Here is a 64,540-nt window from a genome sequence, read left to right on the forward strand (position 1 = left end):
GAGAAAAAAGACATTTCCTTTGGAATTTATTTTATCTTCTAACTATTCAGTGCTCTCACTGCCCAACACAAAGACATACCTTTCCCCAAGGACAGGGGGAAGCTCTGAGCACCCCAGGGGACTGTGAAGGCAGCCAGATCCCTCAGCCTGGGAGCCTGGGCTGCCATTTTCCCGCCTCAGGACCCCAGCCCCAGGCAAGGGGGCTCTGCCAGCCGGGGGCTGCCGGGCTTTGGCTGTGCCTCCACCCGCCGCATTGCTGCCCACCCTGCCCACAGGCTGTTTCTCAGCATTTTTGTGAGGAAAAGCCAATGTTTTCTTCAGAAATACCATGAGTTCCCGTGAGTATGGAGCTGGTGGATGAGGCGGGAGGGGGAGCGCAGGCACCACTGCCAGAGAGGGCTGAGAAACGGTGGGGTAGAGAAAAGGTCTTAACCTTTGAATGTGTGTTTTAAGGGAGGGGGCAGACTTTTTAGGCCTTGCATTTGACCTCCTTACAACAGGAAAATGCTATAATCTGAAGGACTGCCCTTTAATTTGAAAGGATAATTTTGTCTAAATACATGCATCATCAGTATGATGGACTGATAAATAAATAAAATGAGCCTGCTCCAAACTGTTCATGATACACTTCTATTACATAGTACCCCATACGTTATACTGCAACACTAACCTCTTGATTAATCCAATGCTGACATTCCTTATGTGCCTACGAAAAGACACTTGTGTTATCGAGTCTAGATGGTAAGATAGTCCCCATGCTGCCACCTGATTCAAGGCCAGTTTAGCTGATGGCACAAAGCAGATCTGTCATACATGGTTATCCAGGGTTTTCTTCCCTATAAACTATGTTGTTATCACAGTGAAGGATTTGTACGATCTAATGAGAATGCAGTGAGTGTATCAGAGCAAGCCCAGCTTTCATGGAAGTATTAGCCCTGGGCAGGTTTATTAAAAGGGCCTCTGGAGTGTAGTCATAAAAAAAGGGGTGGATTTCAAAGGTAACTCAGCACAACAAATATCCAAGCAGGAACAACTCCATGTAACTGCCAAGCAGAATATGGCTGACGCTCAAAAATTAAAAAAAAAAGCAGAAACCCGATAAGAATAAAAAGGATGTTCATTTTCAAGTAGAAGATAAGATATGGATTGAAGTCCATTCTCAGAATAGTGCAGAGAAAGTTTTTATGGCTACACTAACCCCAAACCAGAAGATTCGTTACCAAGTTATTTAACTAATAGGGTAAAAGGAACCACAGTGCTTACTGTATGCCATGTGTGCTGCTGTGGGATGTAAATCCTGGCACACTCACACTGCTGGGGCTTCTGGCAGCCTTTATTCTGGAGTTGTGGCAGAATTCAATGTTTATAGTCTTTACATATCCATCTCTGATTTTATCTACATGGACATTAAATTTATTCATTCTTTTATGTTCTTTACCTCAGCCATTCAGTTTTTAGCTTTCCCTCAAGAAAAGGAAATAACCACAAGAAGGGTGGTAACCATATAACCTCTTCCATACAAATTATGTTAACTTTCTTCCTTTGTTTTCATTACATACATATATTTTCTACCCGTGTACATCCTGGCCTAATCATAATCATTAGTTAATAAATTGGAGAAGGAGAGATGGGAAGGGAAAGATGCTGGACATCAGGGGTCAGATCAGGGAAAGGATTCCTCACTTTCTGATTGGCATGACACACCCTGCAAAATTAACTGGGGAACCAGCAAACAAATGGATTGACAAGGCTTGTATCACCCACAAAATAAGGCAGGGAAAAAAGACCAGGAATATTAATATTAGTTAAGAAGGGATAGGCAAAGCTGTACACATTTTTTAAACTGAAGAAAGAAAGTTGAAGTAGAAAAAAAATCTAAGAAATTTGTGAAGCTTTATTAAGTTTCTCATAGACCTGGGAATGGAGCAGTCTGCAAGTATACATTTAGGCTTCAACAGTGATCTAGGACACTCCTAAAGTGTATAGTGTGAGTATATTGAGTCCATTATTCAAAACAAGAATGAATATGAATGATGTTTAACTGTTAGGAAGCTGGTGCTGCAATTAAAATTTGATTGTAGCATTGCAGGTTCACATTCTGAGTCTCAGTTTCACCACCATTTTAGCTTCACTCAAGTCCTGGGGCAAATCATTTGATCGTGGCAGGTCTCTTTCTTCTTCTGTAACAGAAAACTGTTGGTAATATTTCCCTTTGCCCATTCTTTTTGGAAGCAGGCGATAAACTCTTCTGAACAAGGACAGCCTCTTGCATAAAAGTGCTACAGTAATAAAAATAATGATTTCTGAGGTTTTTTCACACTGTAAATTCGTGATTTACTACTAAGGAGAAATACCCTGGTTTGAAAGACTTGATGACATTTTCTAAATTGTTGTGATTATGTATGGAGATACACCAGAATTCACCAGAAGTTCATTAGTCACCTTTTCAGGCCGTTTCAGATGTATTTCATTAGTTATATGTGGAAAAGAACAGCAGACTTTTCCAGTGCCTTTCTTGTCCTACCCTTCCTTTCATATTTTTCTCCCACTCTCAGCTTCACTTCTTTTTCCATGTTGCCTCTTATAGTTTGAATAACTTCCCATCTGCCACATGCCAAATCTCCTTTAGATCCTTCCTTAAAACCTACTTCCTTCACATAGCCTACTTATGTTGATATTTTCACGACGACATCTCCATTCATTCCCCATCTGAACTATTGTCCCATAAATCATATTTGTCTTGCTTAGATTGTCAGCACTAAACATAAAGCATGTCCCGGACATTCTAGCAGTCATTCCTAGTCTGCTGCCACATGAATGATAGCAGGGTCTTGTATCAATTTCTGTACATTTCCCAGCAGGACAGAGGAGAAAAAATAATTCAAAGAACTTCACAACAGCCCTCAAGGCTTGTCTGTATTACACAGCTGGAAACAAACATTTCTTCCTCCTGTGAACTACAACTCACAACATTATTAGTTAACCGAAGGTTAAATGTAAGTAACAAATGTTTGTTCCTATTACACCCCAACAGATCCTTACACATTGACAAACATCTCAGCAAATATTTAAACATGCTTTTCTTCTTGGTTCTGGAAGTCAATGTTTCAAATGACACGGTAGCTGAACCTGAATAAAAAGAATCATTATTAGTCCTTAACAGTCAATAACAAATAAGAAATGCTTAAAATTTGATGAGAAAGATCTGTGAACAGTTTTGAAAATTAATTTTGTCAGGTCATATTTAGTTAACAGCTCTCTATTTCAGTTGTGAAGATTAATGTTTTTTCCATGAAACTAATGCCAAAACTTTGACTCACTGGAAATGAAACATTAGTTTAAAGAGCTACTCATTATCATTTGTTTTACAGTAAAAAATAAATTTCATGAATTAAGATATAAACCATTTTGTCATATAACAGTATGTTGGATAAGACATGGAAGGTGACCTGTGTACAAATAGTTCATCCATTGTTGCCAAGTTTCCAACTACTGTAACACTTGCACCATTTACATGGATAGAGAAAAGTTCTGCTTGCTCAGACTGTTGACTGAGGTTAGCTTTCCTCTGTAAAATAGAAATTCTAATGCATACCTTATGGGAGTGTGATGATGACTGACTATCATTTTCATTATCTGTAGTGTGCAGAACCCTTCCCTGTATGTTAACACCTGCTGGCCTAATATCAGCACTGGCCTGGACGCACAGTCAGTGAGATCTTCTGGGACATGACACCACTATACACGTGAGTAGAGATTTCTCATATGCATCAAAAAAAAAATAAATCCTGGCATAGGGCAAAGAGGTTTTACAGGTTGTAACTACAAAGTAATTAGTGTTTCTTAGAAGTACCACTGCACCTTCAGCATGTGTTGCTTCTTATGTGAAAGAAAATAGATCCTAAGGTCACCTTCTTGCTTGCAAAGATTTTATTCCCACAAGAAAGCAGCAAAACCTGGTAGGTTCAAAGCATTCTGGGAAATGATGAATGGAAATGGATCTTATCTTGCAGGATAAATCCATGTTTGTTTGAAATCAAAATAAAAATCTTACTTTAGCATCAAAAATCTGTATTAAATATCTAAATGCGACAAGAAAAAGAAATATAGGAATGATGGGGGGGGTTTAATGTATATTGATATTACCTGTCGGTACCGGAGTATCAAAAAATTATACCAAGAATTCTTGCAAATTTTGCAAATGCTTACCTTCATATTCTCCTGTATTTCCCAGAAAATACTGTGGACAGTAGTTGTTATTCTGTCATATCAGGAGAATATATCTCATTTTATACTCATTTAAGGTTTTATTCTCTTTTTTTGCTTTGTGACACACTGTTTTGTCAATTTTGCTTTCAAACTAGATTATTTTTTCATATTTTTTTCCTACAAAATATTTAGACTCATTCTTAACCTGATGAGATCTGGAACTAGTATTCTTGGCTTTAGGGATGCTCTAAAATGACACTGAAAAAGCACTGGCAGATAATGCCTTTGCAAGTGGGGGCAGAGTTTTTGCAAAGGCTGAGAAGCTAAGGAATCTGCAGCATTCCTAAACCCCAGTGGGTTTAATGCTCCTTGCTGTCTCTGAAATACCAATGTTTTGATGTGTGTCCCATTTCCTGGATTCACTAGCACTGTGAATTTTGGGATCTTTTCAGACTATTTAAGTTTTCACTTCTGAATATACATCCTAAATATTTAGAAAAAACTGATTTTTCTGAAGAAACTATCAGTGAAAACATTGTTAAAGTAAAAGTAGTTCAGAGCACATGTAAATAACCTGAAATGTATTTCCTCTGTAAAAACTGGTTTCTCCAAAGTTCCTAATGCTGGTCATGATTTTGGTTCTACAATATGAAATACTTTGAAAAGGTTGTGATTCTTCAGAGGACAGATGAGTAGTTTCAGAAAACAACACATCTTCCTTTTAGAAAACAGTACATCTTCAGTGTGCCCCCACTTGGCTACTTAAAAATGGAAACATTCAAAGTTTCCAGTTACCATGGATAAACTGGGCATAATAAAACCACTGTGAATTTTTATTCTTACTGCCTCTTGTTCCACAGCCAAAAGTGCTCAGTTTGCAAATAGGAACCTCATCTTTCTCTACTGCCAGCTTTCCAAGCTCATTTGGATCTTAATATTTACAAGAGAGACTTTTAATGCTTTTCACATTATCGCAGATGATAATTGTTCAGGTATATCTGTGAGAGCTCACCACCTTCATTTCAGTCTCTCTGGTTCTAACTCAGGAATGCATTTCAGCAAATCCATCATTTCTAAGCAGTGTGTCAACTACAGACATATTCAACATTTTTCTGAATGGGAATGTTTTCTTACAGATCATACAGCTGGAACCTACTAAATACTTAATGTCGTGCAGCACAAGAAAGAATCGTATTCAATCTTCCCAAGTTAACTGTACTAGGAATAAAAAACAAAACAAAACAAAACCACCAAAACCAAACACCAAATAAAACAAGAACAACAAAAAAAAAAAACCCAACAAAACCCAACAAAAGCAAAGGAAATACATTGTTTAGAAATCAAGTTGCTAGAACGACTGAAGGAACAGGTTCCTTGAACAAGCAACTTTATGTTGCCATTTTTAAAAGTCAGACTGGACTTGAACAGTTGAGTAAAAACCAGTAGTTACCTCGATGAGGACATTACAAAACTTGGAGTTAAGAATAAATTTTAAAGAGACTGCCTCATGGAGACAGTAAGATCTTGTTAAATTATGTTTGATGCTCTAATAGCCTAAGCGGTAGTGAGTGACACTGTTGTTAGGAAACTGGCACTGCCAAACACAGTACACAGTTAACTCCCATCTGTGCTGTGTGTGAGAGAGAGATCTAGTGCCTGGCCCGTAGAAAGAACAGTTGCGATCACGGAAGGTACTGTTTACATTTCAGAAGCCTGCATATTTTTACAAAAATAACCTTCATCATCATTATCTGATGCCAGCTCCACAGCATGTACAGTGGTCCACCTCCTGATTACAGCAAAGTTCTTTAGGATCCATACTTCCATTCCTTTAAACAGTGCCAACACTCAGACTTGAGGAAAGTCAAAATATTGTGTGTCCAAGGGATATTGTACCGAGCACACTGTTCATTATTTCACTCAATAAAATCTCCTTTGTTGAAGCTACTCAACATTGCCACAGGATTTCCAGTCTACTAATAAAGTTCAGAGTTGTTATCCCAGTGATCTGTTCTGGCTTGCTACATGACATAGAAAATATTTCTTGTAACTGATTAGCAATAGATTGTTTTTATAACGATGTGTTTCTGTACACATACCCTCCTCCAATATCCCTCCTCTATTCCCAGGACAGAGACACCAACTCAGTAGTCACAGACTACTATATTACATCAGAGAGCCTCATTAAATCACTGTAGACACAACTATCTTTTGTATCCATCAAACCATGAAAGGTTACCTGAGTTACTAAAAAATTCCAGGCTTGTCTTCCTAATAAACAACAGTATAGTGATTAATTGCTAAAAGAATCTGGTGCTTTAGGAGTAGCTTTTATTTGGAAAGTTTAACATACTCATTCACCAGACAACTGAACTCTCCACTTCTCACTTTCTCAGGTCACCTGCAAGTACTAAAGATTTATGTGAGCAAGAAATATTGTTACTTTTTAACATGGCGATGTTTTTTTAAGCAACATATTTCAGATAGAGATTTAGCCCCATGGTGCATACAAAGAGACTTTGCCTTGAGAGGATTTGGTATGAACTGGGTCACAAAGGCAATTGAAAGTTGTAAACCAGATGTATTATGTCAGTTCTATCCTTTTCGTTTGTGTCAATGGGTGAAATCGTAGCATGGTACACTCTGGTTCATTTTGTCATTCTAAAGCTAGAAAATATGTAAACAAAAAAGCAGCTCTGATTTTTTTAGTATTGTGAAAGAGAGTCATTTTATTCCACTTAAATCAATGATAAATTCAAAGCTGGAAAATGCATGTGTATTTTTAAAGATTCTGATTTTATAAAAGTGCATTCTGTAGTCTGGATTCGCTTCAATTGTGATTGATTTGTTTTCTTCTATATCCCATAGTATCTATACATTGGATGAAACATATATAAATAAATCACACCATTAACACTGTGTTTTCATTCACCTGTGGAATCCTTCATAGGAATTACCATTTCATGTAAAGCACACACTAACTTTCACATGACTGAGCTGAGCTTCCAAAATGCTTTCTGCTTCCAAGGAAGATCAGTTTAAATACAGTGAAATAAGTAAATCATGTAAGTGGTTGCTCAGTACAGAGTTCCTCAAGTTAATTATATTTCTGTTGGTTTTGGCTAATAACTAATGCTACAATATTTACTTTAATAAGCTGAAGTAAGCTCTGAGCCTCTTCAAAATCACACTGTGTAGAGTGCAAAAACTGTAAACATTGCAGAACGAGGATTCCACTTAAAAGTAGATACATTACTTACTTGCCAAACTTCCTGCAAATGAGGGAGGATTAGCTATTCTCAGTAAGGTATCTTTATAGGTAACTGCTGGGAAAACCATTACAATAATTTGGTGGCACTGAGCAGCTGGTGCTGTGGCATCATTCCTAAAAAAATGACATCTTTGAGAGCCTACCCTGTGGGGAAGAGTAAAAGTCTCTTTGGCCTCTTTGCTGCTTAAGAGAGTGAAGATCAGTACCTAGTAAGTTCGTAAAACTGACTAGCTTACCTGTCCCCTTCTCTGCTCTAGTCCCAAGGAGCCACTGCGTCTGGCTGCCCAGGAGATCTCCAGAAACATAGGATGTTCTGGCATAGAGGCATTACACTCATTCCTTCAGGTTTCCTATATTCCCTATGACACCATTCCCTCAGGCCGAACTAATCAAAATGGGTAGAAAATGGGTAGAGATTTCCACAACTGCACCTCAGAAAGTTCACCTTCATTAACCATTCTGTTCTTTTGTCAGCTCTCATTGTTTGGATTATATTTGTGCTCTCACCTTCACCTGTGGGACTTTCAACTCATGCCTGATACAGTTATCTGCATTTTGTAGGGGGAAAAAAATGCCATATGCTGTCCCTAAATAGCTTACTTTCCATAGCCAGACAGAAATGTGCCTGTAATTTGCTTTATACTGCCAATACTTTTTGTGAGAGGAAATTGTTGGGGCACTTGAAGTTATTTATTTTCCACTATATTTTATTAGGTTATTTCCTGTTTTTCTTCCTGTTCCTTTGCTCTGTCTAATTTGGCAGATTGATTTTCTTCTTGCACTTTCCTTCCTTTTAGTTTGTTCTCCCAGTCCTACTCATGATCTACTTATCCAAATCTTCTGGACATCAGTTGAATCTTAGAAAGTAGAGCTGGCCAAAGATATCAACATTTAAAATATGGATAAAGCTTCAGTTAATTCAAACCTTCAGGCTTGCCATTAGAGTTACATCCAAATCTAGAGAACAGTCATGTCCTCTGTGATTTTTTTTCATATTTATTTTTCCTTTTAATTTATTTTCCCCAAATCTAGCTAGCCCCTGCTTTATCTTGTTCCTGTTCCCACTAAGGTCACAGTTAGACTCGCCCAATTCTTCTACTTTCTATTTTAGGTATCAGAATGTTTCCAAAGACCCAAGTACCTCTAGCTTTTCAGCATTTATACTGGGATGAGTAGAGGGCAAAAGAACTGGGAAATAACACAACACTCCTGGTAGCACCTGATGAGAGTTGGGCAAAATGGGACATTTGTTTGGTGTTACTTAAGTCTACATGGCATAAGACCTTTATTGCTAAACACATTCACCTTCCTTCTCTGCTAGTTTCAGTAAAGTATAATTTAAAAAAAATGTACAGGTAAGTACAACATTCAACTTTGGTCTCCAGCTCCATCTCTGTTTCATACTGCATATTTTATTGTTGTGTTAGGAAGTGAAAACTGCACATTGCATGACAAAAAAATAACCATATTGCTCTGAAGGTGAATTTGCCAATCTACCAGATCACAGATTTCTAATGAAATGCTCTATCCTTCAGGAAACAAGTCCCTTTAAAGTTATGTGCCCCTCTAGACTGAGATAAGTTGAACAGCATTAGATGCATCTATACCTTGGGAAAAGAGATCATTAAGTTCAACTCACAGAGAAATAGCCCCAGGGGATCTTGGGTTTATTCAGGCTAGCCAAAGGCCATAGCCAGCACAGCAAAAATTCCAATATTTGACATATTTAAGCTATTAATTTGAATTGCCAAATAGTCTTTAGACATATTGTTACAGAGCCCTGAAAGTGGAATTGCTCAGTGGTTAATTTTACTCATCAGCTGCATCAACACATGTTCAAGGAAGGCAGGAATGTTCCTGCAGCATTTTATGATTTCTCTCTTCAGAAAAAAAAATTGGATTTGTATTTATTCTTAATAAACGAATTACTTCTGTCCTAACTCTTCAAAATAAAACTATTAAAGTAGTGTTACAACACTATTGATTCACTTCAGTAGCACATAAAACAATTGAAGAAAAGTGACTTACCAAAATGTTATCATTACAAAACCCAAATGAGGAAAACTCATTTATTTTAATTATATATTTAGTAGTAACTGCGCACAAGCCATCAAAACTGGAAAGGGAAACTCCTAACATTGCTTTCTTAATCAGTTTCTAAAATGTTATCTAAGTTTCAGCATTTGTTAACTAAGCACAAATTTGATAGCATTGAGGGGAAGCAATACACTCAAAAGAGATTACAGAGACAAGAATATGCTGATACTAAAGGCAGTGAAAAAATATTTTTTATGCCAAGAAAGAAAAAAACTTGGGGTATGACCTGGAAATTTGAACACTTGAAGAACAAGGGTTCAGCGTTTTTTATTTTTCATTTTTGGCACACTGTGCGCTCCAATTTACTGCTCATGCGTTTGGACACAGATTCGACTGTCTCCTGTATCCAAGGATAATGACCTACCACTCCAGTGATTTAGTAAACCTCAACTCTGTGCAGCCACTCAATCAGTGATGGGCTAATCCCTTAATGGCCATTTGTGTCTTTCCAATGCATCCTAAAGAGTTCTGTAACACTCTGATTCTGCTGCACAAAATTACGTGCACTTCTTCCACCCTCGTTATCTTATCAGGTAGCTAATTCCCACAAATGATCATGCAGTTTCAAGTTTAAGATGAAATTGCAATTGAATCATAAATTTGTCACTCTCCAGACAGCTGCTAAGTCAGTAAAATCTTGATCAAGTAGGGATTAGTCACTGGGTTGAACAATTAAGACCTGTGAGTGCATCTGGCCCTCTGTCAGAGACATGTTTATTGATAAAAAAAATAGTTTATGTAGAGGTTTAAAATGTTATTAATTCTTAAGTGGGGCATAATCCTTTATCTAGTATATTGTGACACATAGCTAACTATCCCACTAAAGTCTTGTTCTGCTCAATTGACTATTTAAACAGAATTAATCTTTTGAAATAATGACTGCGAGCCTTTACAAATTATCAGAGTAGAGTGCAGTGAGAGATGTCATTTACAAAAATTGTTTGCTTCCATGGCTTTTTTTTTTTAATCTGTAAAAGAAAACAGCCTTTCAGATCATCACCTAGTTATATTTTTATTAAAAAGTTCATATACATTACACAATATATTTCCTACACAAGAAAAATATGTTTCCTGCAGAGAATTGGCATATATGCACATCTCTGAGCCCTATTTTGAAAAAATTAAGGCACAATGTTATACGGAATGCTATTTTGCACTGCTTGTTACATAATGGAAACAAATAAAAGAGATAAGCACTTCCCTCATGTTAGTGACCCCTAACCAAAGCTTTCTCAAGTAAAGTTTTTTCCCATTGTATCACGTATCCATGTTTTACCATGTTCTATTTTTGTTAGTTTATTGTAGGAAACAGTAGATCTCTGAAATGTCAAATGTTACTGTTCCATGGCTGTAAATTTTACACCATTTATATTTTGAATTTTTAGATAGTTTTTTAACTACAGGTATAGATGCATTGACATTCTGGGTACTTCTACAGTTCTTCAGTTGCAGAGTTTTCATTGTATTGACAACTAACTGTGAAGAACTCGGCACAGGCTAAAAGCCTCATTTCAAGCATACTACTCACAGGAGTAATTTTTGTTCATCTTTGTTCTGACTGGGACTTCAACTAGTGAATTAAAACTAAGTGATTTAAGGTATAATTAACCAATGATACCATTAATGTGTGCAGTCTTGTGACCTGATAGATTTGGTGCCTGCCAGGTCTGTAGCAGGTGATCATTGACCAAGCTCTTCCAGTGCCACCAGTATCAGTTTTTCTGATTTATCTGGTGTGATGAAAAAAACCGCAGCATTCCTGTATCTGTAGATAAAAATGTTATTTGCTTACCTGATGGAAACCTCCATGTTGTACTTGCTTGTTATGAAAATGATTCACTGGAATTACACCAGACAAAGCAGAAAATGTAACTGGCATTTTCTGCAGCCCACTGTTCTCATTCCATAGTGCTGAGCACAAAACTTCTTTTTTAAGCAGATCTGTACCCTTCAATCCCTTTGCTTTTCTCACAAGATACTGAAACAAAATTCAGTTTGAGATTTGAGAGAAACATCTTGTTCAACTTGACATAACAGTTTCCAGCATTTTATTTCCACAAAAGAGACTCAAAAGGTTACAAGTAAATTTGGCTCAATGAAACCAAAAATTGGGACAGATACCTAAGTTTGGCTGCCCATATAAAAAATAAATACATATCCCTAATTAATTTAGCAATTTTCTCTATACTGCAATGTTTCAGACTTCAAAGCCACATCAATATAAGATCAATGCAACTCCACACAAGAACCTATTCTTGTTATAAAGGAGATTAGTATCTCCTTATAGTAACATAGCAACGGTATTTTATCTTGCACAGTTACACTGAGCAGCACCAAATGCAGTAGCATGTGCAATAAACAATTATCACAGTGTTTAGCTATGTTAAGTGTTTACACTTAACAGAAAATAAAGGTATATGTAATTTCGGCAGTGCATAATTACTTTCTGTATCTTTAAAACACTATCCACCACTTGTTACCAGCTCTGTGACTGGTGCAGGCTCTAAGTAAAATGTAGCAATAAAACCAAGTACGGTTGAAAGTGTTCTCAAGGAACAGTTTAGTCAGGCAGGTACTTTTACCTGCCGTGTTAATATTGGCTGGATTTAGTGCAGGGGTACGGTGGAAAACTTCAGGTCTAAATTAATCATCTTCTGGTTTTTTAGCTGAAAAGATGAAGGGAGTGCCAGCCATTTCACAGACATAACATTTCTGCAGCCCATCTCGCACAAGGAGGCCTCACACAGTGATCTCGATGGCTTCCTCATGCAAGCCAAAAAGATGCCCTCAAAGATACCTTTTGCAGAATCCCTGAAGTGCTTCATGCACACACAACTGTGAACACACAGGCTACAGCACACAGGAAGGGAAGTCTTAGTCACTGTTCAGTCAAAGGTAACAGCTGCCACAGGCAACAGTGTGCAGAGCTGGCCAAGTCCCTTGGGACTGCTCCTCGTCTGGGCTTTGCCCAATGCTGCACTAGCACTGAGGGTCGTCTAGGTGGGTGTTTGGGGCTGGGCCACGTACACCTGCTGGAGCTGGAATGTTTAAATTTGTATTCACTATTGCAAATTCTGCCTCAGTATCACACCCTATGTTCTTTGTCAAATCACAGCTGAAGGGCCTCTTGCTCAAGGAACACAGCCCAGATTCTTCTGACAACCAGGTTGGATTAGGGTGATTCACCTCATGAATCAGACAGAACATGCCCTACACTAGCCATTGCTTTTCCATGCTGCTTAGAAGCATAACTTTGTAAATACTCTAAAATCCTGCTCTCATGGGTCACAGTCATTTCATTTTGCCCTTGCCTATGGCTGATTAATGCAAATTAAATTTCAAGCCAGTCAGCTCAAGCGATCTGCACAGTGTACAGAAATCCAGAGGTATCACTAGAAGGCAAAATTGTTTTCACCAGTTAGCAATGTTTTCGGAAAAGGTCAGAATTCTAAATGCACTGATCTAAGAGAGAATAATTAAAAAATTCAATCACAATAATCTTTGATTTAAAAGAAAAATTGAAAAATCCAGCTGGGTTACTTAAGATTTTTTTTCTGAGTTTAGTGTGTGTCTGAATAAAAACATTTAATATGTAAAACAACAACACTGCCTTTAAAGATGGATCTCTGCAAAAACAGCCAGGAATGTACTAAGCTATTTCCAGTAAATAGCCAAGTTAAACAACACACAATGACAAAATTTCCCCTGACTAAAACCAATGTTATACATTTCATGACCATTCACTACATTGCTCCTGAAGTGAGTTCATGGTTGGGGCCAGTATTTCAACTGGGTCTCAAGATTAGCTCAGCCCTATCTTCTAATATTGAATCTCATTCCAGGCAGAGGAGAATTTTAAAAGAACAAACAAACAAACAATCTAAACCTGCCCTAGGTTTCTTTCTCACCTGAAATTTTATTCTACTCAACTAATATACAGATCTTAACATGTTAAATGCAGAATCACGTATCAGAGGTACTAGAATCCAGCTGAACTACACGATATACAAAACATAATCCTAACACATAAACTTTCCTTTAGTCTTGCTGTGACAAGAGCATGTGTCACAGAGATGTGACAGAACATCCTCTAACTGTATACTCATGTGGAATAACTAGGATATTAATCTGGAACGATCAGTGGGTTTTGAACTTAACTCAGCAATTTCTGGTCAGGTAGAAATCTTACCCAACTTCAGGAACATGGGGCTTTTCTAAGAGTCTAAGATTGCAGATTCAGCAGAGGTTCATACTATTAGAAGTGCATTACATTATATTACCTTTATTAACAAGGGAGATTAGTGTTTTAACTGGCTGGTCTCAAAATTCATAGTTAATCGTGAAATCCAGTCTTTAGTATTTTTTGATTCCCTACATTACCTTGTTCCAATAAATACTCTGGTGCCATATAGAAATTATATTGTGTAAGTCTCTATTAAACAAAACATTTCAAGATGTTAACCCTTAAAAAGAGCAGTATATGTTTTGCTGAAGTCATCCCCAAAAAATTGGTTTGGGTCAATCTGATTTTTTATGTGATTTTGGATATCTAGCCCATACAAAACTTTTTGTAACCTAATTACATGAAGCAAAATAGCACATCAAAGGAAAAAAGTGAGCTCCAGTGCCCCTTCACTAAGAAAAATTTACTTTTTTTTTCTTTGACATTTTTTAATGAAGAAGTTTAGCACTCTCTGAAATGCCCAAGAAAATATTTGTTCTCTAGGCAAATGTCACCTATCTACCTAAGAGGTTTTAAATGTGGTTCTAAAGCAAGCATTGATGAATCCAGAATAACATTACCAAGGTATCAGCTGCTTCATGTTTGCCATTGTGGATATGAAAATTCCCCTGTTAGCTGAGTGTCTGTAATTCAGGCCAAGCTCATAATAAAATGTTTGGCTGGATGATCAGTGATTGATGTGCAAGGAGCTGGGGGACTTCAGTCCAGCTTCTAGTGGGGGCATTCTCCACATGCACAGCCACAAAGGATGAAAGCCGCAGACTGGGAGGGCAGGAAGACCAACCTGTTACCTCCACACCAGGCGCTAGTCTAGCACTCTCCAGTTTTGATCTGAAGTACAGTGGTAAAAGCCTGAAGTGAAAAATATACAGCTACTGCCCTAGTCTCTCTGTGCTGTGTAGCTAAAAGCAAGGCTCTATCACTTCAGGCAGGAGCACTTCCCTATCAGTGCACTCATTAATTTTTTGCCTTCTAATAGTTAATGATTTGTTAAGGAGACAATGGAAATGTCTTCAGTGTTTGATTCAGCTTTAGAATAAAAGGGAGATTCTGAAAGACTTAACTATTAGGCCTGTGTGTGGTAGATGAGAACTAAAGGGTTAAAAATACTAATCGTGGGCAGCCATCAAGCAGCAGAGAGTAGCAAACATACTGGATATAAACAGGTGATAAAAGGCGATAAGAGATGACAAAATTAAGAAAATAAAGAACACTGTTATAAAGATTTATAGATCAGCTAAAGCAGAGAAAAATAAATGATAACAAACACTGATAAAAAAGCAATGGGGCATCAGCCATATAAACAAGCAGGAAACTTCAATGCTTCTGTATAGTACTATGACACTGGTTTGTTTACACCAGCATTGACCTTTTGCTCCCAAAGAAGTTTATTAACCGTCTTGGTCTTTCTTTGTGTTGCTTTACTCATCAGGAGAAAGTTGTACAGGGCTGATTCTGATGAATGGCTTTTTCAGAAAGTCAAGTTATCCTTGACTAGATGCAGATGGCCTAGTAAAAAAATGAATGCTGCCAGCAGACATTGTCTTTATCAGTAGTAAAAGTTCAGCAGGGACTAGACTTCCTCATCTCTGGCCAGAGAAACCCAGCCTTCTGTTTCAGCACCATATCACATATTGTCCTAATGAATTCTTGTAACACACTGCAGCCCAGATAAATATGCTTATATTAATGTATTTTGGCAGTCTGGGGTATGGTACAGAATTGACACAAGTGTTTGGATTCTGCCTGGAGCAGACCTTAGGAATTTATACAGCTTACAAATATTAGACTGTTGTTAGGTTGTTTGTCCTGTGTGACAACCTGCAAACTGCAGCTCATCCTCCCCAGCCTGGCTTCACAAAGGGGAAGCCTGTAGCCATGCTGAAGTCCTGCAGCTCGGCACGGGGTAAGGAAGCAGCTCACTCACTACTGGGTTTCATTCATTCCACAACAGCACCAAAACTAATTTGAGATTTATATTTCAGGCAGTCCAGTGGATGTTCACCAGGGCGATATCCACTGCAGGCAATTCAGACCCTGCTGCCTTTTCTTTCTTTCATTCTCTACTAATTCTTCCTTCTAATAACAGAAACACGTTATCGCCACGCTTCTGTGGTAATGAGCAGTGCATGATTTACAGCACATCTCTCTTCAGAGCATGAAGCACCATCCCAGGCAGCCTCAAGGACAGCAGGAGCTTGGCTTTTGAAGAATGCCACAGGCAACCAGATTTTTACAGCTCTGTAATTCTCAATAGCTACCCAGATCCACTTGGATAAATGCTGTAATTACAGTAACAGCACAACTGTGTACTCGGGCAACTGAACTACATTTTGAGTTGTGTTACATGATAGTCTTCAGCTCTGACTGCTGCTTTGTAAATCCTGTAACTTTCTGTTGCAAGTTAGGAAATTCCTCCAGCTGGAGCAGGCAGTTCCCAGAAACGCAGCTGTCCTAAAAGCAAGAAAACCCTCCAGGCTAGCCGTCTAGCGGCTGAGGGTGAAACAGCTCTCCTGCTCTAAATATAGGTCTTTGTTGGGCTGGAGTACTTGCTGTACAGTAGATAAAAACCCTTTTATTTGCCTTTACAATGCACCTTTACTGTGCAGCTAGACCGATAACTTAACCTAAAAACCTCAGCGATGCTGTTAAAAATGTCAGAGACCTTCCTGGGAGGAAACATTAAGCAGAAGTGATTCTTGTACCAGTAGAGCACGTGCACGAGGACACGCCATTTCCCAAGAAACTCCAGAGCAAGATTTTTTCTGGGCAGTGAGGTTACTTTTTTTTTTTTTTTAGTTATGTTTTTCAACATTTCATTCAAATGAATGGGAGTTCTGGGGCATGACTCAGATGAGAATGAGCCATAAAAAGAAACAGTCTGAGAATAAATACGGTTGTATTTCTCTCCTGCACCTCCATACTAAACTGTCTCAGTATCCTGTGTTTTTTATAATCCTCTTGCACCAAAAAGGGCTTTTTTGATGCTGGGGAAGGGCAACTAGTTTTATATTAGATTTATCTAGTCATTCAAGCCAGGTTGATCAGTCAGGTCTTTCCATTACTGCTCAGCCCATTTTTGCAGATTAAGATCTTGGTTCTGCCAGAGTTCATCAGAACATAACTAGCCTGTTTCACACACACAAAAAAAGCAGTGATGCTATTAAATTATATTTATACCTACAGGATATGCATTTAGTCATCAGGAATAGAAAAGCCCTGCCTGGGACTATACTTTCTCACTCAAGATTTTCAGTGCCTTTAAACATCTGTCTTTTAAAACCTTATCTGTGGCTTGCAGCCTCTCCAGGGCAGAGTCTTCCTGCTACTCAGTGTTCTTACAACACCTAGCACAAGATTTGGCCGTGTTATGTGTCTTCTAGAAGAACGCCATCTTTCAGACCATCCTCACTGCCAAAGCTAACTTTTTTAGCAGCAGAAGCTGGCATTTGTGTTTGGATTGCTATCTATACAGAAAACCGCACTTATTTATTTGATGTTCTGGCCTACTTCCAGTGGCCGTGCTGGTCTTGGTTCCCTCATCACCATCATTTAACAGCCTTACTGTGCTGGTGGAACCACACCTGCTCATTGGTGCAGAGACTGCCAAACCCAGCACTTAAACTAGGCTTCATCATGCTGCTATTTGAAACCATGGACGTTCTGCCAGCTTTTTTTATGGGAATCAACACAGGCTGTACTGACAATGTGAAAGTTTGCAAAGCTTCGTACCAGCAGAGAAGAACATAATCCTTGTATGTTTTGTCTTTCCCTCATTTGAATCATATTCTAGCCAACCCTGCTCTTTCCTGTATTACAAGCAGTCTTTCATGAAAAAAGAAAATAAAAGTTTTGGGGTGGTTTTTTCCCTGTTTTTTCTTTTGGTGTCTCTTCCTGTGCTTTGCATTGGTAACTTGCAGGAAGAGAAACTGCTTTGGTAGAAGTTTTTCAAAAATTCACTTTGTAGCAAGTCTGTCAGGGCATCTCACTAGTGGAACTAACTTAGGACCAGTGCATTAAGAGCACACCCATTCCTGCCTGCCAGGCTCATCTTCCTTTCAGCCTGTTCTGGCAGTTTCCCTTCGTGCCTCGCCGGATGATGCCGGCAGCCCTGGTAAGTCTCCCCTGAGCACCAAGAGCTGCTCTGCTCCTCTGCTAAGCAGCCGGGGCTCAGAGCACTCCCCGAGGCTATTGGCCTACCACTGTCCTCTGGGTTTATCTCAGCTCTACCCCCGGTTTTGTCACTGTATCCTTCAATCCCCTCTCTCCCCATAAAAGTGTCTAGCTGTCTCTTAAACTCACTTTACCATTTGCTTCTTTGACCTCACTTGGCAACTTATCCTTGTGTTTATTATTTGAGGTGGAATAGTTCTGGCTACATTCCTGGTTTTACTCTTAATTGTCTAATTTTTAGAATGGTGTCAGTGGGGTTGGGATTTGGGTTCGGGCTTTTTTTAACTCATCGCTCTTGTGACCAGGTCTTCTCTTTCATTAGGCTCCTTTGTGTCATCAGGACTTCCAATAACTACAAGAATTCTAATGAATCTTTTATTGGATCTACCCAAATATTGCAGCTGGGCTTTCTTGTCCATTAGTGCCATTCTGAACTACATACACTGCTTTTAATTACTTTTTTGTTAATTGGGGAAGGGGGGGAAGGAGGATTTTCCCCAAGCAACAAAGAGTTCCCTAACTAAAAAGCTGAGTGATTCTCCCTGCCTGTACCAGCCCCAGTGGGAAGGTACAAACAGGGCTCAAGCAGGACCGAGCAGCAGAACTTGTTCACGCCCTCTGGCAGCATACCTGTGCCTGCTGGTGGCCTTTGTGTACCCACCTCCTGCTCAGTTCAGGCAGCCCCGAGGTGTGTGGCTGTGGGTGCCTCCCTGGAGCCTCTCGATCCACTCCAGAGCCTTGTCGGGCTTTTGGACAAGGTGCTGGGAGCAGTTTGCTTACCATATTGGATTTGCTGTCAGGTCAAAATGATGACAGGAAAAGACTGTGCATGACAGGGTTTTCCAGTGCCTGTCGCCTAGGGAAAGGGAAGGAGGAAGAAACACTGGTTTAAGGCACCTACCTGCATCTTCAGGAACTGTTCCCGGTTGCTGTAAGGTTGGTTGGTGGAGCAGTGAAAAGAGTCCTACTGACATCCTGAAACAGATAGGCCTGGCTGGAGTGGCTTCTAAAATGAACAACTCCCCTAACCCACCAAGGAAAAAGAAGGAAAGCGCTACTTCTTTGCAAGTCCCCCCTTCCCTTCCAGGAATCGGCACCTGTCTGAAGGACGGACTCGCCTTCAGGTCGGTTGCCTAATTGCAGCAAGTTAATGCCTTCCCTGTTTGTTCAGTACAGTCCGTATCCTTAAAGAACATGATGTGCACCAGAAGCAGACCATGTGGTTACAATTCAGGCACGTTAGCTCTCGTGTTTTCCCAGAGTAGAAGGGACCCTTTGCTGGATTCACCTACCTTGAAAAAACTGGTGCAAGTGAATTCTTGAATCCCAGCTGATACCATCGAAGAAGAGATCACTTTCCCTTTCCTGCCCAACATATCTTGTACATCATGAAGCGACAAGAAAAACTGGAAGTGTTGTCTCTATAACGAACATGCTCTATTCTGGGGTGCTATAGAAGCTACAGGACAGGAATGGTGTGCCAATCACAGTAAGACATTAACCATCAGCCAAAACAACTGGTCACTATTTTCAGTTGAAGAACAGAGGGCAGAGGCATGAAAGATTTGCTCAATTAATTGTGGGACTGAAAATTTTCCAGAGAGCTAAGGATACTTGTAAGATATAATAGAGTGCAGCCCCCTCATCCTTCATATGGAGGTCAGGCTCACAGAGACTTGGCCTGCTGCACAGTTTCTGCTTGCTGAAAAATGAGGAATATGCTGCATGCTGCAAGAACCAGTGTCTGGGGGCTGCTTCTAAGAAATTCATGTAGGAAAGCACTTCAGTAAAGGTGGCTTACGTTACTGATAGAATCCTGAAAACAAGGAAATGAAAGGGAGAGACATAAAATGCCTCTCATGACAAAGACTGTAAAATAACTGGGAATAAAAATTTTAAAACAACTTGTACACATTTACCATTGTCCTCACTGTACTCGGCAGGTTGGAGGTTGCAATGATCATCAAAATCAAACAGTGGAGTAGCAGTAAGTACTTCCGTTGAAGAAGTGGCAACAGCAAAAACAAAAGGACATGCTCTGTCACTCATCAACCCACGCTTCATTTTTTGCAGCCATCCATCATTATTGTTTGGTATGCAATTCGCTAAGCAGCAAAACCATGGCTGTAGTTATTTACAGCTTACTGGAAGTCTGGCCTGCGCTGCAGTAGAGGTTTGGTTGTATTTCACAAAAGATAGTTTTATTTATGTTTGACTAATGCAGGCACAACTGGAGGCTGAGTTTTCTTTTTTTGGCTTTTAGTGTAAACACTCATGGCAGCGCTCTATTTTGGGTGCAGGCTGAAAACCAGATTGTTTTGTAGTTGCAGAAGACTGCTGGGTAAATCAGAGGACATCGTTATTGCGACTGAACTTTTCTCTCAAGAAAGCAAGGAGGAGTTGCTTTAGTTTTTAATTCTGTGCAGTTTTAGGTACACCATTCACTCCAAATATTTGATGTTTGCCACACTTGTTATGAGTTTCTCCAGAGAGATGCTGGCTTTTGGCAGCAAAAGATAAAGTTGACTGATACAAATGAGTCACAGTACCCCAACAGTAATTAACAGTGATGCAATACCCATGCGAAAAAGAGGACTTGAAGAATTAACTGTTGAGTTTTCTTGACGATGCAGCTGCACTTTAAGAGAGAAAGCTCAACCCATCATAGAACTCCATTGTGTACATTAGAGAAAAAGCTTGGCAAGATACATTAAAGATTTTTGCTAAAGAGATACAAATATTTTGCAAGGTCAAAGGGTGTTGAGGCAGGCTGTACTTACTTCCAAAGAAAAGTAGGCAGTATGACAAAGAAACAGTAATTTTTTTTTATCTTCATTTTCACACTTCATCATCTAAGAAAGACTGTCTTTTTCAACCTGCTGAACTGATTTAAGCCACCCCAACTCTGAGTTAACTTTTACTTAAAAGTCAGTCTATGACATCCTAATCTAAGAAGTTATTTGTGCTTATGGTTTCAGCACAATTCTACAGAAGGCCAGTACTGCAATTTATAAACTGGATTTTACTGTTCTGTAAAATTCTTACACAAATCTTACAGGTCAAAAGAAAAGGAAGAGTTTGGTAAGAAGACGGATGATTGAAGCAACTGCTTTATAGCACAATATGAAACTTGACACTGTTTGCTGCTGCCAGTATGATTCCCAAGTGAGATGGATAAATTGTGGTCAAGACCTGGACAGGTTAACTAGTGGTCATCAGTGCTGGTGGTACCTTTATATACAAAAAAAAAAAAAAAAATGGATACTATTGGACAGGGCATTTGAAATTTAATACCAGACATGAAACAAGACATCTGTTGGACTCTCATTTGTTTCTCTTTGAATGGGCTTTAATTGAAAGCTCAGTGAAAAATGCAGGTTACATTCTTAGTGTTATCAATAGCTTGTAACAGCAACAACATCAGAACAGTGATGCATCTAATATTTATACACTTTCTAATTTTAGATGTCTAAGAGCAATACATTATCAGATATATATATACACACAATCTCAAGCAATTAAAAGTAAATAATAAACCCCTCCTCCCAAAACCCTGAAACAATATATTTCCTTACACTAATAATGTCTTCTTCACATATACTTGACAAAGAGTCTTTTTAAGTTACTTATCTTAAGAGTAATCTGTTAATGGAGATCCTGGACCAGCCCCATTAAAAGTTCAGTTTTAAGTTTATACAGCTTGCTAGCCACATAACCAGTGTGGCTTTACATTGTAAACAAATCCCAAATGTCTACAATGATTGGAATTAGTTTTGTGTAAAGGAGATCTATGCATCTCATGATAGAATAAATTTAATCCAATACATTAAAAAGAAAGAGAAAAAAGGAGAGAGTTAATTGACAAACAAAACAGTCTTGGGAGATCAATTATGCGATTATTTAAAAAAAACAAGTTAACTTAATGGTAAGATTCTTCTTTTCTGTACAGAAGCTCTGGTTCATCTACGTTTAGCTGCTCTAGAAATATGTCCTTTAAAAAAAGGTTTGATTTGTGAAATTCAAAAGCAGATCTTCCAACTTTAAGAGCTTGCCCTTTGGCAGTACAAGTACAAAGTTTACCAAAAGTATCTCAGGTGATTGTTCCATCTCGTTTGGTGAGGACAGCTGTAGTAGCATTCGGAAACCTCCACACATGTACAGATGAAGTAAGCGTAAAGCTTACCTTCAACAGGGAGGAATCACTCTCATCCACTGCAGGGCTTAAAAAGGTACAACAATGTGTACCTAGAAAAGTTCAAGTGAAAATAAAACCAGAAAACTGTAGGCAGATGTGAAGGTAAGCATAGTTTATAATAATCTTGACTGTGGCAATCTTGCTTACTTTTTAACTTACTTTTACTTTAAAAAAAAAAAAAAGTTTTTTTTTAAAAAACCTATTACTTACTTTAAAATTACAAATTAAAATCCCTTGAACTTATTGAATAGGAACTTGTGTAAGTCCAAATGGAAGACAAGGCTGAGCAGAATCCTACAGTTTAGTTAACTTGTGTCAAATGGGATGCGAAGACAGCTGCAGCTTTCTGACAGAGGTGATCGAAGAAGGCTGATAAAGTTTGCAGTAGCTCTTAATGTCCCATCTGGTTTATTCCCTTGTTTGAACTGTCTAAAGGGCCAACTGCAGTTTAGTCATGTTCCTCTGGTGCATGTTGTGATGACGAACTAATTCATCAGACCTGGCAAATTTTTTTTGACAGCTGGGCCACCGGCAACTGAAAGGCTTTTCACCTGTTAACAAAACACCCTGTTATTAACTGGGTATACAGCTTGCCTGAGACACTTATTTGTCTTCTCTCTGCAGGGCTGTGAGGAGCTAGGCAGAGCCCCTGCCAGGAGGAGAGGCATCCCAGCCTGTCCTGAGAGGGTGTGGGAGTGCCCTCAGTTGCTGCTCACATCAGCGCTCGGTGCTTTCCTGCATCTCCCTCAGCTGATCTTTAACAACAGCTTTTTCAGATGACGTAGAACATTTTGCAGCGGTTCATTCCTGAAGACAGGCCCCTACTGAACACCATGGCGCCATGTCTATTCTGCTCTCGGCTCTCGAACGAACTAGTTTAAAAGTCACTCTGGCATTTGCACAAGCTTCAGTCACACCTTGGACTGCGGTGCAGACATACTCTTAGTCACTGTGGAAATTGTCAGTGACTATTTAGAGCTTGACCTCAAGTCAAGGAGAATTTTTCCAGCTAGTTCAATGAATTTGGGCTGAAGTTCTTTGAAACTGGTGAGTGTAAGTGAATATGGTAGAAGCAAAAGGGTTCAGCATGAAGTCTGCTGAGTCAGACTGAAAGTTTCCCACTACTGTCTAAATAAAGTAGACTCACATCTATGGGAGATGTTAAAGGCTTAAAATATTCAGTATTTCTCTAACATTCCCGTGGGCATGATATTCGCTAAAAATGACCCCAAGCAAAGCACACTCAATTTTAACAAGAAATGACACAGCTTCTTACAATTTAACCTGGTCTCTTGATTTTCTACACTGTTTAAGTGGAATTTCAGGCCGTGTGTCTGATGCCATAGGAATGCTGATGGAATACCTCAGAGCAGTACCCAGTGACCCATGTTTCTTTTAAAACTGCATTTTCTTTATTTTCCCCCAAAATAAACACTATATTTTAAAGTAGGTTCAGCGCTGGGACTGGGCTTTTCAGTGCTGTCTGTACACCTTGTACTCTCCAACTCAAGACACACTGGGGTGGCACAACCTCACCCAGACATCTTCTCCTCTTCTTTGCCTCACACTTTGTGGATTTCACAAACATCCAAATTCAGGCAAAGGGGGATCTGGAATTGGCATAAATATGTATTTCTGTTTGCAAAATCCCATGCAATATATTTGGTGGCATACGGTGGGGTGTTAAAATCTACTTTATCCACTTAACATACATGCTGGCAAAAGCATCAACCATCTCACATGAGTGCATAAAACAGTATGGGACAACACTGGTCTGGTCAGAGCTACTGATAAAAATCACAGATCGTATGAAGTGGTCTTCTTCCATCTCAGCAGCATTAGCAAAATCATCCTGTGAATTGATGTGAGTTATCTATAATGGCCAGTTTTTCACTGAACTACCACAGTAAAAGAGGCACAGTTTTGCTGTTTCACAAGCAGTTCTGGTTGTCCTCTCACAACAGGGGACAGAATCTCTGAGCTCTGTGCTGGGCACAAACTATTCTGTACAGCTTCCCTGTACAGGTATCAGAAATCACACTTCGTCGCTAAAAATTTATATAGATGTATGAAGTTTTCCTTTGATTAATTTTTTTGCATTCTACAGCAAAGATTGCTGTCACGGTAGGATTGCTTGTGGAGACAAAAAAAATGAATTTGTTGCTTAACAAATAGTTTGGCAGTTGACTTAAAATTAGGATGGAATTAGATGGAAGTCACGTGTGCTTTGCTTCATCAAGATTTAACATGGAGCGAGTTCACTTGAGCTAGGTGTTTTGTTGCAAAATTTAGAGGGTACCAGAAAGAAAGAGGAATGAAGCTAAAGGGCTAGATGGAGATGAAAAATCCCCACCCACCACTCACGCTCATTCCCCTCAGGACATGTGCATTTTACAGTCAAAGGCGCATGACACATCCAAAACCGCCGACAGGAGTATCATCACAGCAGCATGCAGCTGGGCTGCAGAGCTCGCGCAGAACCTGAGCCAGTGGCAGGCAGCAAGCCCACGCAAAGGTCTGTGCTAGGAGGTTATCGGTGCTCAAGTGAGGCTGCTTTCAGCAGTGAGTGCGCTGTGGGCTTGGATCACACGGAGCAAGGAAGAACTAGGAAAGGGAGATGAGTCTCACTAGAAAAGAGAGCCAGTTCTTCACTGGTTTAGCTATGCTGGGATAAAAAATTACTGCAATGAAACGTGATGGGGAATGTAGTTTATCTTGACTTGCTAGCATGCGACACCCACTTGCCTTTTTGTCTCTACCAGAACGTTACCTGTTGCTGATTACAAAAACAGCTTTATTCATGGCAATGTGCACAGATCCAGGCCCTGCAGCTCAGCATGAGGCTACGGGGAGGACCCAGAAACACTGCCATGCCCTTTACCATTTGCAGACTGCAAGTGTAGATATGGCCATGACTTGAAGTGTTTATTTGACTGGCTGACTTACTCTCAGGTAAGTCATTTCCTGTATTGAAATATCTTTTTTTATTTTTGAAAGCCTTAAGTATGGGGTTTTATGGTCCAGAAGAGAAAAAAGACTCCTTAGCAGGGAGAAAAAGATTTTCAGGATCCTCATCCACCTATACAGAGACTGAACTTAAAAGGTTAACACCAATACAGAAAACACTGTGACATCTAATGACATGTCAAAGTGCTTGGTAAACAATTATTTGGTAAAAATACTGCACACATAGTGGAAGGGAACAGAAAATGTCAGTTCACAGGAATAATTATAAAACTTAAAACTAAAATACAGAGGTTGCTGCAGTTGTTCCTTAATGGGGTTTACAATTACGTGAAGGCAGAGTAGGCTAAAATGGCCTCCTATTTTTCCCCCTGTATTTATACGAAACACTGTGGTTTCTACAAAAAGGTCCGTGAATATTTGAGTAAGCTTTTACTTTAGTATCTGTCAGTGTGAGTTTGCAAAAGGCACTCCTTTTATCTTCTGCAGAGATTACAGTACAAGCAGCAACAGCACGAGCTTTGCCATGCTATCCTGCATTAGGCTCAGCTGACACTTAGGAGAAGTATGAGTAGGCATGAATACTTTAGATTACAGACCTTCGGCTGAAGCTAGAATTAAAATTTCTATCTTGTAGGGTTTTTTCAGTTAAGACAGTGGATCAACTTGACATTTGTGGGCTGAAACCATGATGTTCATTTCACAATAGCTGTCAAAATACATTTTGCCAAGCTGAAATTCCTTTAAAAATGAAGAAAAAAAGCGTAGTTTCCAAAGTCACCTAAACCCTTTGTGAAAAGTGACTACAACACTTGGGAAACGCAGTCACACTGAAAAATCAGCACACTCTGAAATTCCTTCTGTTGTTCTGAATATTTAACTCTTGGCTAAGAGACTTTCTAATCATGTAATTTACAACAACATTGATTTAAACTTAAAACTTAAAAAATAATGAAATATAAATGTGAAGAAAAGTTTACGCACTTGTTTTACCTGTATGAGTCCTGGTATGAGTCTTCAGATGATCAGATCTGGAGAACTTTCTCTGACAGGTTTTACACTGGAAGGGCTTCACACCTGCAAAGACAAAAGAAGGCTATTCTTATATCCCAACACCTTTTGGAAGGGTGAATAAAATCAGCTATTTCTGAATTTTCAAAAGCCTGCATTTTTTGGTAATAGTTACTGTAACTGCTTCTCCCAGCTTCATGCCTACACGATACAGAAAGTCATTAATCAGGCTGCCATCCCTCTGTAACCTCCTCTTCTGAAGTCTGGGTCTGAAGCATCCAAACAGCACCACCAGAAACAAACACCCACGTACGCTGCTGGGCTAAGGAAGATCTGCAGACTTTGTTAATTCTCGTCCCGTGGCTTGGCCCTATTGGCATCACGTATGTGCAAACATGACACAAGAAGAACTGAGGCGCAGAGGTATATTTTTATATTCTCTCAATAGGCTTAACTTACTTCACACTTCTACTATTTATGTTACACACTACACCTAAGTCTTGGGGATTGCTTAACACAGATATATATGTTCTAGCATGCAGCGGCTAAAAATGTATCATCCCACCAGCTTTCAGAGATGCTGCCTACATCTTTCAAAAACACCATTTTGAGTGGGACAGAGCATCTTTAGCAGGAGAAGTAGTAGGCAGAAACCCACCACAGAACAGTGAGTAAACCCGCTGCCAGGCCACTCCCTGAGAGATAGGAGACCCAAACACAATTTCTCGCTGTAGCTCAGTCAGAGAAGTACCCTGAAGCCCTTTCTCATGTTCCATGCAGAGTGCCCTCATAGTTTCACTTCCAGCCAGGAGGCTGGAATCCTAACCATCTCCTCTTCTGCGACTTTGAGAAGGGCAGCTGTCAACATAATTTAGACCTCCAAGAACTCCTGAAATGCTGAAATGGGCTGCCTTGACATTTCCAGAAAATGGTGTGTGTGCAAAAAACAACTTGCTGAATTTGGACTGAACTCACAAGTAGTTTTGGCTGTCTCAGAACATTTCATCCAGTCAGTGATTCACTGAGGAAGACACACAAGCCTAGCTAGGAGCTGGACCCATTTGTAACTGCCGCTGCCCTCGCCGCTGTATGTGAACTGCTGTACACTCTCCAGGCTATTTGTGCAATTCAACCAGCCATACCTTTGATGTTTCCCTCTTTGCTGCTCCTAGAATCCTTCTTTAGTTGGCAGAATTCAAAAAAGGCTCAAATTTAAGCTTAAGCTTAAAAATTCAGCATAATTTGCTGAATTATGGTCTTAAGCATAACAGCTAGGGCGGCTTTCCCTTCTCCACTTCTGTTTTCCATGTGTAAGTGCACAGCAATTCCACCAGCCTTTCAGGTTATGCACATGCAGCATTCACCTATCAGCGCTGCCACATGAACAGTGGAAGTGTTTATCAGGTTACTCACTGACAACTTTTTCTTGCAGAACTGTTTGGTTTTTAAAAACACTATATTCCCTATATTGGGGAAACAGTATAAAGCAAACAGTTTCATTAAGAAAGCTGTTTCAAAAAGATGGTGGCAGGATGAAACTGTCACCTATACAACAAGAGTAGTGCTGAAACGTCAATTAAAAAAAAACCCAAATACAGTCCACTCCTCAAGCTAACTTCAAGAATTTGGCACTATGGGTATCATGTATGAACAGACGGAACACCAGAAAACCAGAAGTTCAGAAGTGTACTTTTCGGATCGCAATTCACATATAAAGCTGAACTCTAATGAGCAGAGATGTGATGTCAACAAACCTGTGTGTCGTCTTTGGTGCCGTTTGAGTTGGTCTGAACGAGAAAATCTCCGTTCACAGTCCTTAAAATCACACTGATAAGGTTTTTCACCTGTAAAGGACAAATAGTTTATCAGAAAATGTGGCTAAACGAAGGAACACATCAACTAGAATCAGAATGTGAAACGTTACGCTAAAAGACTTCTCTCCTGCCTAAAGCAGTCTGGTGTTACACCGGGATTCATATGCTATAAAGATGTACAACTGGGTTGGAATCAGAGAGGAAAGGCTGGCGTAATTCTACTGCACTGACACTGGTATTGAATCTGCTTATTCTAAAAAAACCAGCCCATTAGGTTAAAACTACAAAAAATTTCAGGTTCCATGAAATTTTTTTTTATTGCCTTCTGCTGGAAAAGAATGGAAATCTCTTGTTTTATATTTCTCAAAAAAAACCCCACCTCTAATATATAAAGCCTTTTCCACCAGTTTCAGTAATGTATAATTTGTACAAGGGAACAACTTACAGTTTGCTTTAATTGGATCTGAAGCAAAAATGAAACCAATGACATCCATGTAGGTGGTAATTTTAACCACACTAAATGAATTAAAAGAAAATTAAGAGCAAAATTCAACAACAGAAAAACACATTCTTCCCCAAAATGCAAACGATGTTCCTTCCATAAAGCACCATCAAATAGAATTTCTCGTGTAGCTGCACACCTCTCGCAGGTAAACATAAACATAATAAATATATTATGTAAATATAAACTCTCCCTCCACCTCCCATACAGTTCAGCAGAGGCCCTCTGGATGGGTTTTCTCTGGGATGAAAAGTGAGATCCTGACTTTTTAAAAAACAAGCTAGCATCTCAAATGATCCTGGGTTTCAATGTAAGGGACTTCATCAACCACATAAACATTCAAGAAGCAATGCAGCAATCAAGGAGCCTGAGGAAAGAGGGAAACACTGCTCATGTAGCAAACCACAGAGCTGGTAAAATCTGGCCAGCACAAAAAGCCCTAATCTTTATGCTGTTACAGGAGGAGCTGTATGATCTTTCAGATCTGATTCACATCTAGTGTAAGGCCCCTTTCCACAACACTGGAATCCTGCACGTGCCCCAGATGTGATTACATTTATACCTGCAAAAAGTCTGTTTATGGTGCCACAGCCCTGCACAGAGGCCTCTCAGCACAAGAAGAAATGAAACATCTCTCACTGCAAAGCTGGGAAAATCCTGGGGTTTATCTGGAAGGTACAAACAAGGCCAGCTGGGCCCTGCTTTGTCTGTGGTAGAAAGCCGAGATGTAAAACAAAGGTCCAGTAGGAAGGACCTAAAGAAGAGCATCAGCTGAAGTGAGCAATGAGTTTAATTTCTCTGGGTATATTTTTAAACACATACCACTTTCATAAGTCTTCACTGCAAGTGCCTGCATTTCTCATTTTACTATGACGAAAAAGTGATTCTGAGATACCAGTGCAAACTACCTCAGTTTCCAGCAGAAGGATTCTGATTGAGGTAGCACCATATAAGTAGCATATTAAGAAGAGTGTTCCAAATCCATACTGCTGTGGGTCAGATCAAAATTTCACAAAAGCAACTAAATCTGCGAGAACCAGTTAACTTCCTGTGACAGTCACCCAAAGGAGTTTACAGATTCTCAAACCTAGGTGTGGACAATTTCCACGTCTGCCGTGCTTAATTTATTAGCATAAGGGATTAAAGTTGCCACAGGTGTTTGAAATAGTTCCGTACACTTTGACCGCAAGGACTCCCTGGGGGGTGCCTGCTTTTCAGAAAACACTTACTTCCAAGGAATTCAGCCCTCTGGCAGATTTAAGAGGGGGAATGTCAGCAGAGCAGAATGCAGTGACAGGATGATTGTCTGCTAATTGCAATATAAACGCAGAAGATGGTTAAGGAGGTATTTGAATAAAACAGTATAGCAGGTCTGATGGCATGCACGTGAAAGTATTTAATTAAATACTTTGAAATACAATCTTGATCAAAGTAAGGACAAATTTAACCAATGCATCTATTAAAGGAATCAAACCAAGATGCTTACAGAGAAATACAATGACACTGCATAGAAAATAAGCAAACAGAGAAAAAGAGGCACAATATTTGGACAGAAAGTCTAATTTCCCTTTCCTTCTATATCTCCCATGCCAGTTAGTGCCACGCAAAATGCCTGCCCAAAGCCAACTGTCACATACCTGTTAATCCCCTTAAGTTCCATCGGAACAGAACGACAGAAATGTCCCTGATTAGAAAAAGTCTGTTAGCACCTCATTAAATCACTATACCAAGAGGGGTTAGAGCAATGTCTAGTTTCCCCAAGCCTATTAAAGCCTCCCCAGTAAAAGGCTAAAGTCTTTTAATGTCCAAAAACCATCCCATAATACTGTCACCTTCCTATGTGACCACATACAATTTCAAAACAAAACAGGAGATGAAGATGGAAGCTTCATCAGTCCTTCCCCCTGTGGCTTGGAGGCTTCCATGATTATTTACATTTCATTACTGAAAGAGGGCACATGGAAGAAAGGCTAAACTTAGTCCATAATGAAGTAGTCAAGATGAGAAGGGATAAAGCGAATAGCAGTTCTTTAATATTTAAGAAAATATTTAGAAAAAATAAAGCTCAACAATTGCAGAACAAGTATGAATCAGACTTTGCATGTATTGCAATAAATGTTTCTAATAAAATAAATCTATTTGCTCAAAAATAGTTAACTTAAACTAGAAGAAGCACACACATTTTCTCTGGATGAAACCTATTTGCCCAGAGGCATGGAAAAACAGATATTCCTACTGCTGTAGCATTGCACAAAATATTCATAATTATTGTATTTAATTAAGGAGTGCTGCAAGAGCAAAAGCGCACCGCTAACAAGAAAACATGAGGAGAGGAGGCAGATCTTGAATGAGAATCTGAAGGCTTGTCTATACTCCCTTCATCAATTTAAACCTCTTTTCTTGTATACCCACTTAATTAAACGAGCACAACCCCATAATCACAACTTTACCTCGCTAATAGTAACATTTTTCTATTCACTATTATTTGCTTTAGCAAACTTAGATAAAATTTATGTTTTCTTATTTAGTAGGAAGCCTTTATAGGTAACGTTTTCTGTCATCTTCACACTGTAGTTCAGGTGTGAGATGTCATCACTGTTTTGACACTAATCTTGTATTCTAAATACACAAGTGCCCTTATTTTATGCCACAGAAATGAAAGGCTAAAAGCAGCCCATGCTGGGGAGGCCAGCAGTCTCCCACCATGGCTCACCGAAGATGCCCGCAGGAGAGCAGAAGATAGCAAGGATGCAGCAGTATTTTCCCTGGACCTCTCCTAGTACCCAACAGTTCACAAGTTAGCAGCTTTATAAGCCAAAGGTGGCTTTTTATGTAACACGCGTTAATGGGAATTTCTTTCCATTAATCTGTCCAGTTGTTTCTTGAACCCCTGTAAACTTTCAGCTTCCACAGTATTCTGCAGAAGGGTATCGCACAGCTGAAGTACGAAGGTCAGGATTTCAAAGCGACATCGATGAAAGCGTGCTACCCTGGGAGCTACCACGCTAGACTCTTAAGGGGAGAGCCTATGCAGCTCCCTGCTCCGGCACAATTACACCCATTTATCAATCTATCGTCTTTGTATATAGAGGACTGGGCTCTGTCTTTCGGAGGTGTTGTAATGATGACCTGCACTAATGACTGTAAAGCATTTAGCAGCACGGTGGCACACACCACAGTAAAAGGATATTTGCTTTTGTCAAAGCAAGGAAATGATTGTTAGATGCTTAGCATAAAAATCATTATTAGACTGCATTACTTACACCCCCCAGAGCTTCAGAAATCCCCCACCAAGACCTGAGTCCCCTGCCACACGAAGGACAACCTTCCTGGTTTACAGACTCTCATACTTCATTGCAAAAGCTCATACCTGTAGTTGAGCATATTTAGGCTGAAGAATGTCCCTGACAAACAGGTAGAGGGTATTTTCTCTGCAAAGATGCCCAGCTTTCTGTTAGGATAAATCCAGTTTTTCCAATGTGTGACACTGAGCCCAAAGGGTCTCTGGCAAGAATGTTGATGTTTCCAGCACAAATGAAATGTACAGAGGTCTAGACAACCATTTGTTTCTGCAAAGAAGTCTCTGAAGTCTGCCACAGGATGGCAACTCACATTATTTGCTGAACTGTTGAAAAGTTACATGTATTTTTGCATTTCCTTTCAGAGGTCTATGTGCTGCAGCAAAATACACTGAGATAAGAAAAAAGCTTTTTTGGCTGTACATGTTTCAATAAAGGCATTGTTAACAATGGATACGCAGTCTTGGAGGGTACAAAATGTCAACATATTTTCAACTAAGGCTATGTTGAAACACTGCTAAAGACTGATTACAGAATCCAACTTTGTATTTCAGGGCCCTGCTCAATTTTGCAGTAATGCAACTGATGAAGAATGGAAGACCTGATGAGCCAGTCCTCTGCAAGTATCTATTATAGAAAGAAAAAAGATAATCAAGAGCCAACATTATCCTGCAAACGTACTATCCGCTGGTTTAATATTAGATATATGTAACAGCTTGTTTTCAAATCATGTGTTCATAATTCAAAAAACTGACCTACCGCTACACTAAGAAAGGTGGAAGAGCTTCAAACCCATGAATGAATCCAGAACCACCTTACAGGAGGACTACTAAAATGTTATGTTGGCTGCAGAGAGGTATACCATAACACCACCAAATTACTGTAACCGCTTGAGCTGACATCTGACAGCTCTCCCGACTTTACACTGGCTCATCAGGATTCCTCCCCATCGAAACATTGAAGCAGAAGAGACACATCCCTTTGTCTAGTAAATACATTAGGTGTTACGTTTGCCAACTACTTTCTGTCTAATATGCTAATTCCACCAAGCCCAATTTCTGTACCGAGTAGAGAACTCGAGAATGGGATTTTGGAGTTCATCGGGTTACAGACAGAAAGATGATCAGAGAGCTTAAGAGACAGCCACCTAATTATCAACCTAAACCAACAGCCTCGCTTGAGTCATACCGGCCCCTTAAGATATCCCCTAACACATAAAAACAAGCAGGTGGAGATAAGAAAGAAGGTGCAGAGAAGGAAGTGTGAACTGCAACTACCGTAACTGTTACGAAGACACAAACATTCTTCATCATGATGACTGATCTGGCCTTGGAGAAAACTGGTTTCCAAATTTTGCTTTTGACAAGCAGCTTTTCCACATGCAGGAGACACAAGTCAGGGTTAGATAGAGAAAGACATGAAGTTACAAAGGAGACTGGAAATGGATTTGAATCACAACAGTCAGTTCAAACTGCCCAGGACTCCTGAACAGTGTGGGACTGAACAAGACCATTATGGCCACTGAGTCCAGACCCTCCACCACACCAAGCAGCCAAGAAACAGGTTAACTCAGACGTGTTTGTAGACTATCCACTCCAGATCTCCCGCACAGTACAGCTCACCAAGCACTCCCAAAAACTAGGACTGACAGACCACAGGAGGAGACGAGAAATGAAGAGCATCATATCCTAAGCCTCTACAGCAGCTGGGAATTTGGTAAGTAAAATTTCCAGACAGTAATTACAGAAAATGGCTAGTACTCATACAACAGGCTGAGGACAAAAACCTGACAGCCCGATAAAGGGGAGAACTCCCTTCTGATCCAAACTTTGAATGCATCAGCCTGGCAAGTTACCCAAGCAATTATCATACCAACAGTGCTTCCTCTCTTTAGCTGCAACCAACCCTGAAAGCTTGTATGGTCTTATCAATGGCAATGTTTGTATCGGTAAATACAAGCTTTGGGAATCAAGCTGTCTTCTTGCAGAAAGTAACTTGCAAAGGTCTGAGAATTAAATAAGTTTTGTTGTCAGCACATCAAAATACAGTGGCAGAAGGATATGGGCCCACCTGTACATAAGAGGCGTCTGAGGAGAAAAAATGTTTTTCCTCTACCCTGTTCCACTGTAGTGTAAAGCAGAGAAGGGGCATGTGTGACCTCAAAGACAATGGGAGAAGCCTCTCTAGGGATATTAGATGGCCATAGTCTTATCCTCTATGTCTTTGGTGACTCTACATGTCTAGATTATATCTGGTATAAATCTGAAAATCTCCAGTTAAGGGAAAGAAAAAAAAAAAAGATGTAAGCTGAAGTCCTTGTGATGCATCCATAAATAATACTGTGAAAGACAAGCAACTAAATGGAATCAAATACAGGAGCAGAACAAACAAATTACGACTGTTAAAATACAGAGTAAATCAATTTAAGAATGAAAGAAATAGTGATTATGAGAAAAGGTCTGAACAGTTTAGGCATACTCGAGAAACATACTGCAGTTAATGGACCCCAAAAGACCTCCAAATTTTCACATTTCCAAATTATTTACAGAAAATAGAATAACATTTCTGTAGACCTTGATCTCTAAAGACTAAATTCCAGTTACAATCTAAATTAACTTGAACGTGTAATCTGAGAAATACTGCAGATGTCTACCTGAATATTTTGTGACTTGCCCATTTCAAAACTAAAAATGCTTTGTAATGTTCATTTCTCGCCTATAAGTATTTTATGCAGTTAACAAATGTCACTACATGGTCTCCAAAAGGAAAAAGTTGCAACTATTTTGTGTGAACTGTTAGACAATCTGCTATGTCACAGCAGTATGGACTGCCTTCCTGTTTCATCCCTTTGACCATCCGCCACACTAATGGCTAACCGAGCATCCATGGTTACAGATTTTATCCACAGATTTCTAGATTAACACAGAAAGAACTGTCTAAATAAAAACACAATAGGCAATCAAAAAATGCATAAGGAGCATACCTAAAGGTATATCATAATTTTACATTTCCAACAGTATAAATCTCCCAGTAGGAGAACTAATTCTCTTTACTCTTTGGCAAGGTGCAACAGGGCATTTGATTTGCACATTTTGAGATGTAACTTCTATTGTCTGAACTTAGAGAAAATCCCCATCTTAGTCTGCAAATAACTGGCTTCGGGCTCGATTCTTCGTGGAAAGATCCCATAGCAAGGAAGCTCATCTGCCAATCCCTGCCTCCATCCCCAACCAGAAAAGGCTTACACAGGACTAGAGGATGCTACATGTCTAGGTTCCTCTTGCAGAGGAAGCTTCTTGATAGTTAACGCAAGATAAGATTTGGAGCAAGCTTTGATGCTCCCAAATGAAACGGGGGAAAAAATAAGAAGGAAGATGGCTCGCAGCCCCAGTGATGCCCTATAACTAAGAGAGGGAGGGAGGTGAAGTACCTGCCAGTGCTGCTCTGTGGTTTTCTTCACTAGATTCAGAGAGTCTTCTGCATCCGACAGAGGGATTGCCCAGATGACAGAGCATATGTACTCATCTGACAGATTCTCACTACCCCTGACCTGGCAGATCATTTCTTGCACCTTATGCTATTTTAAAATCACCCTACCCACTTTGCCATCCAGCGCTGCAACGGGATTTATCCCAATCCATGCTGACACTTACCAGTGTGCTTTCTGCTGTGCATCTGTAAATGGGACAACTTAAAGTATCGCTTGTTACAGCCAGGGTACGCGCACATGAAGGGACGTTTTTCATTTGTCTCACTTGCTGATCGGACAATAGTTGGAGCTACTCCTGGCACCCGTCGGACATCCTACAATGACAGAGACTTGCTAATGCAACATGTACATTCCCAAGCTTTTACTTAACAATCAGAGGCATTTCTACATGACAAAGAGATACTTAAATACATTATACTGCAAACAGGCAGTTTTATTTTATTCTACATTAACAAAGTATAACCTTAGTATAACTTAACCTGTTCTTTGCACAGAGTATAACAATTATTTGAAGGTGAAACACAGTGAACTCTACTTATTAAATTCTCTCACAGTATTTATATGCACGACTAAATGGACCACATTTTGACCTCACGTATAATCACATAATCCTGGAAGAACATTCACTGGTGTATGAAACAGTTTCAGGCTTATACCACTGTAAGAGATAAGAGCACAAGCCAGAGTACCATCCTCCTCTCTATTTTAAATATTCATACGAAGTTAAAGGACAGGGAAATTAATGTTCTGAGTTAACACAAATAGGTAAAAAAACAAAACAAGAAAGACTGTCTAGGTGGAGCTGGTGAATAGTTCAGCCTTAATGCATTTTGGCCACTGCCACAACGTTCCATCAAAGACAATCTTTTCCTTCTGGGACAATTAACTTCCTTAAACAATGTCCACTGCTTACTTTTATTCACTCAACAAAAGCTGGCTCACAAGCCTATTTCTGAGAGCTTGCCACTGAATAATGACTTGTTAAACTATACAGAAAAGGAAAAGGAGAAAAGACGCCATCTAAAAACATTGATGCATGTTGACAACACACAGCAACACAGAGACAGATACTATGTAATGACTTTGCCATCAGTTTTAAGAAAGTACATCTTTCACAGTGGCATTTATTGATGGTATGACTGTTTTAGAATGGGAGGAAATTAACTCCCATGAATGGTAAGTTCCTTCCAAATATTCACTAATTACTTTGTCATTAGGAAACAATCACTTATTATATTTTGTTTTAAGGAAATACGTTTGAATTAGTAAAGTTTCAGAAATCCATAAAAGCAAAATGTCATCTAATACTTTCTTATATACAGTTATCAGACATAATCCATTGTAACCACAGACGCTTGACAGCCAAAGCGATTGGAGTTAGAAGGTGGAAACCGGATCATATATTTTGGACCATCCTGAGAAGCTGGTAAGGAATATTGCCTCGCAGATACACTTTAGAAGAAATACACAATTCTAAATGACTGTGTCAGAAAGATACCTTACATTATACTTCAATGGCTTCAGTGAAGTCAGGACACTTATGTCAAGCATTTCTTGGTAACGCAGGGAAACCGCAAATCAAGGACAGAATTATAAAAACCATGATAAACAGTCAGCAGCTTTACTCCCCTATAAAGAATGCCCTACCATACTCACTTGTATGCCTCTAAAAACTCCATGGGTGTGTATTCTGTATTGGGCCCCACAGCTGTATAACATGGGAGCGCTGTGGTTCTCATTTTCATATCCTGCTGTATGGCTGTAAATAAAGAGGGAAATAATGGAAAAATTAAATATTTTTCAGTACTCAGCTCCACGTGACAGGTTTCGTTTCTTAAGTCAGTGACAATGTATGCAGAGTTTGCTTCTATAGCTTGGATATCCAAGTTCAAATGAAATTCACCAAAGGAAGCCTGCTCTGGCTTTGCATGGTGCTGCTCCCGCTGGCACAATGCAATGACTCCATACATACATCTAGTAGTAGCCATTAAGACAGTCCAGTACAAAAAAAACAAAAAAAAACCCAAAAAACAAATATCATTAACTCTTATATATTTCCACAAAGATTTTAGGTAAGAGAAAAAATCCACATAGCAGCATAACTGTGTCATGTGCACATATACACATTATTTATCAGTTGAATGTGGGGCTGACTATTGCTAATATCTTTTGGAATGAGCAAAATGCCTCAAGTTTCACATTAAGTGCAGTGGATTTTTGTCAGCACCTCATGACTCAGATATTACCAGATACTACCAAGAAAGTGATGACATTTATAAGAATAGCAGTCATGTACTCATAAACAGAGATTACAAACCAGTGTCCAAATTATTTATCCCACATATCAGCTTGCAGGATGCGCTACAAATGAACCCTTCATAAAAATTAAAAAAAAAACAACCCAAAACCAGGTTATACCTTTCTTCTAGGTATAAATTTTCAAGATTCCTCATGCAGCATCATTACAATAATTTCAAAAATTTGTAACCTTTGTTGTGTTTTGGGGTGTCACAACCACACGTTTTATCTAATCGTGTTCTTCAAAAGCCTGTGTTCTCCTGTCCAGAACATTAGGAACATTGCTGTTTCTTGTTTGCAAACTTCTTAACATCAAAACTATGTAAATAAATTTTAGGTTTTATTTTTAAATTAATATGTTACACTAGCATGTACATTGCCACATGTATTAATATACACTGGCAACGGTAAGTGTTCATGTTTTACACCACGCTAGAAATTAGAAAGCCCAGAACAAAGCCCAAGGGCATGCAGCTAGGGACAAAGATGGATACATAGGATGTTATCCCAGGCTTTGCCAAATGCTTGCAATAGCAATTTGAAGGGGTCCCTGAGGCCCAGACGCTCATTTCACTGGTCCTTCCTTTCTCTTTACTCAAAGTTCATGTGCAGAGTAGAATTACAAGGAAGTTTTAAACCTCTTAAGTGATTTGCAGAACAGCCAGTGGAACTGGAATGCAGGAGACGTCTAAGAGGTTTGTGACCCTCGCTAAAGAGGAGGGGAGCAGTGCTTGTGAGCAGCGCTTACTGCAGCATGGGGGTTGCGTTCCTCATTACACGTCCCCACAGTGGCTTGCAGGCTGCCACCTGGCAGATGTGTTCCTTTAGATCGCTTCCCTGGCTGCTTAAAATACTAGTTTCAAATCCTGGCTCCACCCGGCTACTTCAAATCAAAAGGGACACCTTTTAGGAAGGTATGCTCTCTTTATTTCAATTTTAAGTGGCAAACAGGTGATCATAATGAAGTAAGTTATAGGGTGGCAGCAAGAAAGTATCTCTGATCTGTAGCAATATCTGTAATAATAAATAAAGGAAGATACCATTATCTGATTTAAATGGATTAAACTCTTTTCTATGTATGTAGCACATCAGGCTAAATAGGGTGTCATCTCTGCTTAGGGCCCAGATGTGGCCTTTTGTTCCCTATCACAAGTAACAAATTACTATTTGCTCAGTTCAGGTTCCCCACCAGCAGGCAGCAAGTCCATAGATGTTAAAAAAAATGGCTGTAAAGCACCCAACCCAGGGTGATATCCATGCCGATCACAAATTAAACAGTGCACTTTAAAACAGAAATTAAATGAGAACTACCATTTGTAAGGAGGAAGTCCTGCAGTAGAAGCTACTGCCAGTATGTAACTTAGCAGCAAATCAAGGGTAAACATGAACTTCGGCATTAGTCACCCCAAGTAACCATGTAACCTCTCATTCACGCCTCTACTACCAACTTTACACATTACAATAAAAATAATACACAAAACAGATAGGAAGAATTAGATAAGAAGAATTCCCAGGACAGAAACTTTAGGAGGAAGAACAGGAATAGGCAGTGAAAGCTTATACCATGAAACACAGCCTAACTTTCCCTCCAAACTCCCGTGGTTTTCATCTTTCAGTGATAACTGGTTTTGTAATGACCAGTCAGTTCTGAAATAATTCCCCCCCAGGAATAAAAAGCAGAACAAAGTCCCTGCCTGTGCCCTAAGGAGTGGCTCTGTGAATGGGAGGTATCCTCCAGATGATCTCCATCTCAATTTTCATTGCACAGTTGGGAAGCCTTCCTCAGCCTTCAGCTTTTTTCATATTTCCTCCCAGTATTTCTAGTTATACCTCACTAAAACTGCACATACAACTGCAAAGCCTTAAAGATTAAAACCTGTTTTCTGAGCCTCTTGACCCATAACATACTAAGTACTTAACCAGCTCCCTAGGAGAGATGCTTTAATAACCAGGAACCCTAGTTCCCATTTTACATTGGGCACGTTTCCATCAGCATTGGCTGGTACTCAGCGTGGTCATATGGATGATGACAGCAAAATGGATCTGTGAGATTTCTCAGTTAAAATGCTATTTATTCACTACGAAGCACTATGGAATAATCCGACCTTCGGGGAGATAGAAAATAACAGGTGAATGTTCTTTCCAGTCAGTGGAGAAACTGGAACACTGAAGGAGGAGTTTTCACAAACCATCCCTACGCCACCGCTCTCCTGAGCTTCAACCTTCACTCTGCATCGATAGTAACCTCACTGTGAAATACAATTTTTTTTCTTGCAGCATCTTTACTCAATGCATCCGTGATGTATGCCACGGTTCGCACCACTGCCTTGTTTCATATTGCTGCAATTTATAAACTAATATAAAAGCACTGATAGAAGAACGGATCTAAGTCTCCTAAATACATTACTGAAACTCAAACAGATGATGATCAGATGCAATGCCACATACATGAGTAATACAAGTATTACTTAAATTTAATTTAAGATGAATTTTACCTGCAGTACATTAACTAAATGGAAGTCTTAAGAGGATAGGAGATTCTTTAACTTTCACCTTTTCTAGTCTGTGTTTAACTAGGCAAAGAGACAATGCCTTATCATAGTCACACAATCATTTAGGTTGGAAAAGACCTTTAAGATCATCAAGTCCAACCGTTAACCTGGCACTGCCAAGTCCATCACTAAATCGTGTCCCTACGTGCCACATCTACACGTCTTTCAAATACCTCCAGGGATGGTGACTCAACCACTTCCCTAGGGTTACACTTAGGCCACCAAACCCACCAGCATAACAATGAAAATTTGTCCTAAGAGCCTCTGAGGACTAGACAACAGCCTAGATCTCCACCAAAGCACTGCAATGTGTACACTGTACACCCCAGGTCTGCTAATAATATTTGCATTATAAATTAGAAAGAAGATGCATTAGAGATTGTCCTGCCCTGTTCAGATGAACAGCGATAATCCAGGGTAGGTAAACACTGATACTTTGGGAGTGACAGGCTTCTGGGACCAGGAGCCACGTGTTCTCTCCCAGCAGGATGGGCTGCTCAGGCAACACCACAGCAGCCTGGAGACCTGCCAAGGGAGCTGCTCGCTGCCCTGCTGCAAGTGCACTCAGAGCACGGCTGAGAGCGCTGCCAAAGCTGCTACGCTGCGTCTTCCCCGGCTCCACGGGCTGAGCAGCCCCCAGCAGAAATTCAGCTAAGCCCAGGGGGCTAATCAGGGGGAGAACAGTTGAATTAATCAAAGAAGAAGAAGAAAAAAAATTTTTTTAAATCCCCAGTAAGGCCCAGAGTTACAGTTTGGAGAGACACTAGAGCAACTCCTCCCTCCACAAGTTCTAAAAGGAGTCAAAACTAAGCAAGACTTGATGCAGCCAAACGGGCCTGCCAGGATCCAACAGACATTTTTGTTTGAGCACAGACGGAAGGATTTGGCCTCACAGCCTGGTTCTGCCTTTACTCGTAAATATACAACTCCCTTTAACTTCAATGGGAACTACACAAAGGCAGAACCAGATGATAAATATTTAGAATTCAAGTTAGTTGGTGAAAAAAAAGGACCTGGTGTATTTTTTTCTGTGGTTCTAGGCAGTCAGAAACAGACCTGGAAACACAGCCATAAAATGTAACTCTAGGTAACTGGGAATGTAAAGCGCCGAGCAAGAGCTCGGTGTGCGTTGCAGGAGTATTTAGAAGTGCTTGCGTTTACCATTAGCCCGGCAAATCCTTAGCACTCGGAGAGTAGCTCTTTTAAAATGATTAATCACAAAGTTGAACAGATTGTACAAAGATTCATAAAAATGAAGGTTTTACCGATGAGAATGTGTGATGGAAAACAGAGCAGCTTTAGAGAGTTGTATCAATCTAAGTGGTTATAAAAAAAACTCATAAAAGATGTCATTCTAATCTGAAAATTTTAAAAAATAATCAAGCTGCAATTTCTCTCTCACACCATTTTTACTTTGTTAACTGAAATTGTCTGTCTAATGTATAAAGCAGTTACAACTTAATCTGAAGAGTTAAGCTTTTTATTATTATTTCGTAAACCAAAAAAGGGAAGCTTTAGGGCATACTGAGGAGAGCTAGAAAATTTCAGACGAAACGTGAATACACGTTGATTCATGAGATTCAGACTTGGAAGAATAAAAAAAGCCAGAAAGCAAGATTACATAAAACAGGCACCACATTAAGCCTCAATTTAATTGTGTTTCAATGCAGGAACAGGAATTTTAGGGTTTAGAAACAGAGCCAAAAATGAGGCAAAGTGAGGGTGTGGGCTAGTCCCGTTGATAACAGAACATAAAGGAAGAGAAGTAGAGTTAATTCCCTCTGCTAAGATATTTACCATCCTAGCACCCTGGGAAAAATATGTATGGAGACAGCAAAAAGATTCTGATTAGTTATATAGAAGATCATGTTTCTGCCTGTTTTTTGTCTAATACTGTAACGGAGGGTGGAGTATAAAGCTGCATTTTTATCTGCACTTTCCAAGGCAAAGGAATATTAAAAAATGTGATTTCACAGATTACAGCCCTTCTGCCATCTTCAATGAGAAAACCAGCTGGCTGATGAAAGGAAGGCACGGGAGATTCAGGGGACCCCAGTCTCTCTGACTTCAACAGTCTTTGTTTGGTTTGGGTTTTTTTTACCACTGACCCAAGTGGAATCAGGATTTCACCCAACACTTCCCTTCAGCATGAGACCCTCAGCTATCAGTGGGAAAGGGGAAATTCAGGATTAGAGACAATAGGTCATTGTCCATTTCTAATTCATCTTGATTGCAGAACTGAACCCAAGTAGGAAGTTCTGCACCTCCAGATTTTACTACCGCCACCACCAAAGCTAAACAGAAAAACCTTTACAATTCACTCCTAGACAAATAAGTTTTCACTGTCTTGTTTTAGATGCAATTTTAATAGCGTTTCACAGAGATGATACCTAATTCTCCTTTCAGCGAGCCAGAGCAAACAGCAACAAATACAAATTTCCACAGAACACACTATTTAACACCCAAGCAAAACCAAAAGGGAAAAAACCAAATTTTGTCTGGTTATAGACTATATTTCAGATGACTATTGGAAATATGGATCAAAAATTTTTACTCAAGCAGCTGAAGAGACAACTATGCAGTATTTCTGTCAAGTCTTGCTGTTGGGTATGCAGCTACACTTCTTGCCTACAGTGCCATATCATTTCCTGCTTGCTATAAGTTATATCTGTGTCACTTCCATACAGAACTCATCAAAATATCAAGGAGGGGTTTATAGTCATGAGGTCCACCTCTACAATGACACTATGAAGGGAAGCAGTATTTTCCACATTGGACAAATAAGAAAGCAACACAAAAATATTAAAGACAGAAGCTGAAGGGGAAGGTGTCCACTGACGTGGGACGCTCATTTTGAGATGTCTGGGACACAAGTTCTCAGGGTAATAAACAAAGGACCCACTGACTTTCCTGCAAGAGTATAAATCTGATCTCAGCTGCTCCAAACAAGATACCACAAAATGAGGAACAAACCATCTGCAAATAGTCTGAAGAGATAAAATCCAGCCCCACCGTGATGTTCACTGACTTTAACCACGAAGCTTTCCTTTCAGATCCCTGAGGCTGCCAGTTTGTGTGACAGCTCTCGCAGACAAGCCAGCCCTCCCTCTTGTCTACCCAGAGTTCAGAAGGTGACAGAGCAGTTGTGGACAAACAGGCCACATATAATCAACAGACGAGCTCCCAAGGCACCGTTCTTCCCTCACACGAGTTACAAGCACAGCTTGGGCATTCAGAGCCTAAGTGACAATCTACAACTCTACAACACAGACTCAGTTCGTCTGGACTATGTGGTAGCTGTAGTGGGTTCGCCAGGGATGACAACTTGCAGACAGAAGATCAATTTGGGCCATCAGACCTCCTTTGGTTTGCCAGCAAGTAAAAACATCTAGAATCCATGACTGCAGCCTTTTCTATCTGCTTCCCCGTTTACACCTCTCTCCCCTTCCCCTGCCAGGCTATCACGCTGTTGTACTCTGCCAGAGGACAACATCTCTGTACACCTTGTGTGTCTTTCTCTACCACGTAGTGCTGGCTGGCCAGGGACTCCACACCCTTTGCTGCGCACCTCTGCTCGTCGCTGAGGCCGTGCCTTCTGCAGTTCCCTAACGCTTACACCTACTGAAAGCTCTCAAAGACCAAAACCCACTGAGACAAAGAAAATTCTTGCCCTCAATTCCAATATCCGAAACTGAAATACCTGGGAAGGAAAAAAACATTCAGGAAAAAAAAAGTCTTCCAAGGCCTTAAAGCCATAGGCTGAAGCAGGCTCTGAGAAGATAAAATAATTCAATAGTTGAGCTGCCAGGCTCCTGCTTCAGGTCACACACAAACAGGGCTGTTGGTAAGCCTGCAGCCCGACAGGAATGGGTATCACAATGAGCGAAAAGGACACGGCTTCGGCCACCTGACAGTATCCCTTGCCAGATTTCAAACTTTTAATCTGGAGTGAGGCGATTCTGGAGCTGGTCAGTCAAATACTGGCAAGAATGTAAACAGCTAAAACCAGAACGCTCTTGGCTAAACTGCTAGATAACTTCAGCGCAGAAGCGGCTAACTACCTCTACCTGAACTGCGTGGCAGCAGCTTCATTCCAGCACATTAAACTTATGCTGAACACGAACCCAGAAAGCAAGCTGCTGAACTGATCCTCTGTCAAGTAAAATGCATGTGACCCGTAAGTTTTATATAACTGTAGAGTCCTTTATTTGCAAAACTTAGCGGTAATGTTTTCTTCCTTCTTGTAACACGCAGAAGTCTTATTGAAGCCAGGAAGAAGTGCTAGGGAGAACTCAAGGCAAGGAGCTAAACAAGGACTGTCATCGTTGGACAGAATCTAGAAGCTCCATATTTCAACAGAAAGATTGCTTCCAAAATTCTTAAATTCCAACTACAAGATTGAGAAAAGTATCTGAAATACTAAACGCCTGGAAATCACTTATGAACAGTTCATATATTTTAAAGATGTAAATCTTGGGAAGAATACCTTATGTTCATGGCAACTGAGATTGGAGGTACTGTGTATTGTAACTCTCAGCCAGAAAAGACAGATAACTATTTTGGCTCGTATTACCAGTGATGAGGCTATGTCTAGCACTGATTTTCCACAGATTCTACAATCTTGGCCTATACCAAAACTTTCAGCTTTGTTTTACCATAGATCATTCATCTTGATTTCTCCCCCCCGCCCCCTTTCATGCATCCTAGGTCACATAGTTTACACTGCTAACAGTCTGACTCCTGGACAAGTAAGAAGCCATTTATTTTGTTCAGTACTCCTTTAATATTTCTATTGTGTCTTATTTATTTATTTATTTATTTATTATTTTACTGAGTTCCCCAAAGAATAACCTCTTCCTTGCTTTAATAACTTGGACCTCAGTCAAGGTTGATGAGTTTCTCCATTTTGCAGGATATTTTCCTCAGAAGAGACAAAACAGTGTCTAATATTGCAATGACTGATCTTTAAAGGGTACAGTTTAAAGAGGAAATAAAAAAGACTTATAAAAAACCAAGAGTAGGAAATAACCTTTAAAAAGAAAGGATTGGCAGCAAAGACACCGATCGGTACACAACAGTAGGCTCTGGGGATCTTCTCTAACCACGAGAGCTCCTCGACAGATCTCTTCAGGCTCAATTCTGTTGTTCATGTCAATACCGGCAATTTGCGACGCTACTGTCTGTTCCCTCCAACCTTCACAGGCCACTTGTGAATGAGCTGGAAGCAGCCCCACAGTATGTTTTCCTCCACCACACTACAGCACTGGACACAAAGCCTGTCTTGGACAAGGTTTTCACATTTATGGACAAGGACATGACGGCATAGATGGATGCGGGCTTTCCTAGGCTTCCATGTGGGCTTTTCTAGGCTTCCACCATCCGCTTGAGGAGGCTGCACATGCTTCGAGAGAACTTCTCCAAGCCAGCCAGTGCTACCTACCTCGGGCAGGGGACCTCTCATTGCCACTTTGCTGCCCACAGCAGAGCTGGCAACCTTTGGCTTCGCCTCGGCCAAGGCCAAAAGGTGGCTCTTTTGCTCACGGCGGCACTCGTCGGTGACACGAGGCACAGCAGCGCCAGCCTATCCCCGCCGGCCTTACAGGACAGCGGGCGCGGCGGGGACCGGGGCACCGGCGGCTCCGCGCCACCTCCCCGGTTCCTCTCCCTTTGCCCCGGCCCCGGCCGGCAGAGCGGGAGGCCGGGGGGCCGCGGGGGCGATGCCCCTCGGGCCGGGGCAGCGGGGGCCGGGGCAGCGGGGGCCGGGGCAGCGGGGGCCGGGGCAGCGGGGGCCGGGGCCGGGCAGCGCCGCCCCCCCAGCGGCCGCCACCCCGGCGGGGCCCCGCGGCGCCTCGGGGCCTTCCTGCCCGCCCAGCGGCAGGAAGCCCCGCGGGGGAGGCGGGCCGGAGCCTCTTCCCGGCAGGTGGGAGGGCGACAATGGCCGGGAGGAAGGAAGCCGGGAGGCGGCAGGGCCGGGACACAGGACGCAGGGCCTGGCGAAGGGAGGGAAAGGGAAGAGGGATGGTGGGAAGGGGCGACAGCTCGAGGAGCGGAGCGCGGAGGGGCCGCAGCTGCCCCGGCCCCTCGCTCTGGGCCCGGCACTGCGGGGGCTCACAGGCCGCGGGGCCGCCGTCGAGCTGGGCGGTGGCTGTCCGTGCTGGGGAGCGGGTGCCAGTGGTGAACTAGGGGGGAAGGTCTGCACGGTACTGCAGCTACACCGGGGCGAAAGGTGAAGTAAATAAAAAAGGATAAAGCACCTTACCCCTTCAGTGTGGAGCCCAAGTTCATTTGGTTCCATGTCATGCATTCAAGCTGTGAGGTCATTTGGTACAAATTGTCACTGTTGGGAAAATGCGGAGAATTAGAACTAAAATGACAGCCGTCAAAGAAAAAACAATACATCAAGGCAGCAATATTTTCCTTCGTTATGGTTTTTCAATATACAACAGCAGAAAGTCGATTTATTTTATATAACCCCTTTTACCGACGTATTATCGATTTTTAAAACAGCAAAAGGAAACGAAAGAAAAGAATGGCTATGGGCTGAAAAGTCTCTTTGCATCTGCAAGCCCGTCCATTTGTAAATAGCTGGAAGTGGAGGCGTAAAACTCTTTCCTTACAGAAAAGCAATATCCGATATTGACACACTGAAATTAATGAAACGAATATAGGCACCCCGGCGGGCTAACGAAGCAGATTATTTGTTTTTTAAAAAAGCAAATCTGTTAGCTGTTCTAACCAGGAGTGTGAGAGACCACGTGGTTAATGGAGTGAAACAGCTATCGTGACTCGTGATGGATGTTACTACATAGAGGGGCTTGACAAGCAGGAGAAAAATGGAGTGGCCGCGCGATAAGCGCAGCTCCCCGCGGGAACACGCTCCCGCCCCGCCGGCACACACCGCGCCGGGCGGCCCAGGCAGCAGCGCGGCCGCGCAGCCCGGCCACGGGCCCCGCCGAGCGCCCCGCCGAGCCCGGCCGAACCCCGCCGAGCCCCGCCCGGCCGCCCCCCCCAAGGGCCGAGGGCTGCCCGCGGAGCCGGCGAGGCCGAGCAGGCGCCCCGGGCCGAGCCGCGGGGCTCCCGGGACGCAGCTCCCCGCCGCCGCGCAGGCTCGGCCCGGCGGGGGGGGAAGGAGGCGGGAGCCCCCGGGGCTTTCAGCCGCGCTCCGTGATTGATGCCGGGGAGCAGCCGCTCACAATAAGCGCGAGTCTCCCCGTTGATTAATTGCACCTAAATTCGCTGGACTTGTGCGGTGAATTTATATCGTTTTGTTATTAAAGAGGGTATTTTTTTGTTCTTATTCGTTTTCTTCGTGGCAGGTAGAAGAGACCTAAAAAAGTCAGATTCCAGTGGGAAGCTTTTGCATATAAAACCAAATTAAGTGACTTCAATCTCGAAGTATGCGTAATATCATTTGTCAGTATCACTGGACACTATTATTCATTAGTGTGTCTGAAGTGCTATTATGCTACTACAATGTCCTGCATATCAGCTCAGGAATTGTTAAACTCTCCCGCAGTTTCCCCATTCGCAACAGCAGTCCGTGCTGGTCTGTGCCAACTACGTTTTGCAATTCCACGAATTCTTCCTGTAATGCTGCTGTAATTAATTCCTCCAGGACCCTGATTTTTATTAGAAGTGCCCGCCCGATGCATTTACAGCAGGAGATTTCCCTTTAACTTTCTTTCGCTTGACAGTTCATTTATAAGAGCCTCCCCCACAATATCCACTTTTCCCCCTCCTTTGCTTTTTCATAAAGCAATACACTCATTCATCTTGTCACTAGCTCGCAGCCACCGTACCGCCTGCCGCCGGTGGGTGACAGCGTCCCAGACCAGCCGCCCCGAGCCCGGGCCGGTGCCCAGCGGCGCGGTGCAGCTCCCCGTCCGCACCTCCTGCTGCCCGCCCCGGCACGCAGCGCTGCGCTCCCGGGGCTGCGGCTCCCGCAGCGGCGGAGCCCGGGCCGGCCCCAGCCTCGGAGGGAGCCGGCGGGGACTCGGCCGGGCTGCGCGTCCTCCGAGGCGCTGCGAGCGGGGGCGAGAGGAGCCGCTCCGGCCGCTCAGTCCCGCTTGGCCGCGGCCGGGGCCTCTGGCTCAAGCGGCCACGCTGCCCTCGCACCCCCGTAGCCCTCCCGCTGCGGTTGCGGCGGGGCAGGAGCGGGGGCAGGCAGTGCGGGGGGGAGCGGGCGCCGGCCGCGGCACCCCAAGCCAGCCCGGCTCGGACCCACGCCAGCCCGGCTCGGCACCCCACGCCAGCCCGGGCTGGGACCCCACGCCAGCCCGGCTCGGACCCCACGCCAGCCCGGCTCAGATCAACGCCAGCCCGGGCTCAGCACCCCAAAAGCACCCCACGCCAGCCCGGCTCAGGTCCACGCCAGCCCGGGCTCAGCACCCCAAAAGCACCCCAAACCAGCCCGGCTCGGCACCCCCACGCCAGCCCGGCTCAGACCCACGCGAGCCCGGGACGGAGCCGAGCAGGGCGCGTTGCAGCGGCGCGACGTGGGGGGACGGAGCCGTTTGACTCGCGCCCCCGGGAGCGGACTCCCGCGGGATCCGCTGCGGCCCCTCGGCACGCCCGGGCGGGCTATGCCCCTGCCCTGGGAGGGCACCCCCACCCCCCTCCGAAGGGTTGCAGAGGGGGTGCGCGTGATCCCTGCCGCCGGCAGCGGCCAAGGGCAGAAGCGGGGGAAGCACCTTTCCTGCGGCGGTGCTGAGCCCGGGGCCCTGCGGCTTGTACCTCGGGAAGCGGGGCTGCCCGGGCTGTGCCAAGCCGTGCTGAGGCGGCCCTGGGACGGCGGCAGGTGGGCCCCGGTAAAAGCAAAGTCAGGCACGTTTGCCCGGGGGCCGTCGGGCACCGACGCAGGCTTAAACATCTCGCATCTGACAAGTGACAGAGAACAGGGCATCCCTAACTCCGTTTACACCTCGCCACGATCGACTATTGACAGTACCGTCCGATGATCTCATGGAATTAACAGCTCCTCTCCAAATCTCGGCTTTGGATGAGGTTTGAATGATTAGAAGGAGAGCGGGGTCTCCGGGGATATGCCTGCACCGATCCCAATCTGAATCCTTGGCCCTCCAAACGGCCACAAAGACGACGCTAAAAATAACTTATTTTCATTACAGAGATGCTTTTAAAGAGAAACGAGAGGAAGGGGGGGGAACGTTCCTACAACGGGGATTAATGTAAGTTGGAGTGGAATAAAAGGAAGTCAACGCTGAGCAAAAAGGGAACTTAAAAGGAAACCAGTAGTAGATCATATAGAGTTTGTTTTGGCCTGCATTGCAGTATTGCCGAGTTCTTGACCTCTGCACAGAAAGAGCTATAATCTGAACCAAGACTCCTCCACTTTTAAAGTCTTTGTAAGTGTGACTCACAGTAAATTTTCAACATCGAGCATGTTTACTACATTAAACAGTGCGAGGTAGAAAAGTTCACATCACCATTTTAATGGACCCACAAATGCTAGTCATCTAGCGCACACTTGCAATCTGTGCGGGTTTGTCATCCATGTCCAGCTATCAACAACAGGCGCAGTACTCCTTGGCAGAGGAACGGGCTGCGCTATAAACACAGCGAGTAGTTGCCGAGGCGAGAGATTTCCGAGATACTTTTGCTTCCAGTGTAAGAATTACGATCTTTTAGCCATTTCTTCCAAGCTGTTGCCTTCCCGACGGCTTTGCCGTGGCCCGGGAGAGAAGGCACGGCAGCTGCGCGCTGCATCGGGGCGGCACCGCCGGGGTGGGCGCAGTCCCTTGCGCGCCCCGCGCAGCGGCCGCCCATGGGCGCAGGGAGGCGCGCAGCGGGCACGGGCACGGCGGCGGGCAGCCTCACCGCCCCATCCCTGCCGATGAGGCAGCCGAGCCACCGGTCGTCAAAGCACAGCCGGCAAACTCCACCTGAGCCGCGAAAAGCAAAACAAACCTTCGCAAAGGAGGTGCGGAATAAATACGGTCTTAAAAAAAAAAAAAAATAAAGTAACGATTTCGCCATATCAATATAAATATGGATAAAGACAGTGCGGTCGGTTTCCAGGCCGTTGGGGATGCGGCTAATGAGTCATGTCCGTTTCTGTACCGTAACTGCTCATCCACCGCCGTGACACCACTTTCTAGGAAGCACACTTGTGTAGCGGGAACCCCGGTGTCCCCAGGTGCTGTGGAAGGTGTGCGGGGGGACAGGGGAGGCCGTACCGAGCCCACCCACCCGTTCAGGCTTAGATGCAGGCACAGGCTTTGCACAGCTGCCCTCGACGTGGAACAAGTTCTGCCCTGATTTACACCCCCGCACATCAGTACGGGCTCGCGTGAGGTTTAAGGGCTTAAACCCTGATCCCACCGCAGCAGGCAGTAAACCTCCCAGGGAGCGGAGCGGTATCAGGGCTCGGCTCGGGGAGAAACAGGCTCCGCAGCGCTGCCCGTGCGCGCCGGGCTCCGCGCCCCGGAGCTGGGCGGGAGGTGGCGGCGGCGGGGCGATGCCAGGCTGGGCTCACCCCCACACACACCCCCCCGGGGCACCTGGAGGTGGGAGCTCTCGGCAGAAGCAGCGGCTTCCGACGGGGATCGCACCTCCCCGGCCTGGGTGGCACCGCTCACCGCACAAACGGGCAGGGCCGGCGCGGGGGGGGGGCGCCCGCCGTGCTCCCGCCTCCACCGGCGGCCCCGGCAGGGCGGCAGGGGCGAGCCCCGCGGGCTGCGGTGCTGGGGAGAGCGGTGGCTCCGAGCTGCCCTCCCCTAGCCTCCCTACACACCGTATTTATAGATTTCCCTACGAGGCGAGCAATCTCTGTCACTTCAGCGCAGGAGTTCGCCCCGCCAATTATTCTGCGAGCTAATCTCTCTGGATAGGCTTCTTTCCTTCCTTCATTACCTCATTCCCTCCTTCCCTTGACGTCAACTCACGTTCATTAGCAAAGTGGCTTCTGGAAGTGACAGAATTTTGTTGTCCCACGTCCAGTGTTGATTAATCAGAGATGATATAACCGGCCTACGAGAGGAGCCGCTCACAGCTTCCTTCGCGCAGGCATATTGTTTTGTATGCGAGAGTTACTTAGCAACTCCAAGATATGGGAGAGGCTCCAAGTTCACAAAAAGTTGAGGAATAAATTTTGGGGAACTTCTTTGCTCACTAAAGACGTTGTAAAACTGCAAGAGACACGCCCGGCCTCCATGCCAGACCAAAGAAAACGGGAAGCCGTGCTTGCCATGGACCTGTCTGTTGGCAAAGAGCGTTTGTGCTTCCAGCAAAGCTCCAGATGCACCTTTCTCCCGGCACGGAAATCCGATAGGTTTATTGTCCCGTTTTCAATAAATAACCTCCTTGCAGGCCAGTCCCTGTCGCTCCTGGGAGCCATTGGAAGGGCAAAACAAAGCCCCTGGACGGAGTCGAGTTTTCATTGCCTGTACCATGCTCTGCCCATCGTGCTGCGCACCGCTGAGCACTCCTGCACCTTCCCGGCCTCGGAGAAGAGCGGCTGGGGAGATCGCCAGCACCGGGTGCAGGGAGAAGGCACAGGGGCAGGGGCCAACCGGTGCACCTTGCAGGTCGGATCCTGCAGCTGGGGTGGACGCCCTGCGCTCCGCAGCCTGAGCCGGGGCAGAGGGGATGGGTGCAGTGTGGGGGTGCTGGGGACGGGCAGTGAGGGATGCTCTGGAGCGGGGTTTGGGGCAGGCTCTGCTGGTGGAGCCCCACAGCTGGGCTCTGCTGGCTGCCGTGGGCACCTGTCCCTGGCGTGGATGAGAGAAAATCCCAAACCCTTCGCACCAGAGGGTTCCAGGACTGGCATGTGCCAGGGAGGCCGGGCAGTCTGGCTCCTGCTTCCCAAAGGTGATCAGCACCTGCGGCCAGGGAGCAGCTCCCCCGAGCTTATGCAGCTAGGCCCGGGGCAGAGGGTGCAGAATCTTTTCTGGTTTTGTGGTGGTTTTTTTTTTGTTGGGTGGGTGGATTGGGCTTTTTGGTTTGGTTTTTTTGTTGTTGTTGTTGTTTGTTTGGGGTTTTTCTACGTGTGAATCTATTTTTCTTTTGAGAAAGGAAAAAATATGTTTCCTTGCAGAAAGGAGAAAGCTGAACGGCATGCCGGGGAGAGACCACGTCCGAGCAACAACCCGCGCAAAAGGAGGCCAGGCAGAGCTCCCTGCCGGCGGAGGTACCTGTTGTAGGGGTTCCGCAGGAGCAGGGCCTGACTGCCCGTGCAGCTGTCAGTGGGGGTGTGACAACCATACACCGGGGGTGGCACCGAGTACTGCTGGTCCCCTGCGGAGAAAGCGGCAAAGAGTTAGCCCCTGTGGCCACCGGCTGGTCCCGCGCCCTGTGCTGCGAGGGGGCTGCAGGGTCCCGGGTCCCAGAGTTTTGGCAGCTCCAGCCCCGTGCCAGGCTTGCCGGGGCAGGTGAGGCGCAGTGGCACGACTCCGGAGTCATTCCAGATTGCCACCAGCGCCCTTTGGGACGGGCCCGTGGAGGCTGCAGTTACCTAGGGAGGGCTGCTGGCTGATGGGGTCCTCGTGTTTGAAGGAGTGGTTTGTAAACTGCGCGGCGTGGTGAGACGGCGTGTGGCCGTAGCTCGGGGTCCCGTCAAACGCCACGGTGCCATAACCTGCCGGAGAGACCACAGCGCGGTTAGGAGGTGCCACCAGCTTCCCACCAAGCCCCTTCGAGCAGGCGACAGGAGCCGCAGGTCCCCACCGCCATGCACCCACGGCACCGCAATACTTCGCACTTATCGCACCAGGTGGATCTGCCCCCGCTGCTGCTGCCCACGGCGAGGGAAAAACCACGGCCAGGCTGTGCCCCTTCCGTGGCTCCCCCCCCCCGCCCCCCCCCGCACAGGCACCTCGTAGGGCTGCGGGCACGGGGCGGGGGGAGCCCCCCGGGACCCCCCCGGGCAGCGCCGGGCCGGGCAGCCCGCTCCGAGGGGCGGACAGTCGGAAGTCTCATTCGTGTTTAAAGAGAACAGATCGGCTTCGGTAATAAAAAGGATGTTTTCATTAATTGTTGTTCATATTAAAGAGGAAGATTCCCATCTGCTCAGCGTACTCCTCTGCCGTTTCCAATTTAGAAGTTACCCTTTAATCTTTCCTTTTTTTTTTTTTTTTTAAGAGCCGCTTTCTGAAGAGTCTGCAATAAAGAGGCGGAATGTTACATGCAAAAATAAAAACTCCTCCTTTCAGCGAAAACTGCTCTCCAAAATAATAAACAGGCTATTTTGTTTCCTACATCGAGCAGATTCAGATGGAAAGAGACCACCTCTGCTGACCCCGGGCCGCCACGAAATCGTAAATCAGGTGCTTGGACACCAACTTTCATTAATGACTTGGAGCTGGCTAAACAACTTCAGCTAAAAAAGTAATTACAAAGTAATATTATCTCAGAGGCTTCTCGGCTCATCAGCATTTACCCCGAGAACCAAGCTGCTCCGAGAGCCACTCTTCCAAAAAACCAAAACAAAAGTCCGACGCGGGCTGGGAAAAGAAACCCAAGGGGCGACGAGCACCCCCTCCCTCACCCCCCCTCTCTCTTAACCCGCTTATTCCAGCACGGGCACACACCCCCCCCCCCAGCCCCGTCTGGATGGGGCGTGTAGCCGGGGGGGGAGCACTCGGGGCTGTTTGCAGGCTCCTTTCAGTTCCCTTCGGTGCCAGGTCTCTGCTTCACCCCCGCCGGTCGGTAATCACGGGGGGGGTGGGGGGTCAGAGAGGACAGAGTGGGGGGGCAGCAAAGGGATCCGACTGTTGCTTCTCTATTTTATTCTCTCTGCAGACAGCCTGGATCCAGGGACATTACAGGACTTAATTAACAACCTACGGGGTTGCGAGGATGAAATGAAGCGAGCGACGGGGAGGGAAAAAAGTAATCCAGAAGACTTTGAAACCTTCACCTTCGCGATGATTTTAAGCTGGCCCTGAGACTGCCGGGGCTGGACTGGCTTGTCCCCGGCCAAGTCCCTCTCACATCCCCCTCGTCCTAGGAGCAGAGCTCCTTTCCCGGCGATGGGAGCAGCGTTGACAGGCCGGTACCTTACGGGCTCCCATCCCACAGCTGTTTCTCGCTCCTTATCTCCTCCCTTAGCCCTCAGGGTAGAGGATCAACCTTCAACTCCCTTTTTCCCCATTTCCCTCTGCCTCATTTTTTAACTTGCAGAAAACAGACACTTTCTACGTTGCTTCTGGCCCGGCGCAGACTTGCGGTGACCTTCAAAACGCAGCTCGGAGCAGAACGAGGTTTTGGCCACATTTTCCGGTGTTGCCTGACCCAAAGCTTCAGGAATGTGATAAGAAAGTTGAGTTCTGAACCGAGCTGCCGATAGCGAGGTCTCTTTAATTAGGGCGTTATCAGAGCCAGGCCTGATTAAAATGTGCTGAAAATAATTGAAAGTTGTACATCTGCTGGAGAATGGGGCGTGCTGGGGGCATCCAGTTGTTGGAGGAGCCCAGCTGGATGAAAGAGACAAGCGAGGGAGAAGAAAATTGGGCTGAGGTTTCAAAGCCTTAGTTTCCTAACCCCCACCCCATCCCAAACTTGGTAGAAATGTCATCGCAGAGCCAAGGTAGTGTCTTTCCCACGGTCGGAGGAACCGGCTAAAAAAAAAAAAAAAGAAATAGCAGTTCAACCTTGAGAAGAGCCAAAGCAAGAACATTTTATCCATCCACGAAAAAGAAAAAAAAAAAAAAAAGTGCAAACAAACACCCTTTGCCGAATTCCTTCTTGCCGAAGGAGCCCGCTGCGTGTCGCCGAAAATAGTTGTGGCTAAGGCAGCGCTGCCCGGGCGGGGAGGAAGCCCCGAGCTGAAGGCCACCCCCCTCCGCGGCCAGCCCGCTCGGCCCGGCGGAGCACGGCAGCCAGCCGGGCCACCGGCCCCGCTCCCCGCCGCCGCCTTCCCGGGCTCCGGCAGGGCGGCGGGCCGGCCGAGCGCGGCCGGGGCGGTGTGAGGCCGCCGGGCACAGGTGTGTGCGCAGGGCTGGCGGGGCCGCAGCCGAGCAGGGCCCGCACGGCGTCGCAGCCCCAGTGCAGCCCGGGCCGGGCTCCGCGGCTCGGTGCGATACCGGCTCCGTGCCCCTTTGCGGCGGCTACACGCGGACGGCAGGGTGGCGCGGCTGCTCTGCCTCCCGCCCGGCCGCTCACCCACCCAGGGCTGCGTCCATCTCCCTCACCCTCCTCTCCACCTTCTCCTCGCTCTTTCGGCCCAGCTGCCAGTCCTCTCCCACGCATAACCCCCTTCCAGATGCCCCCGCAGAACCCCGTGGCCCGGCACGGCCTGTCTGTGCGAGGCCGCCCCCGCCGCTGGGAGCCTGGGGCTGCCCGGGGCGCGCAGCGGGTGCGGGGCCTCGCCACCCCCGAGCCCCAGGGACGCGCCGGTCCTTCCTAGGGCACGGCCCCGTGCCCCGCTCCGCAGCGTCCGACGTTAGAGCCCGGCGCCGGGGGCCGAAGCAGCGGGGCGGTGGCACCGGGACCGCGGCCCGGCGCTGCCCGGGGGAGGCCCGTGCGCGGCCGCGCTGCTGAACCGCCGCTTCCCCTCCGCCGCCGCCGTCTCCCCTCTCGGCAAACCTCGCCCCGGGCCGCCTCGCCGGCCTCGGGGCACCCCTCGGCGGCCAGCACAGAGCCCGCCCGGCCGGCCTGGGCCGCCGCTCTGGCCCCTCGCCCTGCCTCCCTTCGCCGGCCGCCACAGAGCCGGGGCCGCCGGCCCCAGCCCCTCCCTGTGGGCAGGGGGCTGCCCTCCGCGCCGCACAGCAGCCCGAGCCGCGGGCAGGGCGCCGACGACCCCGCACCAAAAGCGGCGAGACCCCGGCGAGCCGTTCCGCTCGGGCCGAGCCACGCCACCCTCTGCCGCTGCCCTGTCCCCTGAGTCTCGGGGCCGCGACGGCCCGACTCCCCCTCGGCCAGACACCCCCGGCGCCTCGGAGTGCGGGGCAGGCGCCCGGCAGCCCGCGGCTCCGGCGCTGGCTGAAGGAGGGGGAACAAGACCCCAAAGGTCTCGGGCGAGCTCTCCGCACGCTCGCCCCCTTCCCCTTCTTCCTCGCGTTTGCACCAAGAGATGTTTACACTGCAGCCGCTGGAAGAAAAACGATTAAGACGCTGATCCCCGGTGCCACACGCAGGGCATGACCCATCGCCCGGTCGTGCAGCCCACGGGAATCTCTCAGGGCGGTGCGAACAGCGGGGGCCGCTGCCAGCTGCAGCGCAGCCCGTCCTGGCCACGGGGTGCTGGGGGGGAGCTACGCGGCGCCCCTGTTTGCCTAGCCCGGCCGGGGGCATTCATTGCTCCCCAGGCTAATTCGACAAGGGACTTGAACACACTGACGTGCGGGGAGCGGTTTTCGGATTCAGGAGGCGGTTCGGAGGTACACCCCCCACCCCGCCACGGCCTGTGCAGGGAATTGTCTCGGGGCACCGGGCCCATCTCCATCCCAGGGCTTGCGCCGTCCCCGGCCCGAACAAACTTTTGCGAAGCGAGAGGCTGCTCCAGCCCGGGGAGGGAGACGGGGGGCTCCAGCCCACCTGGCAGAGCCGACCGCTGCCCCGCCGGGGGGTGGGGGTAAGCAGCAACTCGTGGCTCCTAAACCCCCCCCGCAGCGACGCGACAGGGAGAGGAGGCACGGAAGGGCTGGCTCGCCTGACCCTGCCCGGCCGCTGCCGAGAAAGGCCGGGTTTGCTGTTTACATCGGGTTCGGCGGACCCTCCGGGGGCCGCCCCCCCCGAGCCCGGGGCGCCCGGCGGCGCTGCCCTTACCCTGGTTGCGGATCGCTTGCTGGCTCTCCAAGCAGTTGGGCAGGTAGGGCCCGTTGGGGAACATCCGAGCCTGGCCGGAGGGCGGCTGGCTGGGCGGCGGGGCGCCGAAGGGCCCGTAGCGGCAAGCCCCGGCCGTGCCCGTGAACTGGCCGGAGAAGTGGACGGTGAAGGCGCTCAGGTATTGCTCCTCGTGCGGGTCCGATCCGTTCCAGCTCGGCTCCTGCTTGATGAAGGAGTGCGGCCCCAGTGAGCCGTAGGAGGCCCCCGGGGGGAAGTCCAGGACGGGAGCCCACTGCGCCGCGCTGCTCACCGGCATGGTGCAGTTGCTGTTACCCGGCAAGGAGGGCACGGAGGGCAGCAGCGCGTTGAGATCTCGGACATCGGAGCTCATCTGCTCGCAGACCTTCTGCCTGCCGCCGGGCAGCCAGTCTCCCCCCGGGCCGCACTTGTTCCAGGACACCTGGCCCCTGCCCGCCAAGCCGGAGGCCGGCTCCGGCTGCAGGCACCAGGCTGGCGAGCTCAGCCCTTTGGGGGAAGTTTGCTCCGCCACGCAGCTCCCCGGGTCCAGCCCTGCGGGAGCCGGCAACAGCGACAGGGAAAGGTTGTTCTCCAGGATCGCCTCCGGGGTTGCGCCCGCTGGCAGCGCAGGGCAGGGCGGCGTGCGCGGCTTGTCTGCCTGTGCTTGTGTCTGTCTGTCTGCGCCTGTGGCCGTCTGTCCGGGCTAGGGGGGCACAGCCACCTCGCACGCCTCACCTCGGATGCCTGCTCACCCTCAACTTTGCAAAGCTCAAATAGAGGCGCTTGCAGGGGAGGAGGAGTCAGCCAGGCCGATCCTCCATTCACACAACCTCCGCCGAGGGGCTGCCCACAGCCCGCTCTGCTGAACCCAGCCGGACCAGACACGCGGGCGGGGAGGGGGGGGGGAGGTGGGAGACAAGGAGAGCCGGGGATGGAGGGGGAGAGGTTACTGTGGGAGAATATATCTCCCCTACACATCACTCCCACCCTGCTTCTGGTGCAAGCGCCACTAAATCTCACCCTAACATCCCTTCGGCTTTAGGAGAGGCTGGCGAGACTGTTAGAGGGATCCAGGTGGCCAGTAAGTACGTGCTGGGCGACTTCCCCGCCAGCTCCGTGCATGTCCGCGGGGACTCCCGAGGGCGGCAGGGTCGCCTCCGCCCTTGTAGGAGCCAGGGGAAGTGACCCAGCCCGGGGCGGGCGGCCCCCGTCCCTGCGAGGGGAAAGTGGCTTTCCAGGTGCCTCTCCCGCCGTGGGAGGAACCCGCGTGTCCCCGGGGGTCCGGGCTGCCTGCCCCCGCCTCCGCCCCGCACACCGAGCGCTCCCTGTGCCGGGCCGCGGCACGCCGCTCAGAGCCGGCCGTGCCAGGGTACCGGGGGCTCCGCCGGCGAGGGGAGGGGCGGGAGCCCTTTGCAAGGGGCCCGGCGCCGGCGTGGGCCCCCTCCCAGCTCCGTCCCTCCGACCTGCCCGTGCGCGAGGGGGAAGGAAGCGGCTGGGCAGGCGGGGGAGGATCGCAGGGCCGTAAGCAACCTGCTTTTGGGAGATCCACCTGGCACTGCTCCTGCGGAGCCCCGGACCATCTCTTCCCTCCCCAGCCTCCTGGACAGCAGGTCCCCAAGCGCACATCCCGGGGGCGGGGACGGGAGAGCCCCTGATGGCGTCTTACACGTTATTCCCGGACGGTCCGTCCAGGCGGCACGGCGGGTTTCGGGTGGGCCCTGGCAGCGTCCCTGAATGGGATGCCCTGATTTTGGCGGTGCGGGAGCCCTGCTAGACCGGCTGCCCTGGTAGGACGCCCCGGGGAGGGCGGCAGAGCCCCGCAGGTTGTGGCGGTACCTGCCGGCACCGGGGGCAGAAGCAAGCCCGCAGCCCCCCCCTCCGCCCCCGCGGGGGACGCTCTCACAGAACGCGACAAGAGGGATCCTACCGTCTTTCTTCAAAACTAATTAATAATCAGTGGGGGTGGCGGTGGTGGGTGCTTCTGCGTGCACGCGTGGGACCGCACCTGGCAGCTGCGGCCGCTCGGGGGGTGTGCGGGGGCAGCGCGGCGGTCCCGCTCCCCCGCGCATCCCCACCGCCACCGGCCGCTGTTGGAGTGGCGGCTCCGCAACCCGGCGCCGGGGCCATGGGTGCCCCCAGCAGCCCCCGGCGCACCCTTCCCGGCCGCCTCAGCATTTACCTGCCGCTGGAAAGACCCAGCCCGCTGTCGTCCCGGTGACAATTTACGTTCCTCCTGAGGCATTAAAGATTAGCGTAAGCCTTGCCGATCTTGAAACGCTGTTTTCAAATGCAAGGGGTAAATGCTACAACAAAAGAAATTAAAATAGGTCGTTGTTAGAGTAGCCAAGTATTTCATTTTCTCTTTACACTCTTTAACCAAAACGGTCTGGTTTTGTTATTAGTGAAAATACTTAAATTTTCACAAACTTTCTTCAGAGAATTCCATTTAAGATCGCTTTTAATGTGTAGATCTATTTGTTACGGAAATCTACGTGTAACGTAAGAGCGAAAGATTTGTTGTTTGTCTTTGCCGGTATTAAAGATCGTCTGAGCTTACAGGATCTGCCGCTTGTGCCGAGTATACGCAAAGCTAAACCGCTCTCGGACGCCGTTTGCGAGCGCAGCCCGTGCCGGTGCGGAGGGAACGCGCTGCCCGCGCTGGCACCGCCGGCTCCGGCTGCTCCCGCTCCCGTCCCGCTCCCGCGCCGGGGCTCCCCGCATCCGCATCGCCCCCTGCCCTTCCCCCCGCGCGGGCCGTGCGGAGCCGGGGAGGGGGGCTGCTGCTGGATTTGCCCATTTCTGGGAGGGACCGACACCTGAGGTCGGTCCTTTTCATCTCCGGCTCTAAGGTGGACAACGTAGGTACTGAAACAAGTCTTTGGCCAGCCTGGGCGGAGTATTTCATTTCCCGAGAAAACTTAGACCTCTCCTAATACAAACAGAAAAAGCCCTTCCCTCAGCGGACTATTTTTCGAAGTAGTGTGGGGTTTTTTCTTTGCTCAAAATAACCTAGCTTGATAAATCTTCTTGAAAGGGAAAGATGTTTTCTTGATCACTTAGGTCTGCGTTATTCCACCTGGGAAGAAGAACTGCCGAAGTCCTTCCGAAGCTTCGCCTCTCTCGCACTTCCCAGCGGTGAGACAAGGCGACCCCTCGGCCAGCAGCGCACCCTCCCTCCCCGCGGCTGCCGGCAGCGCCCGCGGCCACCGGGGGAAAGCGGCGCTCTGCCGGGGCTGCGCTCAGCCCTGCGCAGCGCCCTGCACGGCACCTGCGCCCCCCCGGGCCACCTCCGCCGTGCGGGCACGGAGCGGGCCAGCCGCACACAGGGGCGTCCCGGGATGTCCTGGGAGAAACCCGCAGCGGCGCAGCCCGAGGAGGGGAGGGAAGCCCGGACCCTTCTATCCCGGGACAGGCTGGGGCCCTCCGAAAAGCGGCCAGCGCCCCGTCCCGCAGCCGCGCCCCTGTAGCCGGCAGGAGGGAGAGAGCACGCTCTCCAGCCCCGGCCGGGAGCGCTGGCAGCAGGGCCCCGCGGCAGCCCAGGGGAGCCGCTCCTGCCGTGCGGGGGACATCTGCTCGCCTCTTCCCCGGGGATCGCGACCCTGATTCCAGTCGCATCCTGGCGTAAATCACCCCCCGGCCCGCAAACCGGGCGCCCGCGCCCGGGCTCCGGTGCCCAGCTGAAAGCAATGGCCGGAGAGATGGCGGTTCAGGGACAGCAGGTCCTTTGTCGGTGCCCAGACCCAGGGGCCCGGGACCTCCTGCCCTCTCCCCTTCGAACACCGCACGATCCAAACCTCTGCCAGGCAGCAATCAGGCTGCATTGGTTTGCCCGCTATTCCATACCTATGCTGATTCCTGATAACGCTCTATCTTCGATTGTGCTCGAAGGCATACTCTGCAAGATTAAACAACGGATATTCCCTGGACGAGGATTATTCTACTGAGAGTCCCACTCGACGCCGGGCAAAACGGGCTCGGGAACCTGCTCCAGCCTGGGTAGAGGTGAAGCACCTTCCCGGCCGGCGTTTCCCGTTCCGCTCTCTCCCCTGCCGTGCTAACCCGTTAAGGGACCGGTAATTCTTACTGCACTTAAACTCAGAAACGATCCCTTCGCGGCTCGGAGCCGGGGGAGACTGACATAAAGAGAGATGAACCCCCCAGCCCTTCCAATCCCGCTCACAGCACGCAGGGGGGATCTGTCTCCTTTCACTCAGGGAGCTGATAAGAGTTTAATTGACAAGCGCAGCAGAAACCAAGCTGCGAAGCCCCTGCGGGAGCGCAGGGTGCGGAGGGGCTGGAGCTCACCACGGCGGGCCCGATCCTGCCCTCCTGGCTGCCCCTCAGCGCTGCGGGCACGACGGCAGCCGCCGGCACGGCGGGAACGGCCTTCCCTGCCTGGGCTGACGAGGGCACTGGCACCCTTTCCAGCTGGGGAGAGGACATTCTGGTTTTCCTTTGGGGGGGGGGGGGGGGCGGAAAAGCCTTTTTCGATGGCGCAAGGAGGGAGAGGTGTGCGCCCTCTCCCCGGCTGCCCGCTGCGCGGAGCAGGGCGCGGGCGGGCGGGCGCTGAGGTCCCCCCCGGCCCGGGACCCCGGCCGTGCGCCGGCGCTGCGATTTCACCGCACGTCCCCTTCGGCCCGGCTCCCCCGCCGGCCCTGCCGCCCGAAGCGGCGCGGGGCTCGGCCGGCTGAGCGCTGCCCGCTCCCCGCGCCCCCGGCCCGGCCCCGGGGCCAGCTCACGGCCCCCAGGCCGCCTCCCCAGCGCCGGGACCGCCGTGCGGCGGCGGAGCGCGGAGGGCCGGGCCCGGCCGGTGGGGCTCGGGCCATTATTTTACCGTAAATCTTTGAAACGCTGGAACTAATTACGGAGAGGATATGTCTCAATTTGTTCCGCATTAGCGCCGCGCCGGGCCGCAGGCACCGAGCACGGGAAATTGATGAGCGCGGCCCCGCGGCGGCTCGCCGGGACTGCGGCCCTGACCCCGCGTTCAACCCCGCCTGCCGCACCTGCGGAGCCCCCCCGCCGTGCCCGCTGCGGGGCCGGGGGCTGCGGGGCCGGGGGGCGCCGGCGGAGGACGAGGTACCGCGGAATTTATTGGCATCCCGCTAAGGCTCGGCGCGGTGTAAATCACGGGGCTGTGCAGGGCCGTCCAGCATCCCCACGTATCCTGCCCTCGGCGGGTTTCTGGGGAATAGGAGGGCAGAAACAGCCGGGTATCAGTAACGTCCTTCAGATCTGGCCTTACGTGACATTTAAAATGTCTTAGATACACAGCGGGATATACTTATGGAGCAGCTAAAACTATCATACAGAAAGCGTATAGGTGTTCTGGCACACAAAAGAAATGGCGGGGGGGAAGCTCTTGGGTAATATGCTCAGTTCTTGGCATTATCTGTAATGGTTTTGAAACTAATAAAGTTATTATTTTGGGAGGGGAAAATAAACCAATATTCTAAAACATAATACATTATAAATGGATGTACGGTAACTGAGATCTAAGGAACTAATTTCTCCCTGGTTATGTAGAATGCATATCCCTCTCTAAAGGCATACCGAACTCGAAATGTAATCGTATGTAAGCAGATCAGCAACACCACCCATCATGGACACAAATCCAAAGAATTCTCTGAGCCGCCTGGAACAGCATCTTTGAGTATGGGTACACGTCAGAAACGCAACCCAAATTCACACATTCAAAAGTGTTAGGAAGGCTCCAGCTGACACGGACCTGCTGTCCCCAGCCCCACACTGCGGTATTTCTGGTACCTCATGGGTAAGGACAGGCAGTTTCTAACTGCCACCAGCAGTCTCGAGTCTTACTAACCCTCGGGTGTTACAGGACAGGGACGGAGGAGGAATTGTCCTTTACCAGTTTCTCCAGTAGGCTGACCATGAACAAGTTTTCCTCAACACTAACCTTTATCTTTCAACTTCATTCTTGAACAAACAGACTCCAATAATGCAAGCAAAGTCTTGCAAAGCCCTTTTGCAGCCCTGAGCAAAGATACTCTCTTGACCAGACCTTCCCAGTGGGAAGCTGGTGGGGCTCCAGTGAGGCTGGTCTGCCCTATTGCAGCCAAGGATCTAAACCCATTTACACGGGGTTTTGGTCTCATCCTGCACACTTCAGAGGAATTCATGCATGTAAGCACCTGATGAAGGGTCCCACCGAAATCAGTGCTTAGGGACTTCAGTCCACCAGGGTCTTAACACCTTGTACCACACTGTGGGGAGAGCCAAGCGTATCCTCTTTGCCTATGGGATGTTCATGGGGTGCGGAAGACAAGCAGTGAAGACAATGTGTCTAATGCCTCAAGCAGACGAGGAACAAAGGCTCCTCGGTTCTGTTCAATGCTTTCTGCATGCTTCGGAGAAATGGAAGAACTGACCGGTTTTGCAAAAACAATGGGGGACTCCAGCAGTATTTGTGGAGTGCTTGGAGACTTTGGGTAAGCAAAGAAATGCAGATGGTTGCTGAATTATGCAGCGCAGCTCAGTGTGATCTGCCAGCGATATGACCTGTGAGGGGGTGGCAGGGCTGGAGCGCTATTGCAACACGGCAAGTCCCTGCTCCCAGTCCCATTAGCACAGCATACGCCAACGGCTCCTTCACAGCCTGGGGGGAGATTCCACTGCCCACAGCCCCCCAGCACAGCCCTTTAGCTTTGTTAGTAATTGAGCATACCCAGCCCTTCATTTAAGTGCAGCTACATAAAAATACGTGTCTCTTTTCTCTCTCTGGACTATATGTACTGATATGTGTGGATTGCAGCAATACACAAAAGGCAAAACAAGATAATTTTTCTCATCTAGCTGGCTGAAAGCAACAGGCAGCAAAAATGTAGCTCCAACCAAAACAAGAGCTTTCCCAGTTCTTTATTCTGAGGTTACCCACTCAATATGTTTTTTTTCTTCAAAACCAAAGCATTACAGTCAGCCTCTCCCTTGTGTATGTATCACATGCTGCTGCATGGGATATCTGCTCTGGTCATGAGGGTGAACAGTCACCTGAAAACTCCATGGCTTCAGGGCCTCAGCTCAAGAGAGGTCTGCTGCAAGCAGGGACAGAAGCCCTGGTACCCTCCACTGAATCAAGCATGACCTAGCTGGGCTCTGCAGGTGCCTGCACAGTTCTCATCAGCACATTACTGCAGGACTCACTGTTTCCACAGTTGTGACTGTCACTGTTCAGCAGCAGCCTCTGCTGACCCTACTGCTGCCGACAGACTTGTCTCACACAGCTCATGCTGAGGGTGAGCTATGCAGGGACAGTTAGAGATGAAGCTTGCAGGGAGAGGTGGGGGGAAAGGGAGAGAAGGGAGGGAGCCCATGTGTTGAGCTTGCCTTAGAAGTCACATTTCTTCTTCGTGAGACACAGGAGATTTTTTTCCCTTCAGATTTTATTTATGTTTGATTCCGCTAAATTCATCTGAGTACTGCTATTACACAGGAATGAAAAGCGCTGAGGGTTTGCTGTAGCCTTTGAGTCACAGACTCAGTCTGATCAAACCTACCACTTGTTTTTCCTTCCTATTAAATGAAAGCAGAGTTCAATAAAGTTCAGGTCGGAAGTAAGAGCTACTTTCGTAACGTCTTGACAGACCTTTCTTAAAATACTTAACATGTTAGTTGAAAAGAAAGAAGCACAAATAAACCCTGTCAACTTGTTATTTATAGACTTT

The 64,540-nt window shown here is 46.2% G+C and overlaps 1 protein-coding gene across 5 annotated transcripts; it reads right to left on the reverse strand.

Annotated features, from left to right (window-relative positions):
- Positions 1–16,373: 16,373 nt before the first annotated feature.
- WT1 (WT1 transcription factor) lies at positions 16,374–59,925 on the reverse strand. Of its 5 annotated transcripts, XM_056354429.1 has the most exons (10): positions 59,416–59,925; positions 59,038–59,161; positions 52,588–52,710; positions 52,268–52,370; positions 46,378–46,455; positions 36,925–37,027; positions 35,432–35,582; positions 27,918–28,007; positions 26,137–26,229; positions 21,321–22,739 (listed from the first exon to the last, which is right to left on the reverse strand). In XM_056354429.1, exons 5-10 carry the CDS (start codon positions 46,437–46,439, stop codon positions 22,618–22,620), a joined length of 621 nt encoding a protein of 206 aa, XP_056210404.1. In that variant the 5' UTR covers positions 46,440–46,455; positions 52,268–52,370; positions 52,588–52,710; positions 59,038–59,161; positions 59,416–59,925; the 3' UTR covers positions 21,321–22,617. The 5 variants fall into 5 exon arrangements, with proteins under 5 accessions (XP_056210400.1, XP_056210404.1, XP_056210402.1 ...); XM_056354425.1 differs by lacking the exons at positions 21,321–22,739; positions 59,038–59,161; positions 59,416–59,925 and adding exons at positions 16,374–21,224; positions 56,841–57,382 and having other exon boundaries at positions 26,146–26,229; XM_056354427.1 differs by having other exon boundaries at positions 59,038–59,925.
- Between the last annotated feature and the right edge of the window lie 4,615 nt (positions 59,926–64,540).

This window comes from Falco biarmicus, chromosome 10 (assembly GCF_023638135.1).
Source record: "Falco biarmicus isolate bFalBia1 chromosome 10, bFalBia1.pri, whole genome shotgun sequence".
In the NCBI taxonomy this organism is placed as follows: Eukaryota; Metazoa; Chordata; class Aves; order Falconiformes; family Falconidae; genus Falco; species Falco biarmicus.

Coding starts and splice junctions, on each gene's coding strand:
- WT1 (XM_056354424.1), bottom strand. CDS start 57,231: ATGAGCTCCGATGTCCGAGATCTCAACGCGCTGCTGCCCTCCGTGCCC. Junction 52,711..56,840: donor GCAAGCGATCCGCAACCAGG/GTAAGGGCAGCG, acceptor TCTCTCCGGCAG/GTTATGGCACCGTGGCGTTT. Junction 37,028..46,377: donor TTGGGCTCCACACTGAAGGG/GTAAGGTGCTTT, acceptor CTTTATTTACAG/CCATACAGCAGGATATGAAA.